Source organism: Dromiciops gliroides, chromosome 3 (genome assembly GCF_019393635.1).
Source record: "Dromiciops gliroides isolate mDroGli1 chromosome 3, mDroGli1.pri, whole genome shotgun sequence".
NCBI classification, from domain to species: Eukaryota; Metazoa; Chordata; class Mammalia; order Microbiotheria; family Microbiotheriidae; genus Dromiciops; species Dromiciops gliroides.
The window spans coordinates 668,985,197-669,037,215 of record NC_057863.1 but is presented as its reverse complement, the minus strand read 5'-3'; the positions used below and the strand labels follow the sequence as shown (position 1 = coordinate 669,037,215).

The 52,019-nt window shown below is 43.1% G+C and overlaps 2 protein-coding genes across 7 annotated transcripts; both read left to right on the top strand.

Annotated features, from left to right (window-relative positions):
* The first annotated feature begins 2,926 nt into the window (after window positions 1-2,926).
* Window positions 2,927-27,482, top strand: LOC122746866 (zinc finger protein 883-like). 4 transcript variants are annotated; one of them, XM_043992928.1, is made up of 6 exons: window positions 2,927-3,036; window positions 3,898-3,938; window positions 6,935-7,028; window positions 9,771-9,894; window positions 12,529-12,624; window positions 24,927-27,482. In XM_043992928.1, the coding sequence occupies exons 3-6, from the start codon at window positions 6,993-6,995 to the stop codon at window positions 26,789-26,791; spliced, it is 2,121 nt and encodes a 706-aa protein (XP_043848863.1). In that variant the 5' UTR covers window positions 2,927-3,036; window positions 3,898-3,938; window positions 6,935-6,992; the 3' UTR covers window positions 26,792-27,482. The 4 variants fall into 4 exon arrangements, with proteins under 4 accessions (XP_043848863.1, XP_043848861.1, XP_043848862.1 ...); XM_043992926.1 differs by having other exon boundaries at window positions 9,768-9,894; XM_043992927.1 differs by lacking the exon at window positions 3,898-3,938 and having other exon boundaries at window positions 2,933-3,036.
* Window positions 27,483-31,712: 4,230 nt separating this feature from the next.
* Window positions 31,713-51,311, top strand: LOC122746038 (zinc finger protein 345-like). 3 transcript variants are annotated; one of them, XM_043991515.1, is made up of 4 exons: window positions 31,713-32,051; window positions 39,020-39,146; window positions 39,551-39,646; window positions 45,369-51,311. In XM_043991515.1, exons 1-4 carry the CDS (start codon window positions 32,034-32,036, stop codon window positions 47,603-47,605), a joined length of 2,478 nt encoding a protein of 825 aa, XP_043847450.1. In that variant the 5' UTR covers window positions 31,713-32,033; the 3' UTR covers window positions 47,606-51,311. The 3 variants fall into 3 exon arrangements, with proteins under 3 accessions (XP_043847450.1, XP_043847451.1, XP_043847449.1); XM_043991516.1 differs by having other exon boundaries at window positions 31,713-32,076; XM_043991514.1 differs by lacking the exon at window positions 31,713-32,051 and adding an exon at window positions 36,937-38,163.
* The last annotated feature ends 708 nt before the right edge of the window (window positions 51,312-52,019 follow it).

The window sequence follows — 52,019 nt, the reverse complement described above, 5'->3', positions numbered from 1 at the left end:
TTGTTCTAGCTCAGTGCATCAAGATACAAGAGAGGTCTGTGTAGTCCTAAAGAGGGTATCCAGGGATGTGCTGTGATCTGGGTTAGAGTTAATGTAACTAAACAAGTCACTTAAGCCTTAACTTCTTAAAGTGTGGGTCTTGAGCTCCTATGGGGTCCCATAACTGAAAATGGGGGTCAAAAAAAATTGGCAACAGTAAAAGGTTATGTATACCTATTTATATACCTCTATACCTGGGGTCACATAAAAATTTTTTGGCGAAAGGGGGTTGTGAGTGAAAACACTTTAAGAAGCCCTGACTTAAGCCATCCTAGCCTCAGTTTACTCATTTGTGGCACAGTGGATAGAAAGCAGTGTTTGGAGTCAGAAGACTCTTTTTCCTGGGCTCGGGTCCAGATTCAGACACTTGCTAGATGGTGACCCTAAGCAAGTCACTTCACTCTGTTGACCTCAGTTTCCTGATCTGTAAAGTGAGCTGGAGAAGGGAATGGCAAACTGCTCTACTCTCTTTGCCAAATAAACCCCAAATGGGTTCATGATGAGTTGGACACGACTGAAATGACTAAAACAGTAACAAAAACCTCACAGGGTTGCTATGGGGGTAAAATGAGAGAATATTGGTAAGACATTTGTAAACGTTTAAGTGCTATCCAAATGCTAGTTGTTGACAATCAGGGTTTCTCATACCCCACATCCAATATGTTGCCAAGACCTCTTGATTTCACCTTAGCAGCAGTTCTGGAATATGTATGCTCCCTTCTCCCCTTTTCACCCCATGCCTGAACTATTGCAGTAGGCTGCTTGCAGTGGGTCAGCCTGCCTGAAGTCACTCCTCCCTATCACCTAGATCTTCCTAAAGCATGGGGCTGCTCACGTCACCCCAGGACATAAAATCTTTCATAACCTGACCCTTCTTACACCTTTCTTCCCCTGACCCCCACAGACTCCCAAGGTGCCATGATGCTCCTCGGGGCTGGATCTTGCTCCTACTTCAGCTCCATTGCCTGGATTCCCCAGCTTCCCACTCCCCAGTCAAAATTTTGCCTTCTGCAAGAAACTTTTCCCAGTCCCTTTCTCGCTAGTACCTTCCCTCTGTTGGTCATCTCCCATTTATCCAGTCTGAGCCCTGTTTGGACAGAATTGCTTGTGGTCCCCGCCTCAGGCTGAACTTTCTGAGAGCTTGTTTTCTGTTTTTTCAGCCCAGTGCTTAGCAAAGTGCCCGGCACAGAATAGGTGCTTCATGAATCCTTGTTCCCCAGGCACTGAATTAACCATCCTAGTTCTCTTCAGTGCTGGGTGTGGAATTGCCAGTGTTGAGTGGACCACTACTGACTCCATGGAGAACCTGGACAGACACCAGGATTGTTTGGAGTTTGCCCAGAGCGACCTGTCAGTGGGCACATAAGAAACCCAAATAAGACCCTCTTGGGGTTTGTTAGTTTGGAATGGAGGTATGGAAGGGTGGCTGGGCAATGGGTCACACCTCGATAGCCCCAATGCCTAGCATAGAGTGGTCCCTGTTTGAGAAGAGCATGCTAAACAAAGAAGCCCCAGGAGCCCAGAAAACCCTAGAGCAACAGGCAAAGCCTCTTTTGCCACAGACTGTTGGCAGGGGCACAGGAAGGGTCCCCCTCTGTTCACCCCAGCTTGAGGCCACTCCAGTCCTGAACCTGGACCTGTTACACCCCAGGGCTGAGCTTCTCCTCCTTGCCCCCAATACCAGCGATGTTTTCCCAGACCAGAGTCCAGTAAAGCACCACTTCTTCTGCCTTTGCCTCTAATGCATGCAGGACCCCAGCAGACTGTCCTGTGGAGGGCCAGCCTCCCTGACCACACTTGCTCTCCTCTCAGTAAAGCTCACTGGCCACCCTGTCAATCTGCCGCCATCTTGTACTGCACTTTGTCCACCGGGGCTGCACCTCCCCACCACACCAGGGCTGTCCTTGCAAGTGTGAGCTGCTGACCATGCAGCTGCCCAGACGTTCCCACGGGTTTTTTCTTGGGGGGCTGTAGAAAGCCAGGGCTGGACGTCCAAGGCAGGGCCCATCCTTCTCCCTGACGCCGGGGTTGGGAGGAGGGCCCCTGCCCCAGGCCCAGTGCCCTTCGGGTTTTTCCCTGGCGACACCAATGACAGATAAGGGAGGCGGACTGTCGCCTTTCCCCATGCAGGGTGGGTACCAAGACACCCCCAGCAGCTGGCGATGTCCCTACAAAGCTGCCCTGAAGGCGCTTGGATGAGTCCAGGTAGCGAGCGTCGCCACCCCGGGCAGAAGGGCAGGGGCTGAGCGGGATGGGAAGGGTCAAGGGATGGTTTGGAGGATGGGGAGAGTGGGGACGAGAGAGGGAGGCACACCTGGTGCAGGCAGGTAGAAGGGTGTGCCCCCAGGACAGGCCCCCTTCCCAGCTGAGACACGCGGGGGAAGGAGGAGGAAGAGGGGGGGCTGGAGAAGAGGTGGGGGCACGAGGCAGCTCCCCGCGAATGGCCTCCAGCCTCTTTGGGGATATCCGAGCCCAGGGTCTCAAGCCAGAGAGGGCTCAGAGCCATCCACTGGACACTAGGACGGCATCTCGGTGTAGCATCTTTCTTGATGTCGGGCCCCTGGGGCGGTCTGGGGGCTGAGGCGGGATTCCGGCCCCAGGTCCCAGTCGCCTAACCCTAACCCTAAACCTAATTTTCTCGCCTAATCCGGCCTAATCCCAGAGGAAGGCCGGACCAGGGTCTCAGGCAGGGCTCCTTCTCTGCTAGGCATGCGCAGCCTGCCTGAGAACTACATTTCCCAGGAAGCTTTGCCAGCCCAGGTGAGTGAGGGTGAAGTGGTAAGCGTGACAGGCCAGGTATGACGCAGAGTGGGGGAAGAAAATTTGACAGCTTCTGTGCCGGGATTGGAGAGGGAGAGAATGGGGGCGGGGCTGTGAAACGTCACATCCGCCCCTTCCTACCAGCTTCCGTCCAGACTAAGGAATCCTATGCAGGGTGGCAGTCGCCTGGGCCGCTCTGCCCGCTGCCGGAGCCCGAGCCCCGCGTCCCCGGCTGGGGTGAGTGGGGGACACCGAGGCGTGTTTGCCCGGGCAGGCGGTGCGCAGCGCCCGGCGCCTGGTTGGTTTGGAGGCTCCCTCAGTGGGAGGAGACCGGGCACCTTGGGTGCCGTCAGCCCCGCCCCCTCGGGGAGGGGACGCGCCCATTGGTCTCGCGGAGGCGCGGTTGCAGCCAATCCGCGGCGCCCGTCCTGGCTCCGCCTCTGGAGGCGGGCCCTGTTTGGGGCGGGGAGCGGGGTGGGTGGGGTGGCGTGGCTCCCAGGTGGGAGAGGACTTGCTCTTGCAGGTGGTGGGCAGCTGGGGAGGAGGGAGGAGGGAGGAGGGAGGAGGGAGGGAAGCCAGCCTGGCAGGGCCACCCACGGGCTGGCAGACAGGCAGCCTGCGTGCTCCCACCCCCGTGGCCCCTCACTGCCTCCAGGGCTTCTGTCCACAGTCACCAGTACCCGCGTGACCGTGGGCCGGTCGTTGCACCCCGTGCCTCTGGTCACCCTCTGCACGATGGGGCTGCTGCTGTGCCCCCTCCCCTGGGCGCCGTCAGGAGCCGAGAGTTGGCGTCGGACCACGCGGACCCCGGGCTCCGCTCGGCTGCCAAGCGTTGGGGCGCCTGGAGGTGATGGTCTGATCAGGCGTCCCTTTGGGTTCGGCCCCCCGCGGGTGGACAGAGCCGCGAGCCCACTGCGCAGGAGGGCGGGGAGAGTCTGGCACTGCCGCCGATCAGGGGCAGGGGAGGCAGGGAGGACAGTCTTGGACATCCGACCTCCCCCCTGTGCTGGAGCCCCAGAGGGGTCAGCCAGGGACCGAGCACAGAACTGGGTATTGGGCCCTATTGTTCTTAGTGACCCCATTGGGGTTTTCTTCCAGTTCCGGGGGCGGCTTGCCATCTCCTCCAGCGTCTTTTACAGGTAAGGAAATAGAGGCAAACAGGGTAAAGTGACTTGCCCAGGGTCACACAGCTAGGAATTGTCCGAGGCTGGATTTGAACTCTTTCTGACTGCAAGCCTCAAGCTCTAAGCATTGTGCCACCTCGCCGCCACTTGTGATTCCACACTCCCAAGATGCCCACAGAGGAGCGGAATCCCCAGGGGAGGTAGAACTCAGGAGGAGGGGAGAACCTGCAGTCCTAAATGCCCAAACATAAGGACAGGGAGCAGAGCACTTGAATGAAGTTTCCCCTCCCCCTTTCCCCAGCAATCCAGACTTGACTGGTCTCTTAGGCAGCTTCAGTGGAATGGTTATTCTAAAGGAAGTGGGTCTCCTAAAGTTTGAATTTGAAAGGGAAGAGAGAGGTGTGACTTGAGGGGGCTGCTGGAAGCCCTGGGTGGTGTTTGCAGGCCCCCGGGAAGGGGCTTCTAAATGGGGAAAGAATGAAGATCAGAGAAAAAGAGGGGAGCTGATGGGACTAGGGCGATTTCTCCAGCCTCCTGGTGCATCTCCTGGTCCTGCTCTCTTCCCTGCCCTTTGCCTGCTTATCCTACCCTGGCTCCTAGTCTGCTGTCCACCCAATGTCTTCCTCTTTAGCCCTCCCTTGTCCCCTTTTGTTCTTTTTCTCTTCAATCCTTTCACCCAACAGAAGAGTTGGGAGGGACCTTAAAGATGACCTAGTCTAACATCTTCACTTTCTGGAAGAGCCAATGGCTGCCCTGATTAGGGCTGGGAAGCCTGTTACCATAGGTCCCACCAGCCCTGGTACCTCGATCCTCTGGTTCCAAGGCCCAAACTCTTTCTGCTATGCCCAGGGGCCTGCCTAGAGGAGGCACTTCCAAGGAAATCCTCTTCATTTGCTAGGCTGCCTTCTCCCCTGCCCAGTGTTTATCCGTTGGCTGTCCAGCCGTTCATATCTCCGGCATAGTCAGTGCCCAGCAGGATTCTGGGAGGGCTGCAGGCACGATGATTTATGTTGACAAATGTTGATGTCACCCTCTCCCTGGGAGCTCCCTCTTCTCTCCTCCTCATCTTAAATCATTTGCAAGTCTTCCCCCACTCCACTCTTGTCCCACATGGGGATGTAGCCCCAGGCAAAGCTCTCCCTGCATCCCTGACCCCTTTCCATCTTCTGCAAGATATTCCCCCTCTGCTCCCTGATTCCCTCACTTATTTAAAATCTCTTCCCATCAACTAGCTTTTTCATTGCAGTCCAAGCAAACATGTTTCTGTCTTTAAACAAATCCCACAGTTCCTATTTCCATCCCCACCAACTCTCCTCTCTTGTGTGGCACTGGCCTGGAAACATCTGTCTACACTTGTTGCTGCTACTTCCTCTCCTCTGATTCTATTCTGTGCCCTCTGAGCCCTGGCTTCTGAGTTCATCCTTCAGGGGGAGAGGCTCAAAGTTCAAGTTCCCTCTTAGTTGCCAAATCCAGTGGCCTTCTCTCAGTCCTCACCCTTCTTGACTTCTCTGCAGTCTGGGACACTTTATAAAGAAATATGCTTGATTTCACCGACTCTCCCTCCATTCCACCCCCAGAGCCCTGTGAGATTTAAAATTGGATACTAGAGCATTAACCTCCCCTTTTAACCTTTCCCTTATTTATCTCCCAGACTAGTAAGTGGAAGAAGCCTCTGGTCTCTAGTTAGAGCTTTTATTGTTTGGAAATTACAAGGTGGGGCAGCTAGGTGGTGAAGTGGATAGAGCACCGGCCCTGGAGTCAGGAGTACCTGGGTTCAAATCTGGCCTCAGACACTTAACACTTACTAGCTGTGTGACCCTGGGCAAGTCACTTAACCCCAATTGCCTCACTAAAAAAGAAAAAAAAAGAAAAAAAAAGAAATTACAAGGTGATGTTGATTAGAGAGATAGGAAAGTAGAAATACAAATAGTCTTAAATCTAAGCTTAGTCTATATTCCGTATAAAACTCACCAAAAACCTAAGGCCATAAGCTTTGAAGCTGAGAGCCTCACCGAGTAGAACCTCAGTCAGCCTCTGTGTGTGCAGTGCAACTGGCGGACAAGGAGAGCCGACAAACGACCTCACTTCCATTCTCTCCTTGCCTTTGTAATGATTGGAATGACGCCACCTACTGGAGACTTGCTGTGGGAAAGCTCCACCATGAGGAAAATGCCTCAGAGGCATTGTGGCTTTTCCTTGGCGTCAGGAAATGACGCTTGCTCATGGGTGCTATCTATCAAGTCTACCAGCCAATCAACTGGAGGAGCCTCCTATGGTCTGGGAGGAGACAGGAAGGAGGAAAGGGAGCCTGCGCAGAGAGCGCGGGCCTTTTTTGGCTTCCTGACTTGATGGTGGGTGGCGGCAGAGGACTTCACAGGAAATTTGAGGAAAGATAGGAATGCCAGGCTGTTAGAATTCTGTTCTCAATCTTTTTCTTTCTATTTTCCAATAAACCCTTAAAAACCTAAACTCGTTTTATCAGTGATTTTTAGTCAGTTTCCCCCAAACTGGGGGAACACATTAGAATCCACATTTAGAATCTTAAATTACACACCTTTTAAGCTTGCACCCCGGAAGTGGAGTGCCTAACAGATGGAGGTGGAGTGCAGGGCCGTTCTTTACGGTCTCCTCCCCGAAAGGGTGGTCCTTCAAAAACTGGTGTACTTTTTACCACAGCCCTCAAGCTCCCACTGCCAGAGGGTGGCTGAGTCCCCTCCAACTGAGGCGAAAGAATCCATCTTCTCCTTCCCCCTCCCCCCAGGTGCTTCCCCCTCCCCCACTTGTCAGGACTCCCTGGCTCTGCTGGGTGAGAAGGTGCTGGCGTTCTTGCAGGGTGGGAGCTCCTGGAGAGCCCTGACAGTGGCTTGTCCAGCACTGTGGACATCATTGGCCCTTAATGAAATGATTGCAGCTCCAGGAGCAGGTCATGAGCCTGACTCACGTGTGAGGTGTGTGGGGATGGGACCAGCAGACTGACCGTGGCAGCCTCACGGACTCTCCTTCCTTCCTAGCTATGCCTTCACATGACGCTGCCGTTGCCCACGAGGAGGTAGACCTGGGGAGGACAAGATGGCCCCTGTGCTCCTGTCAGCTGGGACCCCACAGGTGAGCGGGGGTTGGTGCTTTCTTGACACCTCACGTCTATTGGGATTGTCCTTCCCTGTGCTGTCTTGTAAATTGTCTGGATACGGTCTCTGCCTCATTCTGATGTTGCTTCCCTTCAGGCTGGCGTCTCTTCTTCATTTTTCCTTTCTTGAGTTATGGTCTGTGTGGATACATTTCAGATTTCCACCTTTCTCCGTGGTTTTTGAGTTTGTGCCCTACCCCATGATATCCCTCTGTATCATTCTGTAGAGAGCTTGAAAGGAGCACAGACTTACTGATATTCCTGTACAAAAGTCAACATAGGGTTTTGGTGACTGTCATTTTTTTAAACATGAAAAAAATTGTATATACATATGTGTGTGTGTGTGTGTGTTAGCAGCAATCGATCTTCACTACCTCCCAGTGCAGCCAGTGTACCCTGACATTGAGACAGCCAGAAAAACAATACTTCTCCTTTAGATATGTATGGTCAAGCATGACAAATCCTGCATTAGCCATGTTAAAAAAATATATATATATTTCTGCCTGCACTCTGGGCATATCAGTTCTCCTTCTTTAGCTGGGCTGCATGTTTAATTCTGACCCCCCTGGAGCTGTGATTGGTAACTGTTGGTCAGAGTTTTTCAGAAATGTTTGTCTTTACCATATTCATAGACTTCTATTTTTACTAATAAAAATCTTTAGATTGTATTTTTCTTGGCATCTTCTATTTTTGTGGGTTTTCCCCCCTTTTCTGGATATGCCCCTCCTCCCATCCTTATCCAGCAAACCATCCCTTTCAACAAAGATTTAAAAAGAAACAGGAAAAAACCAATTCAAACTAATAAACATACGAGTGATGTCTGATAAGATGTACAGTATTCTGCACTCATATTTAGTGAACACCACAGGCAGAGGGGGAAGCTTTGTTTATTGACTTATTTCTGAGGGTTTATAATCTCTTGAACTGCACGTCCCATGGGCACACCAAGCTCCGCATGCCCCAAAGAGACCGAGTTGTCTTTGCCCCGCCCTCTCTCAGACTCCCCTGGTACTATTTAGGGCACCACCGACATCTCTGCTACCCGGGCTTGCAGCTTCACTTCCGTGTCGTCCTAGACTTCTCACTCACACAGATCCCGTGTGTTGTCGGTCCTGTTCCCACCTTCCCAAGCTCTGTCATAAATTCTCCTTTCTCTCTTCTGATACTGCTGCCATCGTGGTGCAGCCTCTCCTCACCTTGTGTCTAGAATGTGGCAGTCACATTTGGGTCGCTCTTCCTACCTCATCTCCCTCCTTACTCCAAACCATCCTCTGTTCAGTTACCAAAGGGACTTTCCTAATATGTAGGTGTGACCATGTGACCCGCCCACCCACCCCCACACACATACACACGCACACTCAGGAATCCCCAGTGACTCTGTGACATCCAGGAGCAAATAGAAAGTGCTGTTTCTTAGACCTTTTCCCACCTTTCCCATCTTACACTTTCCTTCCTTTCGTGCATGTTCTGATCTTATAGCACTGGCTGATGTGATATTCCTTGAGCAAGATATGTCATCTCCTATCTCTGCCTTTGCAGTGGCTAAACCCCATGAGGCTCTGCCCACTCACCTCTGCCTCAGGTCAGACCCAGTCTTCGAGAAGGCTTTGCCTAGTCTGTGGGATGCTAAAGCCCTCCATGTTTCTCCCTCTCTTTCTCTCTCTCTCTCTCTCTCTCTCTCTCTTTCTCTGTGCACCTGCCCCTGCCCCAAATATATATTTGAATGTCTGTTTGTGCATGTATATATTCTATCTATTCAGACATACACATTTGCATCATATGTAGAATTTCCCCCACATGTTGTCTTCTTTGTTAGAATGTGAGCTCCTTGAGGGCAGAGACCATGGCATCCCAGCTCTTGGCACAGTGCTCAGCACACAGTAAGGCTTTAGTAAATCTGTACTGACTTAATTAGGTGCATTTAGGCACAGGTGGCTTTTCCTGGGAGTTTGCTGAGAAGCAGATGAGAGCTAGAAGACAGGAGTGGGAATGCTGGGACTGAGAGGGTGTGGCTGGTGTGGGTACTTCCTCAGGTGAAGATTGGGGAACATGCTCATCAGTCAGAGGTGAAGTTGTAGCCAATGTGAGAAGGCTTCTGGGGGAGGAGCTCAGGGAATGGTTTGGGTCGTCCTGGCCAAGCTGAGCCTGCAGTGTGATGGGGTGGAGAGGGAAATTGTTAGTCAGTCCCTGAACTCACAGAGGGGCCTGCCCTGGGACTTGGCAGATAATGGCCAGCAGGTTCTGGATCGGGTAATGAGTTTGGAGAGAGGAGGGCTGGCAGGAGGCAGACTTGCTGAATGATCATGGCGGGAGGAAAGACTTGAAGTGGCAGTGGAAAGCAAGGGGCACTTCAGCTTTGCCACCTATACCAGGGATTGGTGGGTATGGAAGAGTGTGGCTAAGGACACAGTGTCATCAGCAGGGGAGCCAGGCCCCAGTGAGTTCTGGGGGACGAAAGGGAAGAGTGCACTACCTGAATGAAAATTTTAAAATGTATTTTTTTAAATAAAGAGTAATCAACAAATAGAAGTGTCCTCTGACACAAACACACAAAAAGCATTATATGCAGAAGTGTGTTACTGTTATGTGCAATCACTTTTTCAAAGTGTTCATTTTGACAAGTTAGAAACAAAATTTTCATATCGTTTACCAACTTGACGTCTCTTACTGGTCTATATCTGGATCCTAGGTAGACTCAAATATATTTGCCATTTCAGCAGTCGGTGACATTCAAGGATGTGGCTGTTGACTTCACCAAGGAGGAGTGGGGGCACCTGGACCCTTCTCAGAAGGAGTTTTACAGGGATGTGATGCTGGAGAACTACAGGAACCTGGTCGGCTTGGGTAAGGGGACTGTCCTCTGGCCCTCAGATTTTTCCTACTAGAGGACCTTTGTTTCCTACTTTAGTAAGTTTTATAGGTTATATGTGTTGAAATAGATGGCTGACAACGTTCCTTGAAATACTTGAATTCTGCGATTCTTTGATTCTGGGTGTCTCAGATGTGGAGCACTTACTTAATGTTCGAAATGTAGAGACCAGAGATTTCTAATCCTTTTGGGTTTAAGAGAGACTGAGGAGGGGCAGCTAGATGGCACAGTGGATAGAGCACCGGCCCTGGAGTCAGGAGTACCTGAGTTCAAATCCGGCCTCAGACACTTAACACTTACTAGCTGTGTGACCCTAGGCAAGTCACTTAACCCCAATTGCCTCACTAAAAAAAAAAAAAAAAAGAGAGAGACTGAAGACACATAAGCTTTCTGTTTATCAGTGAAAAGTTTTCCTTGGTGTTTTGGTTTTTTTTGTAACTTGTCCTGATGGTTTATTTCTTTAAAAAAAAATTTCATTTAAAAAATTCATTACAAATTTCTTTTGAATTCCAACTTCAACTTCTCTCCCTCCCTCCACCCCCTCCTCTAATCATGGAGAAGACAAGCAGTATGATAGCAATTCTACATGTGAAGCCATGCAAAATGTATTTATTTCCATATTAGTTATGTTGCTAAAAATAAAGAAAGCACGAAAAATGTAGTGTTTTTCAATGTGCACTCAGCTCATCAGTTCTCTGGTGGTACATAGTATTTCTTCATAGGTCATATGGAATTGTCTTGGATCATTGTATTGCTTAGAGTAACTAAGCCTTTCACTGTTGATTATTGTTAGAACAGTTCTGTTACGTATACAGTTTTCTGCTAGTTCTGTTCACTTCACTTTTTGATCAAATGAGATATATTTGTTAATTGTTTATCAGAGTATTTGGCACGTAGTAGGTGCCTAAGGAGTCCCTTAGGCAGCTGGATGTTGGACATCACATCCCTCTGGCAACTCCTGTGGTGGCACTGGTGCCAAACTGTATTGGCTCTGCCTCTCCTTTGGATCCACCAATGTCACAGAGAGGGAAAACCTGCTGCATGGGCAACAGCTTGTTTTCCAATTGATCCACCCAGGCCAGCGCCCTGGAGGGGACACTCCAGCTACTCCTCGTGGGGTAGATACAACACGGGATGTGGCAGTTACCGGTTATAAGTCACTCAGGAGCTGGGGCTCCTGTATCGGACTGCACAGCCACATTGTGGCCTGTGGCTCTTCAAGGCGCTGATCCATGGTGGTCCGAGACTGGTGGAGGCCTACTACTACTACTACTAGTGGGTGCTATATAAATACTTGTTCCCTGTGATGATTAAAAATGTAAGAAACATAGTTTCTGAGTAATTTAATCATTTTATTAATAAACAGGCAAGTTATTAATAAAAGGATGGTCTATGGCTGTCTCTCAAACCAAAGACCCCTAATGATGGGGTCACAATTTATATACCTTTCTAACTGTAGGAGATCCATCACATAGCAATTAAATCTAAATGTTTGCCATAATTTTGAGGTGCATTATATTAAAATGAAGCCTGGTGATATATGACTTAGATCACTCAAATCTTGGCAAAAAAAGAAGACATCAGATGGGGCAACTAGGTGGTGCAGTGGATAGAGCACTGGCCCTGGATTCAGGAGGACCTGAGTTCCAATCTGGCCTCAGACACTTGACACTTACTAGCTGTGTGACCCTGGGCAAGTCACTTAACCCCAATTGCCTCACCAAAAAAAAAAAAAAAAGACATCAGAAAAATAATGCAGATCCCAACCAAACTCATAGGGGCACAATGGTTTCCACCTGAGTGTGGTTTGGTACAGGCTAAATTTCATCAGTAAAGTCCTTCAGCCATCCAGATAACTGGATATGTCCCTACCCAAGATTCTTTGACCCAGATGAAACTAACTTTCAAGGAGAACTATACTTTGGAGTGGGGGGAAAAAGGAATAAGAAATAAGGGGAGAACACTGGGTTCCCACCCCCAAGATATCAGTTATTAATAATTATTTCTCACATCCCTTATCCTTTTTTTTGTACCTATGGATCTTTTTCCTCTTTATCTCTTTGGTATATAGACTCAGTAATAGCATCATTGGGTCAAAAGGTACTCAGAATGTTATAACATTGTAGGCAAATTTCAAAATTCTCTCCACTGGACCATTTCAGCAGTGTATCAATGTTCATGTTTTCCTAAAGCCCCCTCTAGCCTTTGTCATTTAAATCTTGTACTTTTAGTGGTTTAGCCACTTTTAGTGGCTCCTTTAGAGCCTTGCTTCTTAAACTGTGAGTCTCAACCCCATATAACTGAATGTAGGGGTTGTGAAAAATTTGTCAACTGTAAAAGGTTTTATGTATAAGTATGTATGGGTATATATGTACATGTGCATATATGTGTATATGTATATGTATACACATACATACATACCTGGGGTCGCATACAATTTTTTCAGGTGAAAAGTGGTCACCAATGGAAAAAGTTTAAGAACCCCTGTTTAGAATTGTTTTGTTTTACTCTTGGGCCTTTCTACTACTTACTTACAAAGAAATAGGTTTTAGGATTGAATTCCAATATGGTTCTCTGAACCTGATCCCTGTTCCATTTCCATTGAGCAGGACTTGCATTTTCCAAACCATATGTCATCTGTCAGTTGGAGCGAAGGGAAGCGCCGTGGATTCCGGAAGGAGGCATACCAAGGGTTAGCCATCCAGGTGAGTGAATCCATGCAGGCAAGTCTATCATTGCAAGAAGTAGTTCAGTTGGTCCTTTTTTTAGGTTTGTATTTCTTTTCTAACATTAAAAAATTTTTTTTGTGTTGCAAATTCTTTCTCTTCCTCCAGCCCTTTCCCCACATTGAGAATATAATAAAAATGATATCAATTTTACTTGTGAAGTCACGTGGAACATATTTCCATATTAGCCATGTTGCAAAGAAAAGAAACATGCAGTGAAAAGCATATTTCAGTATGCACTCAGTTCTCTTTCTGGAAATCAATAGCATTTTTTTAATAAAGTATTTTATTTATTTTTTTTTTCCCATTACATGTAAAGATAGTTCTCAACTTTTGTTTATACAAGCTTTCCAATTTCAGATTTTTCTCCCTCCCTCCCCCCTTCCCTAGACAGCAGGTAATCTGATATAGGTTATATATATATATATATATATATATATATATTGTGTGTATATATATAATAACATTAAACATATTTCTGCATTAGTCATGTTATAAGAGAAAAATCAGAGCAATGAGGAAAAACCTCAAAATAGAAAAAAACAACAGCACCAAAAACAAAAGAAATAGTATGGTTCATTCAGCATCTATACTCCACAGTTCTTTTTTTTTCCCCTGGATTTGGAGATCTTCCTCCATCATGAGTTCCCTGGAACCCTTCTGTACCATTGCATTGGTGAGAAGAATATAGTCCATCACAGTAGGTCAACACACAATGTTGATGATACTGTGTACAATGTTCTTCTGGTTCTTCTCATCTCACTCATCATCAGTTCATGCAAGTCCTTCCAGGTTTCTCTGAACTCCTCGTGCTCATCATTTCTTACAGCACAATAGTATTCCATTACATTCATATACCACAACTTGTCTAGCCATTCCCCAATTGATGGGCATCCCCATAACTTCCAATTCCTTGCCACAACATAAAGAGCAGCTATAAATATCTTTGTACATGTGGGTCCTTCTCCCCTTTCCATGATCTCTTTGGGAAAAAGACCCAAAAGTGGTATTGCTGGGTCAAAGGGTATGCACAGCTTCACAGCCCTCTGGGCATAATTCCAAATTGCTCTCCAGAATGGTTGGATCAGTTCACAGCCCCACCAACAATGCATTAGTGTTCCAATTTTCCCACAGCTTCTCCAACATTTATTATTTTCCTTTTTTGTCATTTTAGCCAATCTAATAGGTGTCAGGTGGTACCTCAGAGTTGTTTTAATTTGCATCTCTCTAATCATTAGAGATTTAGAACATTTTTTCATATGGGAATAGATCATTTTGATTTCTTCATCAGAAAACTGCCTGTTCATATCCTTTGACCATTTCTCAATTGGGGAATGACTGGGATTCTTATCAATTTGATTTAGTTCCCTATATATTTTAGAAATGAGGCCTTTATCAGAAGTACTGGCCTTAAAATTGTTTCCCAGCTTTCTGCCTCCCTTCTAATTTTGGATGCATTGCTTCTGTTTGTACAAAAACTTTTTAAGTTAATGTAATCAGAATCATCCATTTTGCATTTTATAATATTCTCTATCTCTTGTTTGGTCATAAACTGTTTTCCTTTCCAAAGATCTGAAAGGTAGACTATTCCTTTCTCTCCTAATTTTCCTATGGTATCACCTCTTATGTCTAAATCCTTTTGGATAGCATTTTTTATCAGTTTCTTTGGAATTATCTTAGATCCTCCAGAGTAGCTAAAAGTAGATAAGTCTTTTATAGTTGATCATCATACAGTATTGCTGTGTCTGTGTACAATGTTCTACTGATTCTGCTCACTTCACTTTGCATAAGTTTATATGTCTTTCCAATTTTTTCTGAAACCATTCTGTTCATTTCTTATGGTATTTATCACAGTCATATTTTATATCACTATCACAATTTATCACAATAGTATTTATCATAATCATATGCCATAACTTATTCAGCTATTCACCAATCAGTGGGTTAAAGATATTAAAGACTTATTGGGTAGGCTTCTATTTTTCCCAAATACAGATAATGCTTGCTCTTAGTTTTAAATAGATACCACTTATTTTAAGAAAAACTCCATTTAAGGGGGCAGAGCCTTGATGATGGAGAAAAGGGAGTCTGAGTTCTCCCAAATTCCCCTCCAAACAACTTTAAATAATACCTCAACATAAATCGTAGATTGGCAGAACTCACAAAAAGACGGTGTGAAATAAGTTTCCACCCCAAGATAACTTAGAAGATTGGCAGGTAAGGTCTGTTGTACTGGGGTGAGAGTAGAGTGCAATTCGGAGCAGGCTGTACCAGCACAGACTGGGCCCTAGCAAACTATCAGAAGGCCTGAGGGGCTACTGAGTAAGCCACAGCAGCAACAGCTTCTAGAGCACTCGGCCCACAGACGGTAAGGGGATCAGACAACTGGTCAGATTACAGAGGTCCTTCTTCCTGGTAATGGGTACAGGACTCTGTTTTATTACTCATACAGGGATCTGTGTCTCAGTACCAAGGTGAGGGAGAGCACGAGCATGACAGAGTTTCTGGCTGCATGAGAGCAGGGACCCTAATCACCATTCCAGAGTGGAAAAGAGTGCTTGTAGTTACTTATAAACCAGAGCACAGGCTAGAAGAGTAGTTAACACATTTCTGCTTAGATCATATCACCTTGGAAGAACTGAAAACTTACAGACCTCCTGGAACTAGCTCTGAAAACAGCTGCACAAAAACCCTGAAGCTTGGGACAATGACCATAGAAAGTTACTTTGGTGACAGGGAAGATCAAAACACAAACTGAGAAGAAGACAACAGAGTCAAAACTATTATATCCAAAGCCTCAAAGAAAAATTAGGGAAAGAAATTAGTGATACAAGAAAATTATGAAAAGGAGTTAACAGCTTGGAAAAAGAAACAAATAAATACTGAAGAAAATAACTTGTTATATAAAACAGAAAAGGCCAAATTGTAAAAGAGGCACAAAAATTCACTGAAGAAAACTCCTTAACAAGCAGAATTGGCTCCTTGGAAAAAGAGGTACAAAAATTCATTGAAGACCTCCTTGAGAAGTTGAATTGGCCAAATGAAAAAAGAGGTACAAAAACTCACTGAAAAAATAATTCCTTAAAAATTAGAATTTAGCAAGTAGAACCTAGTGATTCCATAAGACATCAAGAAACAAACAAGAATGAAAAAGAATGAAAAAATAGAAGAACGTGTGAAAATGTCTCATTTGAAAAACAACTGATGTGGAAAATTGATCCAGGAGAGATAATTGAAGAGGGGCAGATAGGTGGTGCAGTGGATTAAGTATCGGCCCTGCCCTGGATTCAGAGAACCTGAGTTCAAATTGGACCTCAGACACTTGACATTTACTAGCTGTGTGACCCTGGGCAAGTTACTTAACCCTCATTGCCCCACCAAAAAAACCAACTGAAGAGCTTAGACATAATATTTCAAGAGATTGTCAAGTCTACTGTCCTGATATTCTAGAGGTAGAGAATAAAATAGAAAAGAATCCATTGGTCACCTCCTGAAAGAGATCCTAAACTGAAAACTCCAAGGAATATTATAGGTGAATTCCAGAGCTCCCCTGTCAGGGAGAAAAAACTGCAAGCAGCCAGAAACAATCAATTAAAATATCATGGAGGGGCAGCTAGGTGGCGCAGTGGATAAAGTACCAGCCCTGGATTCAGGAGGACCTGACTTCAAATCCGGCCTCAAACACTTAGCACTTACTAGCTGTGTGACCCTGGGCAAGTCACTTAACCCTCATTGCCCCGCCAAAAAAAAAAAAATATCATGGAGCCACAGTCAGGATAACATAAGATTTACCAGCTTCTACATTAAAGGTGAAAGGCTATAGCTGGCTTGGCATCCGTAGGCTATTAGCTGCCTCACCAACTGTTAGTTCTGTCTTCCCCACTGAGCCAATCTGTAAGGGCCTGCCCCCTCCCCAACTGCTTCTCCCAGATTCACAAGAAATTAGATTAAAAAGCCTCCATTCAATTAAAGTAAAAGACAGGGTTTATTGATAAGAATAAATGTTGAAATAAGAACAAAAAAAAAGCAAAATATACAACCTATCTATCCCCTGCGTCTTCTCGTATCCTCTGATAGCCCATGCTCTGTGGGTGTGGCTGGCCACTGCCACTGCCACCTTCACTCCCCATCTCTCCCCTGCTCTCCCCTGGTCACTCCATTCTCATCTCCACCCATCTCCTTCTCCGGTCACCCCATAGCTTCTTCACTCTACGTCTCCCCTCTCACTACTCCCGCTGCTTTTAAAAAAACCCTTCTCTCTCATAGACCTCGGGCTGACTGCCCACTCACCCCAAGCTAATTCGTTGGCACCCCCAGGGGAGGCACCTAAGGCCAGCTGGGGCACAGAGTCCCCGTGCGCACCCCTGCCTGGTGGAGCGAGCAGCTTGGGGCCTCCGTGCAGGCTGTGGCACCCCCGAGGCTTGCCTGGCTGGAGGCGGAGGGAGACATTCGGTGCTTTCTAATTTTAGCCTCTTTACAAAGGATTGAAGGGCTTAGAATATGATATTCAGGAGGGCAGAGATGATTACAACCAAGAATTACCTACTCATTAAAACTTGAGTAATAATGTTTTAGGGGGAAAATGGATAGGCAATAAAAGAGGACTGTGAAGCATTCATTTTAAGACCAGAACTGAATAGAAAATTTAACTGTCAAATCCATTACTCAGAAGAAAGAAGCATAAATAAGTAAACAAGAAAGAGAAATCATAAGGGATTCAATAAAGTTAAATTGCTTATGTTCTTGTGTGGGAAGATGATAGTTGTAACGCCTAAGAATTTTATTATTATTAAGTTAGTTAGGAGTCTACATAGATAGAGGGCATGGGAATGAGTTAAATATGATGGGATGATTTTGGAAAAAAAGATTAAGGCTTGAGAAAGAAGCTTCTACTGTGAGAAGGGAGGAGAGAAGTAGAATGGGAAAAATTGTTTCATAAAAGAGGCACAGAAAGAAGAGGGAAGGGAAGATGGAGGGGGTGGCAAGCAATGTTTGAACTTTACTGTCATCAAAATTAGGTCAAAAGACCATACTGTTGTACTTTTTTTTTTGTTCTGATTCTTCTTTCACAACATGACTAATGCAGAAATATGTTTAAAGTGATTGTACATATATAACTTATATCAGATTGCTGCTGTCTTGGGGAGGGGGGAGGGAAGGGAGGTGTAGGTGGCCAAAATTGGCCTCAAACGGCTGCCCCCAGTGAAACTGCTCTCCTCGAAACCCCCCCAGACACAAAGCCTTGAGAGCCCATCCCCCACTCAGCGGGGATGAGCTTGAAGGGCCTCAAAGACTCCAGAGCTTCCTTCACCCAGCCGGCCTTGGGTGCAACCAACAAATTAGCTTGAGTGTGTGGGCATCGGCCGGCCTGTGTTTTCCATGAAAGAAAGGGTTTTTTATGTGGAAGCACAAGTTGTGCTGGGTGGCTTTTTTCAGTTAGTAGGGGAAACCACGGAACTGAGCGAAGACACTAAGAAGTTGGTTGGGAGAAAAGAGTGAAAGGACATAGGGAAGACTGAGAAAGGGGAGCACAGATGGCAGCCCAGCAGCCACACCCACAGGTGAGAGACATGGCTCCAGGGTTGTAAGTGCAGGTGGTGGCAGGAGAGAGTTAAAAGAGAAAGTGGAGAGTTCGTTGGCAGAAATTCACAGGTCATGTTTTACTTTTGTTACCCTTGTTTCTACATTTAACTCTAAGTTTATTCACCTAAATAAACCCTGTATTTGCTTTAATTAAAAGAGGCATTTTAACCCTTTTTTTCTTATCAGGCTGGGAGAGGCAGTGGGGGGAGGGGCAGGCCCTTGCAGGTTGAGTTCCTGTACGGGCTTAATGAACCTGGTGGAATTTTTAACCCCCTTGGCAGGTAGGCACCTAATAGCTAGCTATAGCTTTACCAGCTAAAAGCAGTCAGAGAGCCAGCCAGGAGTTCACAGAATAGGCCCATCAGTTAAAATAATTTTAACATTGAATGGCAACTGTTAAGGGACTTACAGGCCAGTTATAATATTTCAGCAAGTTATAATTTTTCAGATGCTAACACGGTTATAAGTTTTTCAGATTAGCAATTAGAGTTAATATCTTAGACCACTGTATTGCTGAGAAGAATCAAGTCTATCATAGTTGATCAACACATGGTGTTGTTGATACTGTGTACAAGGTTCTCCTAGTTCTGCTCATCTCACTCATCATCAGTTCATGCAAGTCCTTCCAGGTTTCTCTGAAATCTACCTGCTCATCGTTTCTTACAGGACAATAATATTCCATTACATTCACATACCACAACTTGTTTAGCCATTCCCCAATGGATGGGCATACCCTCAGTTTCTAATTCCTTGCCACCACATGTGGGTCCTTTTCCCTTTTTACGAGCCTGTATTTTCTTTTACAACACGACTAATATGGAAATATATTTTGCATTGACTGCACATGTATAATCTATATAAAATTGCTTGCCTTCTCAAGGGGTGAAGGAAAAGAAGGAGGGTTAGAATTTGAAATTCAAAATAAAAAAATTGTTTTTACATATAATTGGGGGGGATAAAATATTAAATAAAAAAATAAAAAGAAAGCTCCATTTATTCCTGTGTTTTTTAGTTTTTTTAAAAGGAATGAATGTTGTATTTTGGCAAGTCTTTTCTGCATCCCCTGGTACAATCAAATTACTTTTGTTCTTTCAGTAATTTACATGTCAGTTATGCTTATAGTTTGCCTAATATTTAATCAGCCTTGTATTGCTGGTATAAATTCCACCTGGGGGGCCAGCTAGGTGGCATGGTGGATAAAGCACTGGCCCTGGATTTAGGAGGACCTGAGTTCAAGTCCAGCCTCAGACACTTGACACTTACTAGCTGTGTGACCTTGGGCAAGTCACTTAACCCTCATTGCCCTGAAAAAAAAAAGAAAGAAAAATAAATAAATTCCACCTGGTCATAGTGTATTATCATGACATATTAGTGTACTCCTTGCTATTATTTTATTTAAAATTTTTGCATTTATATTCATAAAGGAAATTTGTCTATAGTTTTGTGGTTTTTGTCTTCCTAATTCAGGTATCAAAACCATATTTGTGTCAGAAAAAAATTAATAGAATTTCTTTACTTATTTCAAATTCTTTATGTGTGGTATTAAAATTCATTGTTTAAATATTTGGTAGCATTCACTTGTAAATCCATCTTGAGCTGGGGATTTTTTCTTAGGGAGCACATTCATATCTTGTTTAATTTCTTTTTCTCATATAGGGTTATTTAAGTATTCTATTTCTTCTTTTAATCTAGACGATTTATAATTTTTAAAATATTCATCCATTGGGGGCAGCTAGGTGGCTCAGTAGGGCATCAGCCCTGGCTTCAGGAGGACCTGAGTTCAAATCTGGTCTCAGACACTTGACACTTATTAGCTATGTGACCCTGGGCAAGTCACTTAACTCTCATTGCCCCACAATAAATAAATAAGTGAGTGAGTGATCGAGCAAATAAATAAGCAAATACATAAATAAATAAACGAATGGATGAAAAATAAATAACATCTTGAAAATTTTCACATGTTTAATTTATATTGTAAGTTTTGTTGGAATATAATTGGGTAAAATCATTACTAATAATTGCTTTAATTTTATCTTCATTGGTAGTGTTTTCACCCTTTTCATTTTTGATATTAGTAATTTGGTTTTCTTCTTTTTAATAATAAAATTATTGTTTTTCTGGTTTCATGATCAGCTCATTGATCTGTTCTTTATCTTTTCTATTGGTATAAGCATTTATAGGTATAAATTCTCCCCTAAGTACTGCTTGGGCTGTATCCCACAAATTTGGGTATGTTGCCTCATCATTATCTTTAATGAAATTATTTATTATGTCTTTGACTTAGTCTTTGATCCATTCATTCTTTAGGGCTAGGTTATTTATTTCTTATTAATTTTTAATCTATATTTCCAACCCATTTATTGAAAGTAATTTTTATTGTATTGTGGTCTGAAAATAATGCATCTAATATTCCTGCTTTTCTGCATTTTTTGTAAGGTTATATGACCTAACATATAGTTAGTTTTTTGAAGGTACCATGTACAGCTGAAAAAAAGGTATACTTCTTTATGCTGCCATTCAGTTTTTTTCAGTTTTATCATATCTGACTTTTCTAAAATTCTATTCATCTCCTTAAATTCCAACTTATGGTTAGATTCATCGAGTTCTCAGAAGGAAAAGTGAGGTCCCCCACTTATATAGTTTTACTGTCTATTTCTTTCTGTAAGCCATTTAACTTTTCCTTTAAGAATTTTGATGTTGTGCTATTTGGTGCATATATTTAGTATTGATACTATTTCCTTGTCTATAGTACCTTTCACCAAAATGTAGTTTCCCTGATTATCTCCTTTTTTGGGGGGAGGGGGGAGGAGCAATGAGGGTTAAGTGACTTGCCCAGGGTCACACAGCTAGTAAGTGTCAAGTGTCTGAGGCCAGATTTGAACTTGGCTCCTCCTGAATCCAGGGTTGGTACTTTATCCACTGTGCCACCTAGCTGCCTCCAGTGGATGAATATTTTAAAAATTAAAAATCATCTAGATTATCTCCTTTAAGTAGGTCTGTTGTTGCTTTTCTTTTCTGAGATCATGATTATTACCCCTCTTTTATACTTCAGCCCTTTTTTGGGGGGGGGGCAGGGCAGTGAGAGTTAAGTGACTTGCCTAGGGTCACACAGCTAGTAAATGTCAAGTATCTGAGGCTGGATTTGAACTCAGGTACTCCTGAATCCAGGACGGGTGCTTTATCCACTGCGCCACCTAGTTGCCCCCTTCAGCCCTTATTTTAACTGAGTGTGTCTTTCTGTTTGAAATGTGTTTCTTGTAGAAAGCATATTGTTGGATTTTGGTTTCTTCTATCTGCTTCTTTTTTATGGGTGAGATCATCCCATTCACATTCACAGTTATGATTACTTCCCAATTCTAGTTTTTTTAAGGTGTTATTTTCTCTGGTATTTTTTGTGTGCCTCTTTTACCAAGCTATTAAATTTTCTTTTTGTAGTTTTATTTTATCACTCTCATTTTCTTTACCCATTTTCCCTCTACCACTCTTTAAAAAAAACTTTTTCTATTATAATAAACTTATTTATTTAGAATTTTCCCCATTACATGCAAAACAAATTTTCACATTGATTTTTAAAAAACTTTGTGTTCCAAATTCTCTTCCTCCCTCCCTTCCCACCCTTCCCTAAGAAATCAAGAAATTCAATATAAGTTATACATGTGCAGTAATGTAAAACATTTCCACATTAGTCAGGTTGTCAAGAAAACAGACAAAACTTTAGAAAGAGGAACTAACAAAAAAAATTATACTTCAATCTGTATTCAGATACCATCAGTTCTTTCTCTGTAGATGGATTTCATTTTTCATAAGTCCTTCTGATAGCATCTTGTTCATCATTTCTTTCACAGTTACTCTTGCTAACTGTATTGCCCTCCATCTGATTCCCTCCCCTTGATAATTACTCTATTTTCTATCTTCTTTCACCCTATACCTTCTCAAAAGTGTTTTGCTTTTTACTGCCCCCCTCCCCCAATTTGCCTTATCCCCTTCCTCTCCCACTTTCCCTTGGGGCAAAATATATGACTATACCCACTTGAGTGTATATGTTATTCTCTCTTTGAGCCAATTCTGATGAGAGTAAGGCTCATTCACTCCCCTGCTCCTTCCCCATTTCCCTCTCCATTCCATAAGCTTTTTCTTGTTTCTTTTATGTGAGCTACTTTACCCCATTCCTCTTCTCCCTTTCCCATTCTTCCAGTGCATTTCTCTCACCCCTTAATTTTATTTTAAAGATGTCATCATGAGGCAGGTAGGTGAAATAGTAGACAAAGCACCAGCCCTGTACCTAGGAGGCCCTAAGCCCAAATCAGGCCCCAGACATAAGCCACCTCACCCTGCCTGCCCCACAAAACAAAAAGGATAAACAAAAAATAAATGCTTTACAGATATCATCTCTTCTTATGCAATTCACACCTGTGCTCTCTGTTTAAGTATATTCCTTTCAGTTGCCCTAATACTGAGGAAGTTCTTATGAGTTAGAAGTATTATCTTCCCATGTAGGAATGTAAACAGTTTAACCTTTTAACATCCCTCATGATTTCTTTTTCCTGTTTACCTTTTTATGCTTCTCTAGTGTCTTGTATTTGAAATTCAAATTTTCTATTCAGTTCAGGTCTTTTCAGCATGAATGCCTGAAAGTCCTCTTTTTCGTTGAAGTCTCATTTTTTCCCTGAAAGATTATAATTAGTTTTGCTGTGTATGTGATTCTTGGTTGTAATCCCAGCTCATTTGCCCTCTAGAATATCATATTCCATGCCCTCTGATCCTTTAATGTAGAAGCTCCTAGATACTGTGTTATCCTGACTGTGGCTCCACAGTATTTGAATTGTTTCTTTCTAGCTGCTTGCAATATTTTCTCCTTGACCTGGGAGCTCTGGAATTTGGCTGTAATATTCCTGGAAGATTTCCTTTTGGGAATATCTTTCAGGAGGTGATCAGTGGATTCTTTCAATTTCTATTTTACTTTCTGCTTCTAGAACATCAGGGCAATTTTCCCTGACAATTTCCTGGAAGATGATGTCTAAGCTCTTTCCTTGATCATGGTTTTCAATAATTTTATAATTCCAATAATTTTAAAATTCTCTCTCCTGGATCTATTTTCCAGGTCAGCTGTTTTTCCCACATTGCCCTCTATTTTTTTATTCATTTGGAGTTGCTTTATTGTATCTTGATTTCTCATAAAGTCATTAGCTTCTATTTGCTCAATCCTTATTCTTAAGCAATGATTTTCTTCAGAGAGCTTTTGTACCTCTTTTTCCCTTTGGCCTGTAAGAGGCTAAAATTAGCCTCGGGTGCCCCAAATGAGCTGCCCCCTCCCCCAGCATGACTGCTCTCCTGGAAACCGCCCCAGGCATGGAGGCCTTGGGTGCCGATGCCCCACTCATCGGGGATGTGCACGGGAAGCCTCAGGCACACATCAGCTTCCTCTGCCCAGCCCCTGGCTCTGGGCATGCCCAGCATGAGTCTCTGTGCCCCAAGCCGGCCTTAGGCATGCTCTGGGGTACCAGTGAATTAGCCTGGTGTATGTGGGCATGGCCTCCCCAAGTAGAGAAGGTTTTTATAGCCTGGGGGGTGGAGACATAGGGTGGTGGAGCTATGGAGAGAGACCAGGGGAGAAGAGTAGGAGAGACAAGGGCACGGCTGGCAGTGAAAGGGAGGACTGAGAAAGGGAAACACTGAGAGACATAGTGGAGCTACAGAGAGAGGACTGAGAGAGAAGAGAAAGAGAGACAAGGGGGTGGACAGTGAAAAGGAAAGAAAGGAAGGCCTAAATGCTTGGAGAGAAATTTAGTGTTCATGGATAGATTATCCCAACCAAATAAACATGATAGTACCACTAAATTAACCTACAGATATCATGTGGTACCAATCTAATTACAAAGTCAGTTGTTTATGAAATATGCAAAACAACATAATTCATATGAAAAACTTTAAGAATACAAATTACATTCATCCATAAAGATAGGGAATAAAAGTTGTCTAGCATCAGATGACCTTAAAATTATATTAAAAAGCTGTTATAAAAATTTAGTGCTACTAGTTTGAAAAAGAGAAATATTTTAGTGACATGTACTTCATTAGGAGGAAATGCATATGGCAGCCTATTGTCTGATCTGTGGTAGAGCACAAATTACTAGGGGAGGCTTTCATTATTTTATCCAGATTGCTAATAAGTAAATAAATAAACTGGAGAGTATGGTTTGCTAGAAAATAGGTTTAGAAAGATTTTACTTGATTAATGTCATCATTATGAAAACTGGAACTGATTTGAAAAATGGAAAAGTCTGTAGTCTGCATTTGATGCTAGCTTCTTAAACTGTGGGTCATGACCCCATATTGAATCATGTAACTAAATGTAGGGGTCATGAAAAATTTGGCAATAGTAAAAGGTTATGTATACTTATTTTATATACCTATATACCCAGGGTCATGAGTGGAAAATGTTTAAGAAGCTCTGTACTAGAACAGAAGAAAGACCTTGAAGTAATTGCATATGGCTTCTAGTGTTGGATCCGCCCAGGAACAGAAACTGTTGGAGGGAGGGATACTTTATTTGAACAGAACTACTGACAGAACTCGAGCACATTTTTCAGGAAAATATAGTTTGAGACTAATATTTCCTCATTGATTCAAAGATTAAGTACTGTATACACTGTGTTTGCAGTAGCAGTTGTGGTTTTTACATTTTTTATTTCTTGCAGATTGGGAAACTAAGTATGAATCTACAGAGTCTCCTCCATCCCAGGAAATACTCAAGAGGGATGGTTTTCTCCTTTCCTCATTAGGAGAATCCTTGGAATGTAATGCCAAGTTAGAAAATCATCTGAGGAATAAAGAGAAACACTTCTGGGAAGTCAAAATCACCCAAAAGAAACATCCCAATAAATTTGAAGTCCAGGAAAATAATAGTTATTGCAGAAGCTTCAATCTAGGGCCTCTTCTTTTCCCACAGCAGATAGTAGGAAAGAGTCTGAATATGTGTGACACAGATGGAGAGTACTTTAGACTGCATACAGATGGAAGAAAATGTAGTAGTAAGTGCTCAAATAAAATCTCATCTAAATATAGGAAATGCTTTATGTATAATTCAGCCTTTGTTGACAGTGGCAGAATATGTATTAGAGAGAAGCTTTATGATTGTAATGAATATGAGATGACCAACCCAAGGAAAGGATTTATTCTTCATGAGAAAATGTATCCTGGAGAGAAACCTTATGAAAATAATAAACATGGGAGCACCTTTTGCCTAAGGATGGAGATTCCTGGATATCAGAATATTCTTATTGGTGAGAAACCTTATCAGTGTAATATATGTGGCAAGACCTTTCGACTAAAAGCACAACTTAACCAACATCAGACGATTCATACTGGTGAGAAGCCTTATCTGTGTAATGAATGTGGAAAGGCCTTTCGACTCAAAAGACAACTTCATGAACATCAGAAAATTCATACTGGTGAGAAACCATATCAGTGTAATGAATGTGGGAAGGCCTTCTGCAGGCGTTCAAATCTCACTGAACATCAGAGAATTCATACTGGTGAGAAACCTTATGAATGTCATGAATGTGGCAGGGCCTTCTGCCTGAGTGCAGCTCTTACTAAACATCAAAGAATTCATACTGGTGAGAAACCCTATGAATGTAATATATGTAGGAAGGCCTTTAGACTTAAAGCGCAGCTTAATCAACACCAGTCGATTCATACGGGTGAGAAACCATTTGAATGTAATGAATGTGGCAAGGCTTTCCGTCAGAAAGGACAGCTTAATGAACATCAGAAAATTCATACTGGTGAGAAACCTTATCAGTGTAATGAATGTGGCAAGGCCTTCTGCAGGCGTTCAAATCTCACTGAACATCAGAGAATTCATACTGGTGAGAAACCTTATGAATGTCAGGAATGTGGGAGGGCCTTCTGCCTGAACACAACTCTTACTGAACACCAGAGAATTCATACTGGTGAGAAACCTCATGAATGTATCGAATGTGGGAAAACTTTCCGACTAAAAGCACAGCTCAATCAACATCGCAGAGTTCATACTGGAGAAAAGCCTTACAAATGTAATCACTGTGGGAAGGCATTTTGTAGGCGCTCTAACCTTACTGAGCATCAGAAAATTCATACTGGAGAGAAACCATATGAATGTATGGAATGTGGGAAAGCCTTTAGCCAGAAAGTAAAACTTATTCAACATCAGACAATTCATACTGGTGAGAAACCTTATGAATGTAATGAATGTGAGAAATCTTTTCGTCTGAGCACAGCACTTAGCGAACACCAGAGAGTTCATACTGGAGAGAAACCTTATGAATGCAATGAATGTGGAAAGGCCTTCCGGTTAAAAGCACAGCTTAATCAACATCAGAGAATTCATACTGGAGAGAAACCTTATGAATGTGATAAATGTAAGAAGGCCTTCTGTTGGGGAACACAGCTTATAGAACATAAAAGAATTCATTCTGGAGTAAAACCTTATGAATGTAGTGAGTGTGCAGTATCATTCCACTTGAGAAGAGAGTATACTCAACATCAGAGAATTCATTCTACAAAGAAAACGTGGATATAATGATTGAGGCAACGCTTTGTTTCTGAGCAAGTACTGTAGTCATCATCAGCTCAGATTAATCAGAAAAAACTTATGTATATAATGAATATTGAAAGCCTTTAAACCAGAGCACAAAATTTATTTAACATCAGATGAATATAACAAATACATGAAATGCTTAAGCTAGAGTTATCATCCTATACCAAAAATTAGAGAACTGAAACTTGGGGAAAACCCTTTCTCATAGAGCTATTCCAGTTCTATTCCTTCTGAACTCTACCATGCCAAACTTATTCCATATGACTTAGACTCTTCATTTACTGAGAAAGTTGGGGACCATTTCATAGATGGTTCCTCAAATTGCCTACTTACCCATCTGAGGGCTATCAGCCATGCACACTCACTCCTGTCACAAAGGAAAAAATATCCTTCCCCTTCTCTAAGATTATTTCCTTACTCTGCTTAATCCCATTTCCTTCCTTGCTAATTCCAGGATATTAATCCAGCAATGATGTATTTTCATTTTATTAATCTAAAACAAGATATTCCCAGCAGTCTGCAGTTAAACTGTCCAATTAAAGAAATGCTGGGGTTTATTATTATTATATGTAACTCACTGTGCTTATATAGATACATACAAAAATTTTTTAAAGCCATGGTCTTCTCAGAGCTTATTTTTTTTTTTTTGGTGAGGCAATTGGAGTTGTGACTTGCCCAGGGTCACACAACTAGTAAGTGTCAAGGGTATGAGGCTAGATTTGAACTCAGGTCCTCCTGAATCCAGGGCTGGTGCTCTATCCACTGCACCACCTAGCTGCCCCAGAGCTTACTTTTTAAAGTAGAGGACAGATAGAGTAGTCCCAATGAAGGGGATCCCAAAGAGATCCCAGTAATGAGTGGCTATGGAATTGAGCATTAAATAAAGCTAACAGGGTTTGAAAAGGTGAATTGGGGGGCAGCTAGGTGGTGCAGTGGATAGAGCACCAGCCCTGGAATCAGGAGGACCTGAGTTCAAATCCGGCCTCAGACACTTAACACTTACTAGCTGTGTGACTCTGGGCAAGTCACTTAACCCCAATTGCCTCACTAAAAAAAAAAGAAAAGGTGAATGGAAGAGTGCATTTCAGGATGTATAGATCTGTTTTGCTTTACTATGCTTGATACAAGGTAGGGTTCTACGGAGAACTTTTCTGTGGAGGAGTTCTATAGTGCCAGACAGTCAAGATAGAAATACAGACACATGGCAACAAAGAATTTTAAAGAAATTTTCATTATTATGTACTTGACAAACATAAAAATCATGTACATTTCCCTAGACCAGAGATTCTTTTTTTTGGGGGGGGGTGAGGCAATTGGGGTTAAGTGACTTGCCCGGAGTCACACAGCTAGTAAGTGTTAAGTGTTTGAGGCCAGATTTGAACTCAGGTACTCCTGAATCCAGGGCCAGTGCTCTATCCACTGCGCCACCTAGCTGTCCCTAGACCAGAGATTCTTAACATTTTTTTATTTTGTATTATGGATTCCTTTGGCAGCCTAGTCAATTCCAAGGATCTCTGTTTAGGATATTTATTTTTTTTTAATTTGTAATTGAAAGAAATGTTAAACTTTAGAAGTCGTAAAAATAAAGATGTCATTTTCCCCCTATTGCCTGAAATCTACCCCTGGATCCCAGATTAAGAATACCTGCCTTGGGCAAAAACATAGAAAAAGGAATAAACTTGAACAGTAAATTCCCACCATGTATAGATGGGGAGTTTTGTGTTCATTCTAAATTTCACATGGCAGTTTTAACACTTCCTTGCTAGACTGATCCATTCTAAACTAACATTTGATCTCTGCCTTTTTTCATATCCATGGCACTTAACTCAGTGTCTGGCACATTTTTAGTGCTACACTGACTTTTAGTGGAATGTAGTGTCAATAGATTGTGGAGGCTTTTAAATCCCAAGGTGGGGAGTTGGTATTTTTTTATTTTGAGGGGTTATACACAGCCACTGTGGGTTTTTGAGCAGAAGGGTGACGTGGACAGAGCTCTTTTGTAGGAAGGTTATTTTTCCTGTTGATTGAAACATAACATGGAGAGGGCAGAGTTGGAAGCAGGGTAATCATTTAGGTTAACATAATAGCCTTATTAAGCATGAAGTGAGGAAGGCCTAAACTAGGGTGGTGAGGGAGGATGGAGGCAACAGGACTGATATGAGAGGTGATGGAGGCAGAATGGACAAGATGTTGCAATTGACAAGATGTAGGGGCATAAGGGTATGATGAATGAAAAGTCCAAGAGACATAATTTCTGGGTGATCAATTTATTATGATTAGGAAATAATTCAATGAGGTCAGTGGTCCTTTCAGAAGTCAAAGACCAATGTTGGAGCCCCCTGAATGCTTAAATACCTTTGAGTGGGTGTTCCTACAGGCAGAAATTAACTGGTTATCAAAGAGTAAATGAATATTATGAGGTGCGCTTATTCTAATGAGTGTTAACCCAATCTCATCATCAGCCCTATCCTTCATAGTCTTTAAGTGAGGAAATAGGAAGGGAACAAACCCTGGATTCTCTCTCTTCCCCACCCCCCACCCCCAATATTAAGTGGTTCTTAATAACCATTTCTCTCAAGGGCGAAGGATCAATATAGGTTGTGAACCAGGGAAACTAGGAGGATGATGGAGCTCTCAAAACAAATAGGGAATGTTGAAAGAAGTGTGTGGGGCGTTTTTTTGGGGGGATACTTTTGGACATATTAAATTTGGAACGTCTGAGACATAATTGCTTGAAATGTCCACCAGGCAGTTGGTGATGTGGGTTGAGGTCCAAGAGAGAGAGACTAGCACTAGTTATAGAGACCTAGAAGTCATGAGAATAGAGATGATAATTTAACCCCCATGAACTGATGAGGTTCCTCAGGAGGGCATGAAGTATAAAATAGGACCGTGCAGAGCCTCGGGGTACATGCACAGCAGTTGTGACATGGATCATGATACAACAGTGGATACTGAGGAGTGGCCAATAGTAGGGGAACCAAGAGAAAGCAATGTCACTCTTTGTGGCATTTAAAAACCTTCACTAGTTGGTTCCAACCTATTGATAGCAACCCAGAGAGGAGAGTTCCCAGCAGGAGAGGGTGGTTTATAGTGTCCTATACAGCACAGAAGTCAAGTAGGATGAGGACTGAGAAAAGCCCATTAGTCTTGGTAAATAAGACATTATTGGAAATTTAGAAGTGAGCCTTTTTGAGTAGTGAGGCCTGAAACCAGATTGCAAAGGGCTGTAAAGTCAGAGGAAGGGGAATGTAGGCAGTGAGCATAGACAGCTTTTCTGTATATTCATTTTGCTGAGCAATAGATGGATACAGAACATTAGCTTGAGGGGATTTTTGGTTTTACAGTTTCTTTAAAGACAGATAACATATAGGCAACAGGGAAGGAGCCAATAAATTTGTAGAGCTTGAGGATTAATGTGGGAGAGTCTGGAAAAGGTTAATTTAGTTAGAGAAATCTGGAATGGCTGGGATCAACACCAAGGGAGAAACCCCTCTTGGGCCACTTCCTTCATCAATATAAAGGAGAGCTTAATAGACTTATTGATATTAAGGGGTTGTGGGGCAGCTAGATGGCTCAGTGGATAGAGCACCGGCCCTGGAGTCAGGAGTACCTGAGTTCAAATCCGGCCTCAGACACTTAATACTTAACTAGCTGAGTGACCCTGGGCAAGTCACTTAACCCCAATTGCCTCACTAAAAAAAAAAAAAAGATATTAAGGGGTTGTGAGATGTAGGGGAGAAGACAGGTCACTAGGAATGGCCCTTCTTTGCTCAGTAGCCCATGGGGCAAGGTCTTCAGCCATGAAGGAGGGGGAAGGGTGCTATGATCAGCTTGAACCAAGAGAATATTTGTGCTTTGTTCCTGAGCAAGCACTGAACTCACCATTAGCCTGTGCTAATCAGAACTCAAAACATTCAATATTAAAAATTCATATGATGGGGTGGCGCAGTGGATAAAGCACGGGCCCTGGATTCAGGACTTCCTGAGTTCAAATCCGGCCTCAGACACTTGACACTAGCTGTGTGACCTTGGGCAAGTCACTTAAGCCCCATTGCCCCACAAAAAAAAAATCATATGGACAAAACTCTTTTGAATGTAATCAACTAAACACTTATTAACTGCCTGCTACCATGTGGCAAGGGCCAGGGATACAACAAATAGGCTAAAGATACTTCCTGTCCTCAAGGAGGTCACAATCTAATGGGGGGACAACAAAGAAAAACATACAAACTATTTAAAGGGTAAGTAGGAAATAATTGAGAGGGAAGGCACTAGAATTAAGAGGAGTTGGGTTTCCAGTAGAAAATGGGGTTTTTTTTTAACTTGTAGGCAGGGAAGCTCTGGGGAGACCGAGAGGAGCCGCTGGCGGCTTGGGCATGCGCGTTGACCGACCCTGGCCGCAGAACTACGTTTCCCAGAAGGCCGTGCTCACCCTTTGTGCTCTCCCCCAAGTTCAGGGCTCGCTTAGGGCAGGGACCCTCCGACCCCAGGGCCGAGCGGGCTTTTACAGGATTGGCCGAAATGGGAGAGGCGGAAAGCGGAAGTCCGCGGGACAATGGAGCGTACGTCACGTCCGTCCTGGAGGCGCCGCCGCCTGGGGCGCTCCGCCTCTGCTGCGCCGTGCTTCGTCCTCCGCTGCCGCCTCTGGGCCGCAAGCCCTCCATTCTGCTTCAGGGAGAGGGGCAGCCGGAGGCCCGGCCGGCCGAACGCCGGGAGTCGGAGGCGGCGGAGCACCTGGAGCCTAGTCTCGGCGTCTCTGTTGAAGGAAGAAAGACGGGGGGAAAAAAAAACGCGCCTGGCGCATGCGCAGTCAGTCTCGCGCCTCTCCCGCAGCCACAGTCTATTGGCCATATCCGTGGGGCGGGGCCCTCCTTCTGACCAATCATCAGCCAAGCCTTATCCTTCCGCGGGGGCTTTATTCCCGCCCCTGGCCTGGGGCCGGGAGGCGCTGCCCCTCTCCAGGAGGGTAAAACTGGGACCCCTCCGGCTAATGTCTCGGGTGTGATGGCCCGGCATTCCTCCCGGGTCCTCACACCCCTTCCGCGGGACCTAAATTTTTCCCGACCCCCCTTTCGGAGCACGCTTCCTCCCTAGGTTTGGGACGCTCATTGCCGGCAGCGAGGAGTGTGTGTGTGTGTGGGGGGGGGGTCCCCATTCTTCCGCAGTCCCACCTTCGGACACTGCCCCTGGTCCCACCCCAACAAGAGGAGCAGGAGGGGGGATGGCCCCCGCCCGCCAGGTGAGGAGACCCACTCGTGCCCTTTGTGAGTTTCCGCGTGGGTCTGTTTCCTGGGCTCAGCACTGGCTCTGTAGAAAGGCAGCCGGCAAGGTGTTGCTGGGGCAGAATCGCAGTTCTGTATCAGGTTTAAAGTGCGGAGATTGCCGTGGGTTTGGCTTTTTGGTGAGACTTGTCCAACTTCCTCAACCTCCCTAGGGAGTCTGGGGTGTGCAGAGTCCCCGTGCTGAAATGCCCTTTCCAAAGCCTCCAGGTCTCAGTCAGATCCACTCTTGGCACAGTGGTTGGAATTTTTAATGTTTTGTGTATTTATCCTTCTTTTAGATTTGTCAGGCTCTGACAGGAATATTAAGGTTGATTGAAATTTTGGATGCTAAAGAAGTCAGTAATTCACTTCCTTTTTATGGGCAAATTCAACCCATTGACATTCAAGGGTAATTGTTAACATTTTCCCACCATTGGTTTTTATGGTGTTTCTTTTTGTCCGAAGGTTACTACTTGGATTTTTTTTCCAGTTGCCCCACACTTCTCACACTGTCTCATCTGACCTTTAGGATAAGCTCAACCTTCTCTGTACAGGGTGCTTGGGGGATACAAAGAGGAAAAAAAGAACACAGCCCCCTGCCCTCAAAGAAGCTTATTTTCATCATGCCCCCTCTAGGAGTCTGCTTTTAAAATTTAATTGTAGCCCACAGTATAGACTCTGCACTGACACTAGCAAGTTGGACGCCCTAGAAAGCAGCTGACTCCTGTTATCTCCTAGTGTTCTGCAGACAACCCTATGGGCCTAGGGCCTTCTAGTATTGTTGATCAGGAGCCCTTACCTGTGTACTCCCTGTTATCTACCAGTTAACATAATTTTGCTGTTATTCAGTCATTTTCAGTCATTTCTGACCCTGTGTGACCCCGCTTTGGGTTTTTTTTGGCAAAGATACTGGAGTGGTTTGCCATTTTCTTCTCCAGCACATTTTACAGATGAGGAAACTGAGGCATGTAGGCTTAAGTTACTTGCCCAGGGTCACACAGCTAATAAATAACTGAGACCAGATTTGAACTCAAGTCTTCCTAATTCCAGGCACAACACGCTATACATTGTGCTGCTTAGCTGGTCCCCTAAAAGTAAGAACAGTTGTTATACAAACATACTAAACTGACAAAATTTTCATGAAGTTCCCCTTTGGTATAACTCTTCTGGGCTCTGAGAGAGCTGGTCACTTTGTAGGATCCATAGTTTGAGAGCTGCTGGAAGCTTGTTTCAGTCAGTCACTAAAGATTTTCTGTGTTATCTATCTTTATCTAAATTATCAAAACATTTGAATCTTCTCAAATTAAAAACTTGTTCACATCTAATTGATACTTTTAGGCAGTCTTTGATTAATTGGAATAGGGATGGAACACCACCCTCTTTTACCCTTTGCCATTGGTCTTCCAGGTAACCTATAATTCTGCCTTTCCAAGGAATACTTCCCTCAAATTCCTATCTTTTTGTTGTTGCTGTTGTTTTTTAATATTCCTACATTTTGCTTTTATAGTCTATTTACTTACCAGTAAAAAGCACCTCACATGTTGCCTTTCCATCAAAAAAAAAAAGATTAAGTAAAAATCCTAATGTAAAATGAAAAATGACTATATAATTTTTCTGTTTTGCAGTTACTGCTTACTAACAGAAAGGGGAAGGGAATTTTTTTTAAACATTAGTTATTTAGAATCTCTGATTTCTATTGTACTTGACTTGAATTGGGTAGTATAAGGGATAGTGTTGAAATTGGCATCAGGGAGAACTGAGTTCAGATGTTGCTTCAGACAGGACTAGTTGTGTGAAAGATCAAGTGAGATAATCTGGAGAAAGTCCTTTGTAAACCTTAGAGTCCCACATACATGTTAGCTGTGATTGTGTTCCTTTACACTGTCGCTGCCATTTATATTATTCTTTTGCTCTTTCTTTGTTCTGCATGGATGTACAGCTTCCGGTATTTCTCACAATTCTTCACATTCATTTTTCCTTATAGTTTAGTAATAATTCATTACTTTCATAAAACACAACTTGTTTGATCATCATCCAGTATCTGGGCTCTTTGGCTTTCAGATTTCTTTTTTGTTTTTATGAGTGGTGTTGATAGGAATATTTTGGCAAAAATGAAACTTTTCAGTGTGTCATTGATCTTCTGGGGATGTGAGTGGATTGATGGCTGGGCAGTTAAGTGATTTTTCTTTTATAATTTGAACTTGTTTTCCAGAACGTCAAGTGAATTCATGGAGCCACCAGCAGTGTATTCTCCTTCCTTTCATTCCAAAGCTTCTCCAACATTGACTCCTATCTCTTTTATTATATTATTTTGAAGGGGTATAGCATGACACCAGAAAGTTGGTTTTATTTATATTTAATGTCATGATATACATTAGTTATAATTTCATAATTATATTGTTATTTTAAAATGTTAATAATTTGTATTTTTTAAAATTATTTTTATTAGTCTTTTTCTTTTTATAGTCCTTAAATTTCCCCTATATCACTCTTCTTCTCCTTTCAAGAGACATCTTCTATAACAGATATTTTTTAAAGAAAAAAAAAAAAGCAAAACCAATTAATGCATCCAAAAATTCTGAAAATATATGCATTGTGGGGCAGCTAGGTGGCACAGTGTATCCCCTGGATTCAGGAAGACCTGAGTTCAAATCCTGCCTCAGACACTTGACACTAGCTGTGTGACCCTGGGCAAGTCACTTAACCCTCATTGTCCTGCAAAAAAGAAAGAAAGAAAATATATGCATTGTTCCAAAGCTTTGCAGAAATGGGCCTCCACCTCTGCCAAGGAGTGGAATGGGACTATCTTTTCATCTCTCTTTGGAGGTAGCCTGGATCTTTTTTACTTAGCAACATTAATTTTTTATTCTTTTTTGGATCTTTCTATTTACATTGTTGGAATCATTGTATATATGATGTTCCTGTTTCTGATGCCTTCTCCCTGCATCAGTTTACATTGGTCTTTCTATGCTTCTCTTCATCTTCATCATATTCTTGTTTCTTAAATCCCCATCATATTCCAGTACAGTTATGTGCCTCAATTTGTTTATCCATTTTTCTGTCATTGGGCATCTCCTTTGTTTCTTCATTTCTTTCTTTCTTTCTTTCTTTCTTTCCTTCTTTCTTTCTTTCTTTCTTTCTTTCTTTCTTTCTTTCTTTCTTTTTTTTTGCCACCACAGAAAGTCCTGCTGTAAGATTTGGTTGTATATGGAATGTTCTTTTTATCAATGACCTACTTACTTAAGAGTGGAATCTCAGGGCAGCTAGGTGGCACAGTGGATAGAGCACTGGCCTTGGAGTCAGGAGGACCTGAGTTCAAATCCCGCCTCGGACACTTAACACTTACTAGCTGTGTGACCCTGGGCAAGTCACTTAACCCCAATTGCCTCACTAAAAAAAAAAAAAAAAAAAGAGTGGAATCTCAGGATCAAAAGGCATAGACATTTTAGTCACTTTATTTACATGAATTTAAAAATGAACGTTAAAAGCTTTCATTAATCCCCTTTTAAAAAAATTCAGTCATTTCTTATGTCTCCCCTAACTTTGCCTTGTAACAACAACAACAACAACAAAAAAAAACATTTATGGCTTCTTTTCAGTGACCTCTTCATTGTAGTCATCATTGTATAGATTGCTTTGGATTTACTTATTTTACTGTGCATCACTCTTCATACGTTATTTAGATTTCTTATGTTTCTTTTAGTTCCTTCTATTTGTCACTTATTACTACACAACAGTATACCTTAACATTTATCTACATTTTCATATCAGTAGACACCAACTTTGTTTCAAGTTTTTTACTGCCACAAAAAGCTTTGCTTTGAATATTTTGGTTTATGTCTGGTTTTTTGAAACACCATTTCAGGGTATATTCCTTATACAAGGTCACTATACCAAAGCACATGAGTAGTTAGCCACTTTTTTCCTATGATTCCAAAACATCAAGTAGAGTTGGACCAATTGATAGCTTTGCTAACAGTATATTCACATGCTTATTTTCTAAACTTTATTTGTTCATGTTCCTTGATGACATGTCTTTTGGAAAATGGTTCAGTCAGATCCCTATAAGACATTTTTCAAATGTTTGAGGCAGTGGTTTTTTTCCCCCCATAACCCATATTTTTCCTTCTCATTCTGGCCATATTGCTTATGGTTGTACAAAAACTCCATAATATTATGTAATTAAATTGGTGCTTATATATAATTAGGTAATTTTCTATTTTGTCTTATGTTGTTTCTGGTTTGGAATTCTTTACAGTTTTGAAAGGTATCACCTATTCTCTAATTATTTGTATGGTATAACTGTTTAGATTTAGATTATGATGTTATATGGTATGAGGTGCTGGTCCAAACCCGTCTTCCACCAAATTACTAATGAGATAGTAACTTTTGGGATAGCTGGGAAGCCTTTGTTTTTGGTTTTTGGGGTGTGTGTGTGTGTGTGTGTGTGTGTGTGTGTGTGTGTGTGTTTGTGGTTTTTTGTTTGTTTGTTTTTGTGGGGCAATGAGGATTAAGTGACTTGCCTAGGGTTCCACAGCTAGTAAGTGTCAAGTGTCTGAGGCCGGATTTGAACTCAGGTCTTCCTGAATCCAGGGTTGGTGCTTTATCCACTGCGCCACCTAGCTGCCCTCCAACCTTTGATTTTTAAATGACTCTTGTATGAGTTTTGTTCTAAAAACTGTAATAGACACATAACCTCTATGATACAGGAGCAGTTATCCTTTACTCTTTTGTGATCAATGCTTGGTTAGCTTGTTTCAGTTTTACTTGCTGGATCAAGATTCTGCTCAATTCAAAGGAAGGAAGAATACATACACAGAGGTAGGTAGAGAAATACATTTTACTCAGCAGGGAAATAGGAAGTAAATGGAGGGGGATTAGAAGGCAAATAGCTTAAAGGAAAGATGATTAGTCCTAAAGAAAACAAACTCTAAGGATGTATAGTCATTTATAATTCTTTTTGAGTTGGCAAAGAAAAGGAATATGAGAGGGTGCTCATCAATTGGAAGAATGGCTAAACAAGTTATAGCAGATGGGATGGAATATCACTGTGCTGTTTTATCTGATGTTCCAAATGAATCTGTACTGGCATCAAAGATCATCAAGGATTAATTGTCTTCAGTGAAGGAAGATGGTATAAAACTATGTCCTTGTTTCTGGTTTTTTTCTTTTTCTCCTTTGGGTGGCAGCTCAAAAAAATAACTAAGGAGTGAGCAGGGAAAGTTGTTTTCAGGCTAAGTTGTAAAGCCAGGGGAAGGAGAAGTCGAGAAGACCTGGATGGGAACCATGCCCAGGGTGAAATCAGTCTAGGACCAGTCACTGCAAGGCAGTTATAGTGAGGCAGCTTTGCTCCCACCTTGGATTGAACAGTACTCTGGGTTCAGGTCCTTCTCCCACCAGGAATCACAGAATTACAGGGTTGGAAGGGGTTTCAGAGTTTCCTTGTCCCATGTGGACCTGACGGTACCCACTTTACTATGCACCTGTTAGCTCGAAGACTTCCAGGCTAAGGGAGAAGCTCCTGTCTCCAGTTTTGGAAGCCACTCATTCTGAAATGGATTTTCCTCGTTCATCATTTTACCCGTTATCTCTCAGGATAAAAGCCCCACCTCTCCTCCTTGTGATAGCCCTTCAGATCCTTGAAGACCACTCTCCTGTCCATCCTAGACATTCAAGGTTCCCTCAGGTGATCTTCACTTCCTGCCCTGCTTTGGAAAAGTTCCACTTGATCTGTGTCCTCCCTGAGTGGGGCTCCTAGAATTGACCATAGAGGGACTGTAACCTCCACTGTTCGGAAGGCTCTGCCTTTCTCACTTCCACCTAAGTGACAGTGGCATTCCTGGCTTCCACCTCTTGTTAACTCCCTGGACTCCCAAACTCCAGACCTCTTGTCCACCGCCGGAGGACTGACAGGAGGCCTTCTCAGTCTCTGATTCAGCCCAGGGCTCTTCCCCATGAAGCTCTTCTGGAGCAGGGACTCTGACAGCCGTGATGTTAGCTCTTCTAGGCCTCCTTCTTTGTACGACTGGCAAACGGGACCAGCGTGCCATCTCTGCCTTTCACCAGCACTTCCTTGTAGGGGTTGCTGTGGTGAGCATGCTTCATTTAATTTGAAACAGTGAAATCAGAAAGAAATCGCGAGGTCTAGTGTTGATACTCTGAAGAAGTCATGTTACATTTTCAGTGGACTCTGATGGCTGTGTAGCACCTAATACATGCTAGGCTCTGTGCTAAGCACTTTACAAATGCTGTCTGTTTATCCTTACAACAGCCTTTCAAGGGCGGTGCTCATTTTACAGTTGATGCAACTGAGGCCTCAGAGAGGTTCTGGGACTTGCCCAGGGTCATAGAGCCAGTAAGTAGCTGAGGTGAGACTTGAACTCAGGTAATACTGGCTCCAGGCCAGGCTCTGTCCAGTACACCACCTCCCTTTCTCGTTGAGTCATGATAGACATGTTAGTGTCACCATCCTAATCTCCAACACATAATATATTGGACATAAGAGCAAAGTCTATGACACAGTTGTCCTCCCATGGCAAAGTCACATGTAAGGGGAGCTTGAACTCAGAAGGACGATATAAAAGCTCTAGTTGGAAGAGGCTGGGATCTAGTGGAGTGTCTTTGGTCCCCACTAGCCCCGTGTATGTGTGTGTGAGAGACAGAGAGAGACTCACAGGTTTCTCGCTCAGCCTTTCTTCACATCACTTTCGTCATCTGAAAATGAGAATAATGAAACTGTCTCACAAGGTTGTGGTCAGGAAAATGCTTGGTCAGCCTGAGCCTCTGTCCCTGTTGTAGGGTTCAGGATCACACAAACTGAGGCTACAGGAGGCACTCAGGCAGCTGATTTGGAGCACACTGAAGCCTGAATGGTCCCCTAACTTTGGCTCTCAGCAGGCCCGCAGGAGGGACAGCCCCTGGGTAACCACGATCTTTGACGTTTCAGGAGTCAGTGACGTTCCAGGATGTGGCCGTGCCCTTCACCCTGGAGGAGTGGGGGCGCCTGGGCCCTGCCCAGAAGGAGCTGTACCGGGAGGTGATGCTGGAGAACTACCGGAACCTGGTCTGCCTGGGTGAGGCCCCTGGCTCTGCCCGGGGAGGGTCGAAGTGTGGCGGGCGTGGCTGGACAGGTAGCCCTGTCTGTGCAGGCAGGCTAGCCCTTTTGTGGCTGAGACAGAGGATCCGAGTGCGACCTGTGCCCAGGTGAGACATCTGTCTTACAGAGCTGGAACCCGGCAGCTTGATCCTATTGCTCTCTTGCCTTTGAGCTTTGACCTCTCCACTGTTTGATCCTTAAGGTCTGACTCTTGGATCCCCAGAGTCTTTCTGAGTCCTAAGCTACTGTAGCTCATTCTTCCCACAACACAACCAAGAGTCTTTCTGAGCACGGAGCCACCAGGTGGCTTCCTTAGAGATAGGGCTCAGGATTGAATTCTGTGGTGGCTGTTTCCAGTACTTTGTCATTTTTAATGAATAGGACTTGAAGTTTCCAAACCAGATGTGATCCACCAGCTGGAGCAAGGGGAAGTTCCCTGGATCCCAAAGGGAGAAGTTCCAAGAAGTTACAGTCAAGGTGAGTCACATGACTCATGAGAAAGCAGATCAGGTGACCACCTTCCAGTGACTTAGGGGAAACCTGTTGGTGGCCTGACTTGGAGAGAAAAACTGAAAGTGTTTCTCACATTCCCACTGTCACCCAAACAAGTATATGTCCTAATCTCTTTCTGCTCTTCTGTGGTCTCAGAGGAGAACTCTAGACCCTCACTTCTTAAACTGTGGGTCACAACCCCATTGAATGTGGGGGTCACAAAAAAATCGGCAACAGTAAAGTTATGTATGCTTATTTTATATACCTGTGTACCTGGGGTCATGTAAAAATTTCTCAAGCAAAAAAGGGTCATGAGTGGGAAAAGTTTAAGAAACCTAGCTCTATGCCAACTGTGACCACGTTGGAGTTATACCAGAGTTTCAAGGAAGAGTAGGTCAACATTTTTTAAAAACTGGCTTAATTAGATAAACAAAACTCACAGGATTAGATACAGAAATTGCCTTTGACAAATCAGAGCAGTCATTTATGCTAAAAACTGTAAGATGCATGGGCATTGAATGGTCCTTTTTTTTTGTTTTTGTTTGTGTTTCGGGGTTTTTTGTGGGGCAATGGGGGTTAAGTGACTTGCCCAAGGTCACACAGCTAAGTGTCAAGTGTCTGAGGCTGGATTTGAACTCAGGTACTCCTGAATCCAGGGCCAGTGCTTTATCCACTGCTCCACCTAACTGCCCACCTTGTTCTTCTTTTTCTCTTGCCTTAGGTGGTGGTGTTCAGTTATATCGGACTCTTTGTGACCTTATTTGGGTCTTGTCTTGGTAGAGATGCTGGAGTGGTTTGCCATTTCCTTCTCTCCTCATTTTACACAAGAGGAAATGGAGGCAAACAGGGTCACCTAGGTCACCCAGCTAGTGTCTGATTTGAACTCGGAGATGGGTCTTCCTAATTTCAGGCTTGTCTCGCTCTCCACCGTGGCACCCCCAGCAGCCCTTTCTTGCCTTACCACTATAGAAACAACAGGGCTAGAAGGATTTCAGATAGTCTTAGCCTCGTCTTCCATGTGGTACAGTCAGTCACAGCCCTGGCTTCCACTTGTTCTTTCATTTATTCAACAAGCATTTATTAAACAATGCCTGTGTACTGGGTACTGAGCTGGGTGCAAAGACACAAGTCAGTCCTTTCCCTGAGAGCTGGCATTTGATTGGAGAAAACAACATGGATGCTGAAAAGTAGACACAAGTGTTCACAAAGTGACGCCTTCCCTTGGGTGCCCGTCCCGCTCCTGAGGGGCAGGCACAGGTTTCCTCCAGTCTGTGTACACTGTCTTACACAGAGAAAGCACTAAACAAATTCCTTTTGTTTATAGATGGATTGACTTGGGGTTAGGGCAGGGGGGGAAGAGGCATCAGGGACAGGTAGGACTTAAGGACCCTGAGCTGGGGTACAGCGGCCACACTTAGGGAGTGAGGTGTAGACGAATGCCCAGCAAAGGAAGTGGAAAAGGGCATTCAGAAGGGAAATGGAAGTGTGGAGAGAACTCAGGAAGGAGAAGGGGGAGGACAGCCTGAGCTGGTAGAGGGGGCTGGCATCAGACCTTGGGCTCCCTAAGCTCCTGCCCAGGATTCATCACTGTTAGTTAGAAGAGACTAAGGCGAGTTGTTCCTCAGAAGACAGCTAGGCAGGGGCCACCGGCCAATGCTTCCTAGTCACTTCTGTCTCCATTGATCCCACGACGGATAGAGCACTGGTCCTGGAGTCAGGAAGACCTGAGTTCAAGTCCAGCCTCAGACACTTCCTGGGCAAGTCAATTGATCTGTCTGCTTCAGTTTCCCCATCTGTAAAATGGCACCTACCTCCCAAGATTGTTGGTGAAGAGCAAAGGAGATGATCATCAAAAAGTGCCGATCGCAGTGCTGGGCACATAGGGAACACTATATGAATGTTAGCTATTGTCATCTCATAACATTATCCTGTCATTAGCTATTATGATCCTGTTTGTCCTGGAGAGTCACATGTCCTGTGAGATACCGCTATGATAGTGGGGAGAGAAAGAAAGAAATGAGTGCCTTCCAGGCATTAGAAGTTAAAGATTTTGAGAAGCAGAGGCAGGAGAGAGGCCGGCTATGCAGAGGGACCGAGGCAGGTCATGGCAGCCTCTGGATGGGGAGCAGCAGGTGGGTTATTTGTACTGGAAGAGAGAAAGGGAAGGGGTGTCACGTGTCAGTCAGGGAGCATCGGCCTAAACATCGGAGGTACTAAGGCCAAACACAGTCTCTGCTTTCAAGGTGTTCAGTCTAATATGGACAACAAGATGCCTCCAGGATAGATGGGGGATAGTCTCAGGGAAGTCAGGAGGGGGAGATGGAGCGGGAAGCTGGAGGAGCAGCAAGGCCAGTAATGCTTGGGTGTGACAGCAAGATCAAGGGCATGGCCATCTGTGTGTGGCCCAAGGGGCTAGAGGACTAAGTGCAGGGAAATGAGCAGGTTCGATTAGGAAGTTGGGTGATTTGAGGGCATTTCAGTAAGCATATTGAGGTCCTAGAGTATGAGGGCAGGAGTTGGGAAGGAGAGAGAGCCTGTGAGCCAGGTACTGAACTCATCAAGAACGGAAGGGGAGTTTCCTGGAGGAACCTGGAGGTTGGTAGACAACAGCCCCCAGAATCTTGATGGGCTGGTTAATGTGAACCCCAAAGAAGAGTTGACTGAGGGGCAGCTAGATGGCGCAGTGAATAGAGCACTGGCCCCAGATTTAGGAGGACCTGAGTACAAATCTGGCCTCAGACACTTGACACTTACTAGCTGTGTGACCCTGCGCAAGTCACTTAACCCTCATTGCCCCACCAAAAAAAATTAAAATTAAAAAAAAACAAAAAAAAGAGTTGACTGAATGTTGACAGAGGGAGAACCTGGAAGTGTTAGAGGGGGAGCAAGAAGGATTCCAACTCTGCCACTAGGACCAGTGAATCAGAGGTACTTGTAAAAGTACGTCCTCAGGTGTGAGCCTGATCTCACAGAGTTCAGGAAGATGAAAGGAGTGGTCAAGGAAAAGGGGTAAGATGAAAGCCAACTGTCACCTGTGTAGTGGGCGTTCCAGAGAACACAGAGGAAGGGCTGAGTCCCTTTTCGGTGGGACCTTGGGTTTAGGGAGAGGGGGATAAGGGAGCATTTGGTGAGGAATGGGGAACAGGGTTTAAACAGCTTAGGCCAAGGGCGGTTATGTTACCATAGTTGTTGTGAATAACCTTCTTCTGACACTGATTCCTTCCTGTAACATGATACCATTCCATTACGCTAACACATCACATTTTGTTAGACACTCCCGAGTCGATGGTACTTTGGGTGGCTATTGAGAACACTGAATGACGAGCAGTGTGATACAAGAGGGTACAGAAGCTGAGTGAACACAAGCATTTTTCAAGGAGACATCAGATATCAAAGACAGTTGCTGCAGAATTAAGTTGGACACTAAATTGACTGGGATGCTGCTGCCTTCTCCCAGCCCCCTAGGAGTCTCAAGACTTGCTTTTCCTGCAGAGGGAAATGCTCTGGGAATTCAGGAGCATTGGGCAAGTGTGAGGTGGAATCTACCAGGTCCTTGAGCCTTGGGTTTTGTATGGCATGAATTCTTGCCCTGCCTTGGTCTGATTCAGTTATACAAATGCTCTAAAGAAAGGATGGAATCACTGCAAAAGTGGCCACTTTCCGCATTGAGGGCCCTGTCTACACTTCTGAAGTAGTGTCACTGTTAAAAGTTGCTTTATAACCAGCACAGCCAGTCTTACTAGCAAGTAAAGTCAATCACCCAACAAGTATATATTAATGATCAGCTACTGTGTGTGAGGGGATACAAACAAGCCCCCTGTCCTCAAGGGGCATATGCTCTAGTAGAGGAAACATGTAAAAAAGTAGATACATACAAGCTGGAGGCAGCTAGGGGGTGCCACAATACCCAGAGCAATGAGCCCAAGCTCAGGAAAACCTGAGTTCAAATCCAGCCTCATATACTTCCTAGCTGGGTACCTCTGGGCAAGTCATTTAAATGCTTCCTGCCTCAGTTTCCTCATCTACAAATTGGGAATAATAATAGTACCTATGTCATGTGTTATGTAAACACCAGCTTTCATCATCATGATTATTATTACTCAGATTTGACTCATGGAACCTGAGCTGCCTGCTCAAAGATTCAGAGAAAGAATAGGCAACATTTTGCAGGGGAATTCAGTCCAAGGGAAATAGGAAGCTGACAAATAAAATTCTGCAGGCAAACAGAAATTATTCCAATTTGGAAGAAAAGGAGAAGCTGCCTAAAGAGACCATGTTGCTCCATCAGGGATTTTCAATATGCCTGTATAGCAAACAAATAATATTGAGTCACTAACGAGGGATAAAAAAGTAGCATGGCCTATAAGAATGAGCTGAGGCCCGGTGATAAATGCTGGCAACTGCCATAGAGGTTACTTTAGCCTCCCAATCAACTCTTCTCTGGCCTGTTCTCCTTGAGGACAGTGCTCATTGCTTCAGAAAAAGATGACCCAAATGGGGAGACAAGAGAAGCCCACAGCTCATTGCCCTTGATGATTTATAGACATCTCTCACAGGCAAACCCCATGCTAGAGTACAGAAATAACAGGTGTGAATAGTGTGCCACCTTAATGATTTCTGAAAACTTAGGAAGCTGAAGGAGAGCTTCAAGACTGAAGGGCTAGAACAAGCGACCACATTGAGTAACATGAAATTTAATAGTTAAATATCAAATTCTGCACTTCAGCTCAAAAGTTAAACTTTACAAATTCAGTGCAGGTGGGGTAGGGCTATATGACAATGAAAAAATCCAGACATTTTAATGGACTGGGAGGACAGTATGACGTGGCAGTCAAAAAAATTACCATCATAGGAGGCATTGTTTCCAAATATGTAAAATAAGAATAATAACAGTTCCTATTTCCCAGTGTTATTGTGAAGATGAGATATTATAAAGTTCTTTGTAAATGCTAGCTAGCTATATGAAAGGAAAGAATTTAAAATGATAGGAGTAAAAGGGGTCTAGCATGACCACATAATATGTATTATCCAGGAGTAACTATGAAAACTTTTGAGTCCTTTGCATAAATAGTGCAGATTAAGTGGACTGAACTAGATAATCAAGACCTACAAGCAAATGGAAATCTAGAATTTAAACAACCCAGAGTCCTAAACTGCTGGAGATGGGATCCTGTTTGACATGAACTGCTGATACCTGGAATACAGTTTTGAGGAAAATAAAGCAATTTAGCACATACCTGTGCTTGCATTAATGTGATAATTCCTTCCATTAATGGAGGTGGCAACCCATTTCTTATTTCAGAGTTACCTGAGGTACAAAGAGGTTAAGTTATTTGTTAACAAAACTAATAAGGGACAAAGGAGGAATTTAGACTTAATTTGACTTAAAGCCAAGCACTATCCATTACATTTCTTTTTCTCTTTTTTTTTGGTGGGGCATTGAGGGTTAAGTGACTTGCCCGAGGTCACACAGCTAGTAAGTGTCAAGTGTCTGAGGCAGGATTTGAACTAAGGTCCTCCTGAATCCAGGGCCAGTGCTTTATCCAGTGTGCCACCTAGCTGCCCCCTATCCATTACATTTCACTGACTCTGTGAGAAGATATGCTTAGGTTTTTTTGTTTTGTTTTTTTTTTCTTGATGGAGAATAGAGTAAAGTTCCATGTATATGAGGAGGAATAATAGAATTACATTTTCTTATGTCTTTCAGCTTGGGGAGCCAAACCTGAAACCAAGATGTCAGCTCTGATGCTGAATATTCCAGTGGAACAATCATTCCAAGAAAGAATCTCAGGGAATAGTACCTATATCTCTGAAATGGAAAAAGTCTGGGAATGTGATGCCAAGTTACAGAGGCAACAGAGCAATAAGAAACATTCTCAGCATGTAAAAATCACCTCAAAGAAATCTCACAATAAATTAAGAGTCCAAGAGTATAACAGATTTGGCAGAAGCATCAATCGCGGACTATTCGTTTTTCCACAACAGAGAATATATGTAGGAAAGAGTCTCTATAAATATGATGCACTTAAAAAGTACTTCAGACTTCATACAGACCTAAGAAAGTATAGCAGAATTTGTGTAAAAAAGATATTTTCTAAGTATGATGAATGTGGGAAATCTTTCAGGGATACAACAGAGCTCACTGAAAATGATAAATTATATACTGGAGAAAAACATTATCAAGGTAATGAAAGTGGGGAAAACTTCCACCAGAATTTACTGCTTAATCAACCTAATAGGATTCATACAGGAGAAAAGTTTTATGAATGTAGTGAATGTGGGAAGGCCTTCCAATGGAGATCACGACTTATTAAACATCAGAGAATTCATACTGGAGAGAAACCTTATGAATGTAAAGAATGTAAGAAGACCTTTCAGCAGAGAGTGCAACTTACGCAACATCAGACAATTCATACTGGGAAGAAGCCTTATGAATGTAATGAATGTGGAAAAACTTTTCGTCTAAGCACGGGACTTATTCATCATCAGACAATTCATACTGGAGAGAAATCTTTTAAATGTAATGAATGTGGGAAGGCTTTCCCTGTGAGTACATATCTTACTCAACATCAGAGAATTCATACTGGAGAGAAACCTTATAAATGTAAGATTTGTGGGAAGGCCTTCCGCCTGAGTACAGGACTTACTCAACATAAAACAATTCATACTGGAGAGAAACCTTACAAATGTAATGAATGTGGGAAGGCCTTCCGCCTGAGAACACAGCTTACTGAACATCAGACAATTCATACTGGAGAGAAGCCTTATGAATGTAATGAATGTGGAAAGACCTTTCGCCTGAGCACAGGACTTACACAACATCAGACAATTCATACTGGAGAGAAACCTTATGAGTGTAATGAATGTGGAAAAGCCTTCAGTCAAAGGGCAGATCTTATTCGACATCATAGAATTCATACTGGAGAGAAACCTTATGAGTGTAATGAATGTGGAAAAGCCTTCCGCCTGAGAACACAGCTTACTGAACATCAGACAATTCATACTGGAGAGAAGCCTTATGAATGTAATGAATGTGGAAAGACCTTTCGCCTGAGCACAGGACTTACACAACATCAGACAATTCATACTGGAGAGAAACCTTATGAATGTAAGGAATGTGGGAAAGCCTTTAGTCAGAGGGCAGAACTTACCCGACATCATAGAATTCATACTGGAGAGAAGATTTACAAATGTGATGAATGTGGGAAGGACTTCCGATGGAGCAGAGGACTTACACTACATCAGAAAATTCATAGTGGAGAAAAACCTTATGAATGTAATGAATGTGGGAAGGCCTTTCCCCTGAGCTCATATCTCACTCAGCATCAGAGAATTCATACTGGAGAGAAGTGTTATAAATGTGATGAATGTGGAAAGGCCTTTCCCTTGAGCTCACAACTTACTCAACATCAGAGAATTCACACTGGAGAGAAACCTTATAAATGTAAGGTTTGTGGGAAAGCCTTCCGCCTGAGCCAAGGACTTACTCAACATCAGACAATTCATACTGGTGAAAAACGGTATGAATGTAATGAATGTGGGAAAACCTTTCGCCAGAGGACAGGACTTACTGAACATCAGACAATTCATACTGGTGAAAAACCATATGAATGTAAAGAATGTGGAAAGGCGTTTCGCTTGAGAGCACAACTTACCCAACATCAACGAATTCATACTGGTGAGAAACCTTATGAATGTAAAGAATGTGGGAAGGCCTTTAACCACCGACCAGAACTTAAACGGCATCATAGAATTCATACTGGTGAGAAACCTTATGAGTGTAATGAATGTGGAAATGCCTTTCGCCTTAGCACACACCTCACTCGGCATAAGAGAATTCATACTGGTGAGAAACCTTATGAATGCAATGAATGTTTATTGTCATTCCGCCTAAAGACACAGCTTACTCAACATCAGAGAATTCATACTGGAAAGAAACTTTGAATATCATGATTAAAGGGAGATTTTCTTCCAAAGCAAACACTTTACTCAACATCAACTGCTTTTGAAGAAAGAAATCTTATGAAAATAATGAACATGGAAGAACTTTAAACTAGAGCACAAACCTAAAAATCAGATAATTTATACTGGAAGGTCATATGAATGTTATGAACAGGAGAAATTTTGCCCAGGCAGTCTTTAATGGAAGATAAGAGAATTCAAACTAAAGGGATATCCTATAGATTCAGCAAGTTCTAGTGTACTTTTCAGATCAGCTATTCTAAAACTTACTTTCTCCCTTCTGTGCCTACTTTCCACAATCCCCACATGTACTGCTAGTAATTTAGACTTAATTTATAACAAAAGAATCACAATTTAACAGGCCCTCACTTCAGAACTCTGGAATTGTCAAGCATTCTTTCTTCCCTTTTAGTCTCAAAAGAGGCTTTCAGGCACAGAACAGAATTTAAATGTTATCATAGTATTCATACTGACAGAAAACTTTTTACAGTGAAAACAGGAAGGCCTTCCACAGGAACACATACCTTATGCTGGAGAGAAATCTTATGAATGGAATGAACATGAAGATTTCAGTCAAAGCTATCATTCTTTTTTAGAAATAAGTTTAGGGGGCAGCTGGGTGGCGCAGTGGATGAAGCACCAGCTCTGGATGCAGGAGGACCTGAGTTCAAATCTGGCCTCAGACACTTGACACTTACTAGCCGTGTGACCCTGGGCAAGTCACTTAACCCTTATTGCTCCACACGCAAAAAAAGTTTTTATTGATATCTTCTCTGTTGCATCATAGTTATCGCAGGTATTCTTCTCCCTCCTCTTAGAGAATCATCCCTGTGGGCCTCCCACCTCCATGAATGGGCAAGTTTGGGGGTGTCCTCTCATATCTCTTCATTCTAGTCCTTCTGTATCTTTATAATTTTCTTACATTTCCTTTCAATGTTTTGGTGTCTCATCCTTCCATTTGCATTGTAATTATTGTGTATTTGTGTGTGTGTGTGTTTTCTTGACTCAGACTTGCCATTCTTTACTGAAAATTAGAGAATCCAGACTGAAGTTGCTCAGATGAAGTATGTAAATTCTTGTGTATTTCCTCACAGTAGTTTTTCCTTTTTCTTCCCTCTCTAATCTTTACCACAGTCTCCACACATACTGTAGATGACATAAGACTCTTCATTTGCTGAGGAAATTATGACAGTCTTATTAGTGCTTGCTTAGGCCCCATCTCTACTAAGAAACTATTGTAATTAACCACTCGAGGCAGCTAGGTGGTGCAGTGGATAGAGCACCGGCCCTGGAGTCAGGAGTACCTGAGTTCAAATCTGGCCTCAGACACTTAACACTTACTAGCTGTGTGACCCTGGGCAAGTCACTTAACCCCAATTGCCTCACTAAAAAACAAAACAAAACAACCACTCTTCAAGACTAGAGGAAGAGAAGTATCTTTGCACCTTCTCAAAGCTAATTCCTTTTCTTGTGCCTTTGATCCCAGCTCCTCCTGCCAACTCCAGGACCTCATCCTAGTAATCATATACTCTCATTAATTTTCAGGCTATCCCTCCCAGTTTCATCTTTCCCAGCTCCCTACAATTAAATGCTTCCACTCTATAAATATTTATCATGTGCACATTTCCAATCAATTGCCAAATCTTGCTGTTTCTAACTTTATAATATCCCACTCATGGGGGGTGGCTAGGTGGTGCAGTGTCTGGCCTCAGACACTTGACACTTACTAGCTGTGTGACCCTGGGCAAGTCACTTAACCCCCATTGCTCTGCCCCCCCCCCAAAATAATAATATTCCACTCATGAAGGAACCTTAATTTAAGTTCTTATCACCAGGCCAATTGCAGTAACTGCCTCTTTGATCTCCTGACTTAAAGTGAATGAATGAAGCTTTTACCATGTACCAGGTACTATCCTGAAAGCTGGGGATACAAATACCAGCAAACAGTTCCTGCCTCTGTAACCTCTAGTCTCATTATGGAAAGTCAGCACATATTGGGGAGCAGCATTCAGGTAGAAGTGTTCTGGATAGGGCAGCCAGAGGGAATCGTGATTTGGAGACAGGACCAGTGACAGACACATCTTTTCTAGGCACGATAGCTTTGGCTTGATTACTGTTTGCACCTAGAGCTTGAGATGGAAGAAGAGCATGTGTAGTGGCCTGCAGATGGCCACAGGAAGAGGCCTACTAAGCCTGAGTCCTGGTGAGGCAAGGTTGAGTACTTACCTGTTAAAAGCTGAGTGTCAGAGGTGGCCCTCTCCAAGCCATCCTCCATGCAGCATAGGTCTGTGTATGTCTCTTCAAATGTCCTACACCACCCTACCATCACTGAAAAAATTGAAACCATTCACTCAAAGCAATGATGTCATACTCAAATAGCACTGAATCCTTGTGGCCACGTGTTGATTTAGAAAAACACAAATTAGTGTGTTAAATTGTTATTTGTTTTGTTAAACATTTTCCAATTATATTTTAATCTGGTTCAGTTGCCCTCTAACTTAGCTATCCTTTACCATTTGTTGTTTATTATCTCCTATTTCCTCCTTCACTTCAGGCTCTAAAGAAGTGATGCCCCTTGCCAAGATTGACCCTTCTGTGTGTGCCTTAAATCTCATTCCTTTTTTTATTTTACTTATCTTCCCTCTCTAATCAATTTCTCCTTATCTACTGCTTCCTTTTCTGATGGTTATAAATATGACCAAATCTCCCTCGTGCTTGGAAAAACCTTCACTAGATCTTACCATGGCTGCTAACTATAACCCTATCTCTCCTCAGGTAAAGTTCTTTAAAAAGTGGCTTACACAGTGTTTCTATTCTCACACTTTATTCTAAGCCCTTTGCTTCCTGGGTTGATACCTCATCATTAAACTGAAATGTATTCTCTCTAGAAGTTACTGAGCTCTTAATTGCCAAATCCAATGGCCCTTTCTCAATCCTCAACCCTTCTGCAACATTTTGCAGTTGACTTCCTTTTCCTCTGGGATACCCTCTACATACCAGGATTTTGAGGTTCTTCTTTCTCCTGGTTGTCCTACCTGTCTGACCTCTCATCAGTCTCCTATACTGCATCGTCATCCAGGATGTCCCCTAAAGATCTGTTCTCCCTTCTCTTTTCCTTTTACTCATTAAGTGATCTTGCCAACTCTCATGGACTCAGTTATCTGTGCAGATGATTCTCAGATCTATGTATCCAACATAGCCTCTATCCTACAATCCATTTTCACACTACCAACTGCCTAGTAGACATTTTGAACTGGATTGCCTCCCGGGCATCTCAAACTTAACATCTCCAAAACAGAACTCATATCTTCCCCAAACCCTCCCCCTTTTCAAACCTCACTATTCCTGCTGAGGGCACTGCCATCTTCCCAGTTACCCAGTTTTGTGATCTCAGTGTCAATTCTTGATTCCTCACATTCACTCACCCTACATATTCACTTAATTGTAAATCTTGTCATTTCTTTCCCCCAACATACAACCCCTTCTCTTCACTCATACAGCCACCACCACAGTTCAGAGCCTCATCACTACCACCTTCTAATTGGTCTGTCCATCTCAAGTCTCTTCACCCCAATCTTTCCTCTGTACAACTGCCAAAAAAATAAAAAAAAAGTTTATTCCAAACTTGATAAACACTTCCACATCCAAGAACAGAAAAAAGATTTTATACGAAACTGAATTTATTGTGTACAGCTTTTTTAAAGTATTTAATAAATTCATCTTAATTCCAAAGTTGTCCTGTGTGTATTGCCCTCTGAGCTGTTTTATGTATTTTTTTTTTGGAGGGGCAATGAGGGTTAAGTGACTTGCCCAGAGTCACACAGCTAGTAACTGTCAAGTGTCTGAGGCTGGATTTGAACTCAGGTACTCCTGAATCTAAGCTAGTGCTTTATCCACTGTGCCACCTAGCTGCCCCCTATTCTATGTATTTTTAAAAATGTTTTACTAATTATATATATAATCTCACATGTGATGCTCCATGCTGACCCTATCTGTCTTTGCAATGGCCATCTCCAATTCTGAGAATGTTCTTCCCTCTGGCTCTTAAGAATGCTTGGCTTTCTTCAAGATCATGATCAAGTGACTTTCAGCAGGAGTTTCCTGATCCCCCCCCCCCCCCAAAGACCACTGGCTTTTACCTTCAGATCACTTGCCACCCACTCTGTCTCATTTAGGTACATAGGTTATCTTCTATCTTAGATTATAAGCTCCTTAAGTGCAGGAATGTATGCCCCCCACTGCTAGCCCTCCCAGTCCTGCTTGAGAGTATTAGAACTTAGTGAAAAACCATTTCACATGTGCTTACTATGTACCAAGAATCGTACTGAGGACTGAAGATAATACAAGCAAGCCAGACATTCTGTTAGAAGGAGGCAGCCCTGTGGGACAGTGGTGG

Coding starts and splice junctions, on each gene's coding strand:
- LOC122746038 (XM_043991514.1), top strand. CDS start 38,065: ATGTTAGCTCTTCTAGGCCTCCTTCTTTGTACGACTGGCAAACGGGAC. Junction 38,164..39,019: donor TCCTTGTAGGGGTTGCTGTG/GTGAGCATGCTT, acceptor TTGACGTTTCAG/GAGTCAGTGACGTTCCAGGA. Junction 39,647..45,368: donor TCCAAGAAGTTACAGTCAAG/GTGAGTCACATG, acceptor TATGTCTTTCAG/CTTGGGGAGCCAAACCTGAA.
- LOC122746866 (XM_043992926.1), top strand. CDS start 6,993: ATGGCCCCTGTGCTCCTGTCAGCTGGGACCCCACAG. Junction 7,029..9,767: donor TGTCAGCTGGGACCCCACAG/GTGAGCGGGGGT, acceptor TTGCCATTTCAG/CAGTCGGTGACATTCAAGGA. Junction 9,895..12,528: donor CAGGAACCTGGTCGGCTTGG/GTAAGGGGACTG, acceptor TCCATTGAGCAG/GACTTGCATTTTCCAAACCA.